Source organism: Mycena indigotica (genome assembly GCF_014461135.1).
Source record: "Mycena indigotica strain 171206Taipei chromosome Unknown Mind.scaff0005, whole genome shotgun sequence".
NCBI lineage: Eukaryota > Fungi > Basidiomycota > Agaricomycetes > Agaricales > Mycenaceae > Mycena > Mycena indigotica.
In genome coordinates this window covers 522,512-593,866 of record NW_023503004.1, presented here as the reverse complement: position 1 = coordinate 593,866, position 71,355 = coordinate 522,512, and the positions used below count along the sequence as shown (strand labels likewise).

The 71,355-nt window shown below is 56.5% G+C and overlaps 3 protein-coding genes across 3 annotated transcripts; all 3 read right to left on the bottom strand.

The window, feature by feature from the left end:
* Window positions 1-12,457: 12,457 nt before the first annotated feature.
* On the bottom strand, window positions 12,458-13,027 carry MIND_00567200 (uncharacterized protein; the record flags this gene model as incomplete). The annotated part of the gene is made up of 1 exon (XM_037362441.1): window positions 12,458-13,027. One exon carries the CDS (start codon window positions 13,025-13,027, stop codon window positions 12,458-12,460), a length of 570 nt encoding a protein of 189 aa, XP_037220362.1.
* Window positions 13,028-42,252: 29,225 nt separating this feature from the next.
* MIND_00567100 (uncharacterized protein) lies at window positions 42,253-42,844 on the bottom strand (the record flags this gene model as incomplete). Its single annotated transcript, XM_037362440.1, has 2 exons — window positions 42,253-42,585; window positions 42,638-42,844. 2 exons carry the CDS (start codon window positions 42,842-42,844, stop codon window positions 42,253-42,255), a joined length of 540 nt encoding a protein of 179 aa, XP_037220361.1.
* A 16,957-nt stretch (window positions 42,845-59,801) lies between these two features.
* On the bottom strand, window positions 59,802-60,503 carry MIND_00566900 (uncharacterized protein; the record flags this gene model as incomplete). Its single annotated transcript, XM_037362439.1, has 5 exons — window positions 59,802-59,836; window positions 59,889-60,027; window positions 60,079-60,183; window positions 60,237-60,410; window positions 60,462-60,503. The coding sequence occupies 5 exons, from the start codon at window positions 60,501-60,503 to the stop codon at window positions 59,802-59,804; spliced, it is 495 nt and encodes a 164-aa protein (XP_037220360.1).
* Window positions 60,504-71,355: the final 10,852 nt, after the last annotated feature.

The window sequence follows — 71,355 nt, the reverse complement described above, 5'->3', positions numbered from 1 at the left end:
TGGTCACATGGGCAGATATATTTCGCCGCCCTCCGCCGCCCACCAGCCGCCCACCGCCGCGTCACTTAGCCCCATCGCCGCCCACCTCTGTCACGCTGCCGCGGCAGTCACACCAGTGGGTGGGCGGCGGGTGGGCGGCGAAGTACATGATCTGACGTAATCATGCACTTTTCGCCGCCCACCGTCGTCGAGCAACGTCATGAGGACTCTGAAAGTTGGCGGTGGGTGCCATGGTAATGTGCTGGATAATAGATATGTGTAAGAAACACTCACGCTGAGGGCTGGCGTCGTCTCCGTTGGCTTCAGGGCCGCGGCGGCCCTGTCAACGCGCCGCCCAGGGGTGGGCGGCGAAGTACTCAATTTTAAGGTTTTGGGATTTTTGTTGGATTACATAGTCTTGTGTGTTCTATACACTATAGTGAAGACCCCAATGGATAATTTGCAGTTGTTGTGCTGCTATTTACATTCTAAGTAATGATAAATCTTTAGGGATTGTTGAATTCACATGTTACACCATGTGGAAAACCCCCTGATCTTGTAGAATTGGAGTGTCCAACAACTATATAGGGCTTCTGAGGGCATGGGACTTGGACATCTAGTAGTTTACAAGCCACTTATGGTATTTAGAAGCCGTCCCCCTCGCATGGCCACCGTAGTGTCACCGACGCGCCACGCCCACTGCGCTTTTGTTCGCACGGCTCACCGGCGGGCTTTGAGGAAAAATGTGCAGATGCCCAAGACCTACATCTCCACATCGTCGAGCTATCCGACACCTCCAACGGTCAGTCCACACCACAAGCAGACTCAGTGCGGTCGCAATAGGGTCCGAACGGCGGACGAACGGGCTAGCGGGCATCAAGGCAGTGGCCAGGGTGGATGGTGCTATGGATCGGCCTGGTAAGATGCATGCACTGGTCAGCACAATCTAACATAGCACTGGTATCCACACACTGCAGGTTGGTGGTGAACTATTGCCGGCGAGGCCGAGCTCGCTGCTAGTCGCGCTTGTTGCGGAATGACGAGCCCCCATTCACTCCGAGTCCCAAACGAAGTAGGCGGCGTGGTGGGCGGCACAAAATAAACTAGTGCCGCAGTGACCGCGCCGAGAAGTCCAGGCCGGTCTCGCACCAGGGGCCTGCATCTCGTGAATCAGTGAGTTGACTTCAGCAGAACGATAAGAGAAGACGGGGACGCACGGTTGTGGGCAGTTGCCCGGGACAGTGCTGTACATTACCGCTCACCCTCAAAAGACAGTGGGCTCTCCATGGCAAGCGGGTTGTGCGCACGCGTGAGGTGTCGTGGACGGTGCACAAGGATACTCGCGACGAAACCCCGAAGTGCCGAGGGAGTTTCTGCGTGTTACGCTCGAGAACAGCCGCGCGAAGTCGACCTTGTGACAAGATATTTCGCCCAGCACATCGAGCATGAATCGCGGAGCCACTCAACAAACAGGCGGCACAGTGGACGGACCGGGCGCTAATCAGGCTGAATAACTGTGCCGTAGTCTTGTTCTTCGTGCAGCCTAGTTTGTGGCCGTGTGAGTCTTGCCAAGTCGTATGTTGAGCATACTAGTAGCCGCGCACCTAGAAAGCATGCTTCTCGAGCCGCTCACTGGGCCGCGCACCATCTGCAGCCGCCGCCGATGAGAGGGAGAGCAAGGGTCAGCTTGCTGAGCATAATGCCTTACCGCGTTGCTGGACAAGCGTGGCATTGTTGTGCAGAGAAAGATGTGATGAAGCCGAGCGCAGGTGGCGATCGTGGTGCTGGAAAGCTGGGCTGTGCAACTTGAGGGCACCGAGGTTGTTGTTGGAGACATTGGTCAAGTCCTGTGAAGGCAGAAACGCACGCGGGCCCGGCACGCGGCGCACTTTCGCTTGGTGGTCGTGGGCGGTGGAGTCGACGGTGCGCGATCGGCGATGCTCGCGTGAAGTAACAAGATATGTCGAGAATGCGGGTCCGTCCTCGACCGGCGAGTCGCACGGGGAGCAGCCGAGTCGCACGGGGAGCAGCCGAGCCGCTCATCAACTTGAAGCCGCGTACCAACTTGAAGCTGCGCAGTGCGGCAGCGGCGGGCGGCCATGTGCTTTGGGTTTGTGTGAGGGCACCGACGTTGGGTTCTTGAAGTCACAGGGGGGGCCGTGGCCGGGGGCATGTCGGGATGGTGGTGGAGCGGAGGCAAGATGCAGTGATGACTCATCATCTGTCAGCCGCCGGTGTCGACGCCGCCGGCGAACGTTGATGGCGACGACGACGACGGCGCGGGCAACGCAACATGCGTTCACAACCCGGAGAAGTGGCCAGCGACGAAGGCGACGGCCTTGTGGTGACAAGGAGTGAGGTCGATGGAAGAGAGCGGCGCCGCAGCTGCCGCTTACTGGGGTGGGCGGCCATGTCATCGCCGCCCTCCTCGCTTGGCTGAGAGCCGCCCTCTGTCACACGAGAGCCGCACTCAGTTGTGCGAGAGCCGCCCACAGCCGCGGCAGCACTGCCACGAGCCGCCCACCACAAAAAGAGGGCGGCGAAATTCAGGCAAAAAGCCGCCCACCGCCGCGTCCGAGCCGCCCACCCAAAATGTCCAAGGGCGATGCTCGACAACGAAGCCACCGTTCGAGCCGCTCGGTGGCGCGTTCGAAAGGGCTCGTCGGGGGCTATCGAACGCCCCAAGAATGTTGTTATTAGGTGAAGTACTTATAAAGATATTGTCTACAGAACATTCGTGGAGCCGCCCACCAGCCGCCTCCGAGCCGCCCACCCCAGAAGCGGCGAAATATTTTTGCCCATGGTCACATCATGCCATCGCCCCCGCTGCGAAATACTCCAGCACCTGCATCTCACGCGCACTCAGACCCATCATTGCATCCCCACCGAGCAGCTCACGGTCGTCTATATCCTCTTCATCCTCCATAGCGGCCTCGATGACAGTCTTAACTGAGCAACGGGCCGCGAAGGCGCGGTACACGAGCGCAATGACGAGCAACGTCCGCTGTGGGCCGACGAGCACCACGCGAGGGGGCTCCAGGCCCGCGGGAGGCACGTGCACCTGGCCGGGAACACCGAGCTCCAGGCCAAGAGGGAGCGCCAGCGCGAGGAAGTCGCGGGCGGCCATGAGTTGCCGCGGGCCCAGAATAATCCGCGCCGTGTCCCGGCCCGGGTCCGCGATGTCCGAGGCCGCGACGTACAGCGTGAGGAAGTGCGTGCTGTGCGCGGACTGCGCGACGGCGAAGGTGCCGCCGGGGTGCTCGCTAGTCGCCGTGGCCACCCGGAGCACGTGTGTGCTCGGGGTGAACTCCGAGCGTATCTGGGGACATGCGATGTCGGCCATGACTCAAGAGCGATGGTGATTCGCCGTTACGGTCCTGCTCTCAGCCTTCATAAGCGCCGCTATGGTCGTCGCATCAGCGGGAAGAAGAGCGCTAACGACGGGGCTACGATGCTAGCCACTGGCAGTAAGAAGATGGGAGCTCCGGCGCTGCTCGGCACCGTTCGCGGCCGTTTCTGTTGCTTGATCGGCACCACAAGGGCTCCACCAGGTCCAGTACAGTACCAGTACTTCATCTCTAGTCTCTCTGCGGTTGGTTCGTCGCGACGGCAGAGCTGCGATACTGACGGGAGAGCGGCGCCAACCCCCATTTACGGTCATTGCTAGTGCTTCATGGTAGGGCTCCAGCAGTGAAGTTGAGGGGCTAGTTCTTCGTCTCTGCTCGTCCTCTTCGGCTCGTTCCTCGCGACCGCAGAACGGCGATATCCCGCTCGCCTGGTATAAAAGCCCACCACGCTGCCCTGCCAACGCACAGGTTAAACAATGCACTTCAAAGCACTCACCGCCATTGTCACCAGCGCTGTCCTCGCACACGCTGCGGCCGCGGCGCATATCGGCGGCGCGCAGCTCCTCGTCGACATCGAGGCCCCGGCTCAGGCCGCCAACGTCGGGCCGTTCGTCGCGCTCTGCGAGCACATCCCAGTCGCGGGCAGTCTCGACTTCAAGGCCCAGGCCAGTTGCGCGGGCCCCGGCAACATTGTGGACGTATGCAGCCGGTGCTGCGAACCCAGTACGTCTCCCGGCCGCGTCTGAAACGCGGCATGGGCTAACCAACGTAACAGACAACTGTCTCCCCGTCGGGAACGCGGGCGTAAGTCACCTGTCGTCGTTGCCGCGAGTAATGAGGCTCATCGTCCATAGTGGTGCCGCTGATGCGGTCGGATTGACCGCAGATGTTACACAGATAGTCGGTGTTGAGTGGATAAAGTGTAGCAGATCGTTTGTTTGAATGAAAACTGTTGGCCAGACGCGGATGGCACCGGCATGCGTTGACCAGTCACTGGCAGAACGCACCACGGGAAATTAGCATTTCCAGCACGCGCCGACTCGGATGGGGCCGTATGTACTCGACAAGTGCGGACGGGGCACTGGTGTGCCTCAAGCTGGGGGAGTACTGTAGACTGAGGTAGAGCGGGACGATGTGAGCGCCGTAGCCCGTAGGGAAGGTTGATAGTAGCGCGGCGTGAAAGCGAGAGGGTTGGCGTTCGAACTTCGAGGGAATATGCAGCCCGTGTCTGAGGACATGCTGGCCATAACTAGAAGAGCGAGGGCGACTTCTACTTCGGCCGTAGTCGACATTGGACATCGTCTCGCTCCCAGGCCTTTTCCAGCTCATAACCGGTGTTTTGAAAGTTTATCCCCTCTGTCGTCGTATCGGCAGGAGCGCGAGCAAGAACGTCGGCGAGGCGAGCGGTTCTGGCGGTACGCAGTCTGTTGAAAGTGATGGCTGGAGTGCGAGTGGACATAGCCCGTTGGTGAGGGATTTGTGCGGGTGCCTCAGACCCCGGTAGTCGCAGTAGTGCGAAAGGTGCGGCGTCGACCGCGTTGGTGAACGTCGCGCGTCATAGTAGATCCGCTGTAAACGAAGTTTGAATATGGCCCAGGAAGGAAGCACTGCGAACGCACCGTATATAGCCCTGTCCTCTTCCGTCTCCCTCCTTCGTCGAAAACGCCGTCGATACCCCCCACTGGTCCACCAGCGATCTCCAGGACTAGCGCCCACCCAGCGAGACAAGACCGGCGCGCCTGACCACCAAGGCCCGCGGATGCCACCGCATCCCGTCGTCGTGGCGAAAAAAATGAAGTGCTGAGTAATGGTCACGCGTGACCGGCAATCAAGTGGTTGATCGTCGTGATGGAGCCGCGTGGCGATTCACAACTTGCTTCTGCCCGTCATGTCTGACACCGAGTCCGCGCGGGACTGGGATAGGTGCGCCATAGCACCGATTGTGGCGCCGTTGACGTCCTAGTGGGGCGCGTTCTTTGGGCGGACGCAGACGTCGACGTCTGCGCTCGCCCCCTCAGGGCCAATCGGCAGCGTCAGAGATAGCTGTCAGTGGGCAGACATTGCGGACACCCCGGTTTGGGGCCGTCCACCTCAGCGCCCAGCCGCGATGTCAGGGTGGAGCGTTGGGCCTGCGGGCAGCGGCAGGCTGGAAGGAGCCACGGATTCCTGCTTGGCGACGCCCCAGCCAGTGGTGTTCCGCCTGTGTACGGGTTCAACCCCCCTTCGGGTGTTAGCGAACAATAGGATTTTGGTTTTGGGCGGCGGCGGTTTTGCATCGAGGTGCGATGTGTTTCTGGTGCCGGTGCGGATCCGAGATTGTGCGGGGCCGGGTGCTGCCCCGCCAGTGCTCTGGCCTACGGTGCCAGTGGTGGGCCACTGGCCCACTGGTGGCTCATGGCCAAAGGCGCGAAGAAGCAGCCGGCGGGAACGGGCGAGGCAAGTGATGTGTTCTTTGCCCCGGCCGTGGGCCCGTGCGGATCCTTCCCTCCGTCTTTCGGGGCGGCTTGGCACAGGCGTGAGAGTGCTTCGGGTGCTTGGCTAGGCCCAGCTCTGCACGGCTCTCCGCCATCGATGCGGCCTGTGGTTCGACAGCAGGGTGAGGCCGTGGCGATTTGCGTTTGTAGTCCTTTGCCGCGTGGCCGACCGTTGACACACGCCGTTCATGCCACCGGCAAGCGGCGCACAGCGCTGGACGCGGGCTCGACTCCTGGGAGCTTCGATATTTCGCTGGCCGGAGCTCCGGCTTTTACCTGGGCAGTGGCGGCGCTATGCCCAATGAGCAAGCACACAGTCTTTTTGCGCGTGCGCGTGCGCGGGCGGCGGAGGTGCGCAAGGCTGGGGGAGCGCGCGCCACGGATGGGGGTCCATTTGGTCCTGTATGTATGTGGGTGGCACCACTGCCGCGGGCGAGGACCGCACGCCGCACAGCGTAATCTACGCGGTCGACGCGGGTTCGACCCCCGCCGGGCACATTTCGAATTATCGATCTGCGCACGTTTCAATATTTTCAATTGTTTGTTGCCCAGTGGAGGTGGACGACTGAACCCCCGCCGAGCACCTCAGGACGTCAAGTCCCGACTCCTGAGCGAGGCGCGATGGCGGCGTTCCTGGAGGAGTGCGAGGAGCACGTTTGCGCTATCGAGGCCGCGATGGACACGCCCAGAAACAAACACAGGGTCCTGCAGCGCATGACCAAGGAGGGCCGGCGCGTGTTCGGCGCGGGTTTAAACAAGTGGCCTCAGGGTGCCAGTGGTTGCACACGGGACCCCTTTCTGACATCCAGCGGGCGCGGGACTGGGACGAGTCCTAGATCCCCAAGCTCCGACGTGCAGCGCGGGTTCGACGCCGCGGGGCGCATGGATACTTGTAACGGTTGACTCGGAGTCCTTTTTGGGGACCAGCCGCACGCCGCACAGCGTAGTCTACGCGGTCGAACTTGGCGTCTCCGTCAGACATGGGTTCGTGGAGTGCTGCCAGTCCCGTGAGCTCCAGCGCGCAACGGCTCTGCCGCCAGGAAAGCAAGCGATGGTTCGCGCACCGCACGGCCTACGCCCCCGCGCGGCGCATGAAGCTTCAAGAGAAGGGTTTTTTTGCCGCTGTGGAGCAGCGGCGGCTTGGCATCGTCGGAGATGGGTGTCAGGCAGACTGGCGTGGGGGGCGTACTAGTAGCCCGTTGAAAGGACGATTTGTGCGGGAGACCCCCGGCAGTCGTCGTAGTATGTACTATGACAGGTGCGGCGCAGGGCCGGGGCCAGCGACCGCGTAGAGGGCGGCGACCGCGTCGGGGGGGTGCCGCGTATCTCCTGTAGACGAAGTTTGGATATGGCGGAGGAAGGAAGCACTATAGACGCACCTGATACAGCCCTGTCAGTTTCCGTCTCCCTGGCCTACCCTTGGTCGAAAACGCCGTTGATACCACTGGCAGCCCATTAACGGTCCGGTGGGAGCCGTGGGCTCTCCGTGACTAGCGCCCGCGCAGCAAAAAAAGCCCGGCGTGCCTGAACCCCAGCGCCCGCGGCTCCGAAAGGCAATAGGCCCATGCAGTCGTCGTGGCGAAAATTTAAGGTGCTGAGTAATGGTCCCGCGTGACTCTTGGCAATGATGGTCGTGATGCAAGACACGTGGCGCTTGACAACTTGCTTCTGCCCGCCATGTCCGACACCGAGTCGGAGCGGGACTGGGATAGGTGCGCCATCGCACGCCGTCTGGCGCCGCTGACAAAGGCCACAGTCTCCTCAGCGCGCCCCTGCCCGTGCTGTCCCGCTCGCTCATCGCGCTGCGCCGATCGAATGGAGGCCCGCGCGATGCGAGGCGTTTCCGGTGTGGGCAGCGCGTTTGCGAGGACGCGGTCGACGCGCTTCGCGAGAGCCGCAGGCCCCTGCAGCGCAAGATAAAGAAGGGTTGCCGCGACAGTTCTCCGCGGTGCACCGCCTCCCGCATGATATCCTGGGATAAATCGCGGGCCCGGGCCACGTGCACCAGGACAGCGGCGCCGTCGTTCCCCCGCGGGAGATGGTGCGGGTCTGCTGGGGCTAGCTGTCGGCGTTGGCGTGCTTGCCATCGCTGTGGACGACCATCGGCACGGGAAGCGGCGAGGGCGAGGCTGCGGCTGCAGGAGTTGAGGGTTGAGCGGACCCGGGGGAATGCTTTGCTACGCGTGAAAGTCGCGCCCCGCACCCAGGAACAGATTGACTCCCATGTCCAGCTGCTCGTCCGCGGCGCTCGATCCGGGAATTGACCGCAGAAGACGTCGAAGGTATGTCTGCAGACCCCGGCGCATTGGTACTGATATGACTCAGACCGGTCTCTGACGACGGGATGACACAAGGGTGCCGCATTGCCGTTGCTGAGAAGGGTGCTGGAGCAGGTTCCTTGGAGAGGGGCGGCCCCAGCCGCATGAATGGTGTGTCATTCATTCTGGACTTGTGGCTGCCCCGCTCTCGTCAAGCCTGGGCCATGCCGCCTAGTGCTTGCGCTGCGAGCATGTCGCCGTTGTCAGCATCGTGTTGGATGAGTGTGCTACTATGGATCCTCTTGGAAGGGGAGTTGCAATGATAATTGCTTGGATTGAGGCTGACCAGCTGAAGAACGTGGAGACAGGATTCATTGTGTGGAACTATTCACATATCCGGTAATGTATTGTCGTTGTTGGTTCGACGGACGACCGTATCGATGTCGTCGTTGTCTCTGACTTGGAGCAGCATCTTCTCTCCAAGCACAGGCAAGTCGGGATGGGCGAATGTCAGCTCGGGCGGCTCATTGCAGCGTTCTTCGTCGGCAGGGCAATTGGACTCAGGCTTCGCAAAGGTTATCGCCTCCAACACGTCGTCCAGCACATCAAAGTCGATGGGTGGTGCCTGGGGACACCTGCGCGAGCGCCCCACCCATTCCTCGCATGAGGGGAACGGCGGCAGCGGCTTGTTTAGTCTGGGCAACGGTGGCGCGACGGGGCTCGTGCTCGACGGGGACATCGAGGCGGCGGAGGACTTCGTGCGTCTGAGCCTGAAGAATGCGCAGATGGGAGTCGTGGCTGTCTCCGTATTGCCCGCAGGCCCAGGCGTCTTGCGTGCTAGTTTTGGCAGCGGTCGGGGCGGCAGCGCTGGCCTGCAAGGTGTGTCGTGGGCAACATACATCGACACGGGCGAGCGCGGGTGATGCTGGTGCTGGTGCTGGTGCTGGTGTGGAGCCATGGTGGGGAGGTCCAAGGGCCCAGGCAGGCACGCGGGCGAGGCTCATATCGAGGGAGATGTGGTCCCGCCGTGCAGTGCAGATCATGATGTTGATGGCGCCCAGCTTCTGTGTAGATGGGGCCTGGTCGGATTCACATACATAATCGGGAGCGCGGGACCAGGGGACATGGAGCGTGTGAGGATGAAGGCACGAGCGGGGGTGACTAACATACTCATTCACACCCTTCCGAACAGTTGCATGAGGAGATATGATGGGACAAACGGGCGATAGAACTAGGCCATTGAACTAGGTCAGAGCGGTATGGGCCGCAGAGTCCCGGCGGGGAGGTAAGCACAAGGTCGGCGGGTTGCGACAATGATCAATTCGATGCAGGCAAATACAGAGAGAGAGACATCACATCCTCTTACTGTGTAGAATTGCGCACTATACTGAGCAACAATACGTTAGCAGCGGTAAGGTAGGGAAACGGTAGCGACGCACCGGGTGCGGCCCACATCTCGCGGCCCATGAGCTGAATCAAGCCTCGGCCATTCCGCCCCATCCTTCATCTCACGGGCTCTCAGCATCCTCTGGCGCGACACCATGAGCAAGGGCCACACCACGGGGAGGACGCGATGACGGAGTAGATGTGCAGCAGGCTTTCGAGCAGCAGGAAGACAAGGAGGCTCGAAGAGGGTAGCTTGGAACGGCGGACAACAAAGGCGAAGCACGACGAAAGAGAGGTATAAGCCCGCGGCCGTCTGCAAGCGACAAGGTGGTGAACGAGCCGCCTTGTTGTCCGGAGGGAGACGAGAGGGAAGAGAAGGGAAGAAAAAGGGGATTTGCCCGTGATTGACGTGGCGCGCACGGACCATGCCGTGTTGCACGTGCCACGTCAATCGGCTCTTCTTCCCGACTTCCATCTGGCAACATCCAGCTGCGCCCCCGCCTTGCCTCCCAGCGCCGTTGCGCCGCACCAGCAGCGAGCGCTGTCGCAAGTATGACACAGGCGCTCTTCCTGCCGACTCACCAGCTCTCCGCACTGGCCAGATCAAAACGAGAGTTAAGGTGCGTGCTACGTTTTCACGCGGGTCTGTCCTCACACGTGGCAGCTGTTTCTGCGTTTTCAACAACAGTGCCACACCCTGGCTATACACGGACTGGGGATAGGACTCTAATCATTTTAGTTTGAAATCATATGTAAACAATAATAAATGTTTAAATAATCATTTTGTTTGGCTGACTGGCAGTGGCAAACAATAAACAAATGAAAATAAATGATTCAAACATTCATCCTGTGAAATACTCACTTTGAGTGTCTTTGCTGGGGACCTGGGGTTGCGGCTCTACTGTAGTAATTAGACCACAAGTTCGTGTAATGCGTAATCAGGCCAAAAAAACATAGCGTTAAAATTCACCTAAAATCAAAAGAAAATTTTTCGGCCCTCTCGGGCATGAAAAAATTCGAAATATTGATGAGCTTATGGTCTAATTACTACGGTATAACAGGATAAAACCCTAAGACTCATGGGATGACAGGCAGAAGCATTGGACGCTGTGACTTGGACTTCTTTTGTGCTGATGGGAGAAACGAGAAGGTGGTCATGGATGGAGGACTAGCGGCGGTGGATTGGGCAACGAGTTGGCTGAGGAGGAGGGAGGTGCGTCTGCAGTATCCCTATTACTTGGCCTCCACTGCTATAATCTGTCTGACAGAGGCACTAGCCAAATTTCCCTGTTCACGAGCCTGGCCTTGAGCTAGGTCAAAGCGCTGGGCCTTTGTTGCCTCATCCTCCGGAACCCGCACCTGCGTGTGTATCGAAGGCACCATACTCGTCCATGATATCGCTCGTGCCACCGGGGGCAAAGATGGCGGCCAACAGGCCACGGTATGTCATGAAAGAGACATGCGGCGGCCTGACAGGGGTTCAATGGCAGTCGCAGGCCAAGTCAACTCTTTCATCTGGGCAGCAATAAAACAATATGCCAGCTGCTTTATTACTTTTAGCGCCAAGGGGGGTTCAAGATCCTTATCAGGCACATGGCGTAGGGGTGAGGGGGGGTCCCAGGGGGGTAAAAAAAACTTTTTGTATATGAAAGATTTGGGCCTTATATGGGTGTCAAGACACTGAAAATATAGTGTATACACTCTAATTTCTATAGTTCACAACACTCATACTTTCAGGCCCATGAGCTTGGATAGCCTACTCTGTTATAGGTCCATGGACAGGTAATTGATGAGAGGTGAACATGTTGAAAAGTTGATATGGCCTGCCATGTGTTTGAAGGTTCCAGCTACCTACCTACATACACATATACACATACACATATATGAAAAAATTTGCCACAAAAAGACCTTCACAAAGATTGAATTTTTTATCCAGTCGTCGTGGCGAAAATTTAAGGTGCTGAGTAATGGTCCCGCGTGACTCTTGGCAATGATGGTCGTGATGCAAGACACGTGGCGCTTGACAACTTGCTTCTGCCCGCCATGTCCGACACCGAGTCGGAGCGGGACTGGGATAGGTGCGCCATCGCACGCCGTCTGGCGCCGCTGACAAAGGCCACAGTCTCCTCAGCGCGCCCCTGCCCGTGCTGTCCCGCTCGCTCATCGCGCTGCGCCGATCGAATGGAGGCCCGCGCGATGCGAGGCGTTTCCGGTGTGGGCAGCGCGTTTGCGAGGACGCGGTCGACGCGCTTCGCGAGAGCCGCAGGCCCCTGCAGCGCAAGATAAAGAAGGGTTGCCGCGACAGTTCTCCGCGGTGCACCGCCTCCCGCATGATATCCTGGGATAAATCGCGGGCCCGGGCCACGTGCACCAGGACAGCGGCGCCGTCGTTCCCCCGTGGGAGATGGTGCGGGTCTGCTGGGGCTAGCTGTCGGCGTTGGCGTGCTTGCCATCGCTGTGGACGACCATCGGCACGGGAAGCGGCGAGGGCGAGGCTGCGGCTGCAGGAGTTGAGGGTTGAGCGGACCCGGGGGGAATGCTTTGCTACGCGTGAAAGTCGCGCCCCGCACCCAGGAACAGATTGACTCCCATGTCCAGCTGCTCGTCCGCGGCGCTCGATCCGGGAATTGACCGCAGAAGACGTCGAAGGTATGTCTGCAGACCCCGGCGCATTGGTACTGATATGACTCAGACCGGTCTCTGACGACGGGATGACACAAGGGTGCCGCATTGCCGTTGCTGAGAAGGGTGCTGGAGCAGGTTCCTTGGAGAGGGGCGGCCCCAGCCGCATGAATGGTGTGTCATTCATTCTGGACTTGTGGCTGCCCCGCTCTCGTCAAGCCTGGGCCATGCCGCCTAGTGCTTGCGCTGCGAGCATGTCGCCGTTGTCAGCATCGTGTTGGATGAGTGTGCTACTATGGATCCTCTTGGAAGGGGAGTTGCAATGATAATTGCTTGGATTGAGGCTGACCAGCTGAAGAACGTGGAGACAGGATTCATTGTGTGGAACTATTCACATATCCGGTAATGTATTGTCGTTGTTGGTTCGACGGACGACCGTATCGATGTCGTCGTTGTCTCTGACTTGGAGCAGCATCTTCTCTCCAAGCACAGGCAAGTCGGGATGGGCGAATGTCAGCTCGGGCGGCTCATTGCAGCGTTCTTCGTCGGCAGGGCAATTGGACTCAGGCTTCGCAAAGGTTATCGCCTCCAACACGTCGTCCAGCACATCAAAGTCGATGGGTGGTGCCTGGGGACACCTGCGCGAGCGCCCCACCCATTCCTCGCATGAGGGGAACGGCGGCAGCGGCTTGTTTAGTCTGGGCAACGGTGGCGCGACGGGGCTCGTGCTCGACGGGGACATCGAGGCGGCGGAGGACTTCGTGCGTCTGAGCCTGAAGAATGCGCAGATGGGAGTCGTGGCTGTCTCCGTATTGCCCGCAGGCCCAGGCGTCTTGCGTGCTAGTTTTGGCAGCGGTCGGGGCGGCAGCGCTGGCCTGCAAGGTGTGTCGTGGGCAACATACATCGACACGGGCGAGCGCGGGTGATGCTGGTGCTGGTGCTGGTGCTGGTGTGGAGCCATGGTGGGGAGGTCCAAGGGCCCAGGCAGGCACGCGGGCGAGGCTCATATCGAGGGAGATGTGGTCCCGCCGTGCAGTGCAGATCATGATGTTGATGGCGCCCAGCTTCTGTGTAGATGGGGCCTGGTCGGATTCACATACATAATCGGGAGCGCGGGACCAGGGGACATGGAGCGTGTGAGGATGAAGGCACGAGCGGGGGTGACTAACATACTCATTCACACCCTTCCGAACAGTTGCATGAGGAGATATGATGGGACAAACGGGCGATAGAACTAGGCCATTGAACTAGGTCAGAGCGGTATGGGCCGCAGAGTCCCGGCGGGGAGGTAAGCACAAGGTCGGCGGGTTGCGACAATGATCAATTCGATGCAGGCAAATACAGAGAGAGAGACATCACATCCTCTTACTGTGTAGAATTGCGCACTATACTGAGCAACAATACGTTAGCAGCGGTAAGGTAGGGAAACGGTAGCGACGCACCGGGTGCGGCCCACATCTCGCGGCCCATGAGCTGAATCAAGCCTCGGCCATTCCGCCCCATCCTTCATCTCACGGGCTCTCAGCATCCTCTGGCGCGACACCATGAGCAAGGGCCACACCACGGGGAGGACGCGATGACGGAGTAGATGTGCAGCAGGCTTTCGAGCAGCAGGAAGACAAGGAGGCTCGAAGAGGGTAGCTTGGAACGGCGGACAACAAAGGCGAAGCACGACGAAAGAGAGGTATAAGCCCGCGGCCGTCTGCAAGCGACAAGGTGGTGAACGAGCCGCCTTGTTGTCCGGAGGGAGACGAGAGGGAAGAGAAGGGAAGAAAAAGGGGATTTGCCCGTGATTGACGTGGCGCGCACGGACCATGCCGTGTTGCACGTGCCACGTCAATCGGCTCTTCTTCCCGACTTCCATCTGGCAACATCCAGCTGCGCCCCCGCCTTGCCTCCCAGCGCCGTTGCGCCGCACCAGCAGCGAGCGCTGTCGCAAGTATGACACAGGCGCTCTTCCTGCCGACTCACCAGCTCTCCGCACTGGCCAGATCAAAACGAGAGTTAAGGTGCGTGCTACGTTTTCACGCGGGTCTGTCCTCACACGTGGCAGCTGTTTCTGCGTTTTCAACAACAGTGCCACACCCTGGCTATACACGGACTGGGGATAGGACTCTAATCATTTTAGTTTGAAATCATATGTAAACAATAATAAATGTTTAAATAATCATTTTGTTTGGCTGACTGGCAGTGGCAAACAATAAACAAATGAAAATAAATGATTCAAACATTCATCCTGTGAAATACTCACTTTGAGTGTCTTTGCTGGGGACCTGGGGTTGCGGCTCTACTGTAGTAATTAGACCACAAGTTCGTGTAATGCGTAATCAGGCCAAAAAAACATAGCGTTAAAATTCACCTAAAATCAAAAGAAAATTTTTCGGCCCTCTCGGGCATGAAAAAATTCGAAATATTGATGAGCTTATGGTCTAATTACTACGGTATAACAGGATAAAACCCTAAGACTCATGGGATGACAGGCAGAAGCATTGGACGCTGTGACTTGGACTTCTTTTGTGCTGATGGGAGAAACGAGAAGGTGGTCATGGATGGAGGACTAGCGGCGGTGGATTGGGCAACGAGTTGGCTGAGGAGGAGGGAGGTGCGTCTGCAGTATCCCTATTACTTGGCCTCCACTGCTATAATCTGTCTGACAGAGGCACTAGCCAAATTTCCCTGTTCACGAGCCTGGCCTTGAGCTAGGTCAAAGCGCTGGGCCTTTGTTGCCTCATCCTCCGGAACCCGCACCTGCGTGTGTATCGAAGGCACCATACTCGTCCATGATATCGCTCGTGCCACCGGGGGCAAAGATGGCGGCCAACAGGCCACGGTATGTCATGAAAGAGACATGCGGCGGCCTGACAGGGGTTCAATGGCAGTCGCAGGCCAAGTCAACTCTTTCATCTGGGCAGCAATAAAACAATATGCCAGCTGCTTTATTACTTTTAGCGCCAAGGGGGGTTCAAGATCCTTATCAGGCACATGGCGTAGGGGTGAGGGGGGTCCCAGGGGGGGTAAAAAAAACTTTTTGTATATGAAAGATTTGGGCCTTATATGGGTGTCAAGACACTGAAAATATAGTGTATACACTCTAATTTCTATAGTTCACAACACTCATACTTTCAGGCCCATGAGCTTGGATAGCCTACTCTGTTATAGGTCCATGGACAGGTAATTGATGAGAGGTGAACATGTTGAAAAGTTGATATGGCCTGCCATGTGTTTGAAGGTTCCAGCTACCTACCTACATACACATATACACATACACATATATGAAAAAATTTGCCACAAAAAGACCTTCACAAAGATTGAATTTTTTATCCCACTTTTTGATCGCCTCAGTGGTCACATGATGCGAATTGTGGGAACATATTACCCGATATGGCAGGAGGGGGGGAGGGGGTCCCCCAGGGGTCGGAAAAAAACTTTCTGACCCTATATCCATGATTCGAGACTTGAACCCCCCTTGTTTAGCGCCGCACCGGCCACACTGCTTATCTTCGTCCACCAGCCTCTGCTTTGGGACCCTCGACATCCAGCCGTCCGGCCAGCTCCCGAATGTAATGGCGCTGCGCGCCCCGGGCTCGCGCTGGACGCAGCACCGTCTCGGTAGGTACAGCATCCGAACAATCTGGTGCGTTGAAAGTTTGCTGTCCACAAACGGACTCTTTTGGCATCAATGCGTCTGTGTTCGCGTATACACAGGAACTTTTCACGGGGTATCCATCTTCCCCCATGCGACACTCCAGCGCGTCCAAAGGCAAGCTGTTGCAGTAATTGGCCGCTCCGACCGGGCCGGCCAGCGATGACCTTATTTTGGATGTGCAAGGCCGTGCGTGTCAAGCCCGTGACGAGTCGGCTGTGGGAAGGGGGCCTGGGATCACAGTCACTTTCCCTTCCTAACGAGCCTGTGAAACATCTGCAAGAGTGCGGACTCACTGCAGAGGGGGTTGGCAGAACATTGGGGACCCAGAGCATGTTATCGCAGCTGGCAAAATGGAACCACGGCGAGGAGCAAAGCCACATCGTGCTGTGGGTCTGTGTTAGAAAGCTGGCATATTTTTAACTTTAACTGGTACTACTCACCTTAAGCCCCCCGGGCGTTGGCATATGCAAATGATGCTGGTTGATTCAGCTGCCACATCTTGAGGGAAAACTGTCATAGTGGTCAAGGAGAACGAAGCATCGGACGTCCGGCATACGGAGCCGGCTTCCGATAAATTCTCACCATCAGATAATTGGATCACCGGCTTTGATATTCAATTCCTTTGACTTCTGAATCTCTTTGAATGGGAATTTGTCTGCCATCGAACCGCCGTCAGGCCGCCGCATGTCTCTTTCATGACATGCCGTGGCCTGTCGGCCACCACTTTTGCCCCCAGTGTGCTGACAGGCTGGAAGTGCGTATTGCGGAGGTGATCTGGACTTCTGCAAAACGGAGGAACAAAGAGGGAGCATCTTGGTCATCCAGTCCATAATCACAGACCAGTATTGCTTCGCGCCCACGATGACCACTTCTGCGTGCTTATTATGCTGCTGCATCTCAGGCTTGCCAACGACTGTAGCTCTCGGACATCAAACAGGTGCATCCAGGGGGACCACAGAGAATCAATACAGCCTTATGAGCATGCATCTTAATTCCAACGACAACCACTTCATCCAAAAAAGTCAATCAACCTAAATAGGTTGATTTGCCACCTATTTAGGTTAAAGAAAATATATATATCTAATAAACCCTATTTGTCATAGTCATACATCATATTGTTAACCTACTAGTTTGTCTTTCTGACTACTGCTAGTAAAATGCTGTCAAAGACCCCCCCATTTCAAATCTACCTAAGTAGGTAAAATTTCCACCTATACTTGACAGCATGTTGACCTAGTTAACAGTATTAGTAGCTTATATACTTGTAATGGGAAGCCTTACTTGACCATATAGAATATAAATCATAACTTTTGGTAAGATACAATGTCAATGTAATGTTACAGTTTGACTTGTTTATATAGAATCATAGCTTAGTGGTTTAGCACAGTTTTAGTAATTAAGATACTAAGTCTGCCAGTTCAAGTCCCCTGCCTGCCATATTTCAGTTCTTGTAAATACTCATCAACTATACATAGTTCTGTAACAATAACAACAACTGATACTATATCAGTAGCCTTACAACACTCAGTAAAAACACTAGTAATTACTAGTATACTTTCTTTCCAGTACGGATACTTGAAAACAACCTAAGGATCCACCTATTCCTCCAGGTGTAAAGCTTAGGTAGAAAGTGGCCTATTTAGGTGGGTTTTCCACTCCCCCATAGGTTGATTTACCACCCTAGAAAACAACCTATATAGGTGGTACACCAACCTGATATAGGTAGGATCTCAACCTGATATAGGTGGTTCTATAGGTTAGAAACCCACCTGCTGGGCCTCCATAGAGTTTCTGTTGTGCCATTCAACTCCGCCCCTGACAATTTTCATGTCAGCCGCCTACTGTAATGTGGTGTGCGTTTATACCAGGAATATGGAGAATGGCACAGCAGTGGCCGAACCCCACTGCAGTGCTGTAGGTCTGCTCCCCCATTTGTATTATGATGGTAGTATTATGAGTGCTCGATGCAGACCGGAGCACATGGGATTAAGGATAATAGTGAACACCTAGTGGTGTCAAAACTCTATAAATTCTCTTGTCAGTTATATTTGCACTAAGACAGACATCGTGCTCAGGCTCGTCACTGACACAGAGAAATATGGTCACATATTGACCTTGATCGGTGCGTTCAATGAATGTTTACTTTTGAAGTTGGTATGCTAGTCTGGAATGGCATACAAATTGGTGCAGGTCCACTTGCCTATGTTGCGTGGTTCAAGCCACTTACCCAAAGGGAGGAAACCCTTGGTATGTTCAAAACTTCAGCTGCTACTCACCAAAATCGGTGCCGTGCCTCTATTATCCCAATCACTCTAATCAATCGAAGCTGTCACCTCATTCCCAAATTACCCCGGGAAATTCCAGTGGGATTGACATCAGAAAATGTCCTGGATGTGGTGCAATCCTTATCTTCGGCATATTGATTTTGTATTGTTACGGGGAGTCAAGTAATTACTGGTAGAGTCAGATTCAGAAGTTGAAGCCAATGTATTTTATGCCCTACTACAGATACAACATGCAGCTACAGCATATGTCACCAACGATATATAGTGCTATATTATACTACAAATCCAATGGGGGTGCTACATTGGCTATATCGTGCTACAGAACTCTGTCAGGGGAACCTCCCTTTCGGCCCGGAGACGCGCCCGATTCCGGTCCGACTCCGGTTCCGACTCCGGTCCGGCCCTCCATCTCGCCCGCACAATCACCGATCCGTCAACGCCCTCCCGACGGTCGCCCTGGGACCTCGCCTGCGACGCCGCCCAAGCCTTCTGTGCCCGACAGCGGCAGCTACGGACAAGCAGTATATAGTCAGCTACCTAGCAGGCGGACCCTTAGAGTTTCTTCTCTTTGGATCCTCCCCTGCTAGGTCAGCTTCATTTGTATTCGCTTACCAATGTTCACGCTTTGGATCCTCCCCTACTAGGACCTTGATCTCAGGCCTCCGGGGTTGCCCTTACAGCAGAAGAAACTCTCTACGGGATCAACCGGACAAGATTGCCAGGTTCGGCGCTGACTCAGGCTCGGAGTACGAGTCCGTTCCGCCCTCGTCACCGCCCCTGCCACTTGTCCCCTCCTCCTCTACTCCTGTGGTCCCCGCACCCGTCATGCCGTCCGGAGTCACTCCTACCGCAGACGCCCGGCTGGACTCACTCGAGGCGAAAATCGATAGCCTAACTGAGGCCCTTGCTTTACTCACCAACCAGGCTTCCGCTGCCGCTGCCGCCGCTAATAATGCTGGCGGACCCCAAACACCATCGCCGGAGACGTCGATTCCGACTCCGACTCCGGTCCAGGGCGACTCGAAGCCCTTTTTGGCGACATCAACCTCGCCTCAAAATTGGTCTTGCGACCAAACCCCCCGTTCACCTTCAACGGCGACCGGAACGCGGCCGCGCGTTCCTCTCGCGGTCCGCACCTCGCCCGCCTTGCCCCTGAGGCCTTCGTGGTCAACGGAGAGGCGAGCGAGGAAAAGGCTGTCCGTTATGCCATGTCGTTTATGGCAGAAGGACCCGCTCAGCAATGGGCGGAGCGCCACGGAAGCAAAGCCCCGTTTCCGTTTCCGTCCTGGGGCTCGTTCGTTTCCGATTTTCGACTCCGGTTTGTCGAGGAGAATGAGCAAGATCACGCTCTCTCCAAGCTGGAGACTTCCGCCTATCACATGGGTACAAAGGATGTCTACCAGTACACCGACGACTTCGAGGACCTGATGGACCTCGCCGGATTCGAAGACACGTTGGTCAAGGTGACCAAGTTCCGCGACGGACTTGATCCCCTGATCAACAACGGAATCACGTCCTCGAATGACCCCCGGACCTCCGGGACTATCTTAGCTGGCGCACCCGGGCCTTCCGTCAATACGAGGCCCTGGTCCGGGCCAAGCTGATCAAGTCAGCCGCCCCCCAAGACGCCTGGCGGTTTGATTCGGACTCCGTTTCCGGTCAACCGCGTCCCGGCTCCGGCTCCCTTCCGCCCGGTGGCTCCGGTCGTGCCACCCGCGGCCCGCGCCCCGCTCCGGCGCCTCCAGCTCCCGTCCCCATGGAGTTGGATCGCACTAGGGCTCGGGGTGCCCCTCGTCGCGCCTGCTTCAGGTGCGGCGACCCAAACCATCTCGCCCGAGATTGCCCCCTCCCCAGCGGATGTCCGCTCGATGGACATCCTCGACGAGGTGATCCAACAACTCGGTGACGAGATGTTAGCGGAGTTGATCGCCCGCTACTCGGACACAGCTGCGCTGCCGGAAACAGCCGCGGAGTCGATGGCCGGAGAGGATTTTGTCCCCCGCGACGAGTGACTGGTGTGCCCTCGTTCGCGTCCGTAAATCGTTTCGCTTGTTTGTATGACGAATCAATTCCTTTGCCCTACAATGAGCCCGAAACGAAAGACACACCCTCTCCTGCCCCCGCCTCGACTCTGTCTCCGACTCCGCCCGCGACTCCGGTCATCGTCCTCCGCCGCCTCACTGCCTGGGAAAAGAAACTGCCCAAGCAGTACACCGTTGCCGCCGCCCCTGGGGCGAACTCCCTCCACCTCCCGTTAGAGCTCGAGTCCACCACCAGCGCGCTGAAGCTCTCACTCTCTGGGCTTGTCGACTGTGGTGCCACCTCCGACTTCATTGACACGAACTATGTTGCTCGGAATGGCATTCCGGTCCGCACCCTCGATCAGCCGATTCCGGTTTTCAATGTCGATGGCACCCCCAATGACGCTGGCTCCATCAAACAGATCGCGGACTTGGTCCTGCGCTACAAGGGCCATGCCGAACGAGTTCAGCTGGCCGTCACCCATCTTGGCAAGCAAGACCTCATCCCGGGGTATTCCTGGTTGCAGAAACATAACCCAGAGATCAATTGGGAAACCAAGGAGGTCAAGATGACACGGTGCCCCCGCGATTGCTCGACCTGCCGTGAGGAAGAGCGGGTCGAACGGACCGAGTTGCGGCGACTCCGGTCGCTTCAGAAGCGTCTCCGCTCCGGCCCGTTCCCCTCGGTCTGCGCCATGGACCTTTCTGGGTCTGATGACGGAGACGATTCCGTCTCCGGTGACGACTCCGGCCTGCCTGATCTGACGCCGGACTCCGACGACGACGATGACGATGGTCAGCTTGAAGATGGTGACCGCATCTTCTACACCTTGTTCCGCCCCTCGGAGGAGATACGCGCTGGCAGTACTGTCTCGCAACGCCTGGCCGAAGCCTTCGCCAGGAACTCCGCCCCTCCGCCCTCCGAGATCCCGGACTGGGCTAAGGAGTTCCAGGACGTCTTCAACAAGGAGTCCTTCGACACGCTACCGGAGCGGAGAGCCTGGGACCACGCCATTGAACTCGTCCCCGACGCTAAGCCCACCAACTGCAAGGTGTACCCCATCTCGCCCCTCGAGCAACGCGAGCTCGACGCGTTCATCGAGGAAGGGCTTTCGACAGGCCGGATTCGCCCCTCCAAGTCTCCGATGGCGTCTCCGGTCTTCTTCGTCAAGAAGAAGGACGGCGGACTCCGCTTCGTCCAGGACTACCGTGCTCTCAACGCGATGACTGTCAAAAACTGGTACCCCCTTCCGCTGATCAACGACCTCATCAACCGGCTCAAAGGCGCTCGTTACTTCACCAAACTCGACGTCCGTTGGGGCTTCAACAACGTCCGGATCAAGGAAGGTGACGAGTGGAAAGCGGCTTTCCGGACTAACCGAGGCCTGTTCGAGCCCTTGGTGATGTATTTCGGCCTGACAAACTCTCCCCGACGTTCCAAACGATGATGAATGACATTTTTCAGGACCTCATCCTCTCCGGAGACGTCATGATCTACCTTGACGACATCCTGATCGCCCATTCCGACCTCCGGAAACACCGGCAGATTGTCCAGGAGGTCTTACGGCGACTCCGGGAGCACAAGTTGTACCTTCGAGCGGAGAAGTGCGACTTTGAAAAATCGTCAATCGAGTACCTCGGAGTCATCATCTCCCACAACCACGTCGAAATGGACCCCGTCAAGGTCGCAGGCGTCTCCGCTTGGCCGACTCCGGAAAACAAGAAGGACATTCAGCAGTTCCTTGGGTTCGCTAACTTCTACCGCAGGTTCATTCGGGACTTCTCGACCCTTGCGCGCCCTCTTTTCGTGCTCACCAAGAAGGACCAGCAATGGACTTGGGGCGACGCGGAGGCCTCCCGCGTTCCAAGCGATCAAGGACGCGGTCACCTCGGACCGGTCCTGGCGATTCCGGACGACGCACGGCCTTTCCGACTCGAGGCGGACAGCTCTGATTATGCGGCGGGGGCGGTTCTTTCACAATCCGCCCCGGACGGGAAGTGGCACCCTGTAGCATTCTATTCCAAAAGCTTAAATGATGTCCAGCGCAACTACAGAAATCCACGACAAGGAGATGCTCGCGATCATCCGCGCACTCGAGGAGTATAGACACTTCCTCGAGGGCGCCGCGCACCCTGTCGAGATTTGGACTGACCATAAGAATTTGGAGTACTTCAGGAAGACGCAGCACCTCAACCGGAGACAGGCCCGGTGGTCTCTGTACCTCTCCCGGTTCGACTTCACGCTGCACCACAAGCCTGGCCGCGACATGGGTCGGCCTGACGCCCTCTCCCGGAGACCCGACCACGGAGTCGATTCCGACAACTCCGATGTCGTCCTTCTGCGGCCTGAACTCTTCCACGTCCGCGCACTCGAGGGCGTTTCCGTTTCCGGTCCCGGCTCTGAACTCCTCCGCGACATCCGTGATGCCCTCTCCGGTGAGCCTGACCTGGAGGAGCCCGTCGCACTAGCGGCCCGGCAACTTCTTAAGGTTCAAGGTCAAGCTCGAGGCCCCCGCTCCTCATGTTCTGACGAGTGGGCCGTCTCCGGCGGTCTTCTCCATTTCCGAGGAAAGATTGTCGTACCAAAGGACAAGGACCTCCGGAGACGCATCATCGAGCTCTGCCATGACACCCGAGTCGCCGGACACGCAGGTCGTTTCAAGACCCTGGAGTTGGTCTCCCGGAACTACTGGTGGCCTCAGATGTCTCGCCATATCGGCCGGTATGTTGCGACCTGTGACTTGTGCTGTCGCACCAAGGCACTCCGGAGACTGCCCCACGGAGAACTGCACCCCACGGAAACGCCCCCGGAACGCTGGCATACCGTCTCCGTCGACTTCATCGTAGAGCTTCCCGAAGCCCATGGGTACGATGCGATCATGGTCGTCGTTGACACCCTCGGAAAGCGCGCCCACTTCTCAGAGTGTCATACGACGGTCGATGCAGTAGGGGCAGCCCGCCTCTACTACCGGAATGTCTGGCGACACCATGGGACTCCGGAGAAGTACGTCTCCGACCGCGGCTCGCAGTTCATCGCGGACTTCACCCGAGAACTTTGGCGTCTAATCGGCATCAAGCCCGCCACGTCTACCGCGTACCACCCGCAGACAGACGGTCAGACAGAGCGCGTCAACCAGGAGCTAGAGCAGTACTTGCGGATCTTCACCAACTACCAGCAGGACGACTGGGATGAGCTGATTCCGGCCGCGGAGTTCGCCTACAACAACCACGTTCACTCCTCCACGCAGCAGGTCCCCTTCATGACGGACACGGGACGGCTCCCGCGCATGGGCTTCGAACCCGGAGTCCGTTCCGCCATGGAGTCAGTGAACGAGTTCCGCGACCGGATCGCCACTGGTGTTGCTGAAGCCAAGGCCGCGCTCACTAAGGCGAAAGAGGAGTACAAGCGCTACTACGACCGGAGACGGACTCTGTCTCCGGAGTTTAAGGTTGGCGACCGTGTTTGGCTGGATGCCTCTGACATCAGGACGACTCGCCCCTAGGAAAAGTTCTCCCATCGCCGCCTTGGACCGTTCAAGATAGTCGCGGAGATCAGCAAAGGTGCCTACAAGCTCGACCTTCCTCCGCGCTACTCGAAGCTCCACCCGGTCTTCCGGTCCGGCCCTCCATCTCGCCCGCACAATCACCGATCCGTCAACGCCCTCCCGACGGTCGCCCTGGGACCTCGCCTGCGACGCCGCCCAAGCCTTCTGTGCCCGACAGCGGCAGCTACGGACAAGCAGTATATAGTCAGCTACCTAGCAGGCGGACCCTTAGAGTTTCTTCTCTTTGGATCCTCCCCTGCTAGGTCAGCTTCATTTGTATTCGCTTACCAATGTTCACGCTTTGGATCCTCCCCTGCTAGGACCTTGATCTCAGGCCTCCGGGGTTGCCCTTACAGCAGAAGAAACTCTCTACGGGATCAACCGGACAAGATTGCCAGGTTTGGCGCTGACTCAGGCTCGGAGTACGAGTCCGTTCCGCCCTCGTCACCGCCCCTGCCACTTGTCCCCTCCTCCTCTACTCCTGTGGTCCCCGCACCCGTCATGCCGTCCGAGTCACTCCTACCGCAGACGCCCGGCTGGACTCACTCGAGGCGAAAATCGATAGCCTAACTGAGGCCCTTGCTTTACTCACCAACCAGGCTTCCGCTGCCGCTGCCGCCGCTAATAATGCTGGCGGACCCCAAACACCATCGCCGGAGACGTCGATTCCGACTCCGACTCCGGTCCAGGGCGACTCCGAAGCCCTTTTGGCGACATCAACCTCGCCTCAAAATTGGTCTTGCGACCAAACCCCCCGTTCACCTTCAACGGCGACCGGAAACGCGGCCGCCGTTCCTCTCTACGCGGTCCGCACCTACGCCCGCCTTGCCCCTGAGGCCTTCGTGGTCAACGGAGAGGCGAGCGAGGAAAAGGCTGTCCGTTATGCCATGTCGTTTATGGCAGAAGGACCCGCTCAGCAATGGGCGGAGCGCCACGGAAGCAAAGCCCCCGTTTCCGTTTCCGTCCTGGGGCTCGTTCGTTTCCGATTTTCGACTCCGGTTTGTCGAGGAGAATGAGCAAGATCACGCTCTCTCCAAGCTGGAGACTTCCGCCTATCACATGGGTACAAAGGATGTCTACCAGTACACCGACGACTTCGAGGACCTGATGGACCTCGCCGGATTCGAAGCACGTTGGTCAAGGTGACCAAGTTCCGCGACGGACTTGATCCCCTGATCAACAACGGAATCACGTCCTCGAATGACCCCCGGACCTCCGGGACTATCTTAGCTGGCGCACCCGGGCCTTCCGTCAATACGAGGCCCTGGTCCGGGCCAAGCTGATCAAGTCAGCCGCCCCCCAAGACGCCTGGCGGTTTGATTCGGACTCCGTTTCCGGTCAACCGCGTCCCGGCTCCGGCTCCCTTCCGCCCGGTGGCTCCGGTCGTGCCACCCGCGGCCCGCGCCCCCCTCCGGCGCCTCCAGCTCCCGTCCCCATGGAGTTGGATCGCACTAGGGCTCGGGGTGCCCCTCGTCGCGCCTGCTTCAGGTGCGGCGACCCAAACCATCTCGCCCGAGATTGCCCCCCCCCGGGATGTCCGCTCGATGGACATCCTCGACGAGGTGATCCAACAACTCGGTGACGAGATGTTAGCGGAGTTGATCGCCCGCTACTCGGACACAGCTGCGCTGCCGGAAACAGCCGCGGAGTCGATGGCCGGAGAGGATTTTGTCCCCCGCGACGAGTGACTGGTGTGCCCTCGTTCGCGTCCGTAAATCGTTTCGCTTGTTTGTATGACGAATCAATTCCTTTGCCCTACAATGAGCCCGAAACGAAAGACACACCCTCTCCTGCCCCCCGCCTCGACTCTGTCTCCGACTCCGCCCGCGACTCCGGTCATCGTCCTCCGCCGCCTCACTGCCTGGGAAAAGAAACTGCCCAAGCAGTACACCGTTGCCGCCGCCCCTGGGGCGAACTCCCTCCACCTCCCGTTAGAGCTCGAGTCCACCACCAGCGCGCTGAAGCTCTCACTCTCTGGGCTTGTCGACTGTGGTGCCACCTCCGACTTCATTGACACGAACTATGTTGCTCGGAATGGCATTCCGGTCCGCACCCTCGATCAGCCGATTCCGGTTTTCAATGTCGATGGCACCCCCAATGACGCTGGCTCCATCAAACAGATCGCGGACTTGGTCCTGCGCTACAAGGGCCATGCCGAACGAGTTCAGCTGGCCGTCACCCATCTTGGCAAGCAAGACCTCATCCTGGGGTATTCCTGGTTGCAGAAACATAACCCAGAGATCAATTGGGAAACCAAGGAGGTCAAGATGACACGGTGCCCCCGCAATTGCTCGACCTGCCGCGAGGAAGAGCGCGTCGAACGGACCGAGTTGCGGCGACTCCGGTCGCTTCAGAAGCGTCTCCGCTCCGGCCCGTTCCCCTCGGTCTGCGCCATGGACCTTTCTGGGTCTGATGACGGAGACGATTCCGTCTCCGGTGACGACTCCGGCCTGCCTGATCTGACGCCGGACTCCGACGACGACGATGACGATGGTCAGCTTGAAGATGGTGACCGCATCTTCTACACCTTGTTCCGCCCCTCGGAGGAGATACGCGCTGGCAGTACTGTCTCGCAACGCCTGGCCGAAGCCTTCGCCAGGAACTCCGCCCCTCCGCCCTCCGAGATCCCGGACTGGGCTAAGGAGTTCCAGGACGTCTTCAACAAGGAGTCCTTCGACACGCTACCGGAGCGGAGAGCCTGGGACCACGCCATTGAACTCGTCCCCGACGCTAAGCCCACCAACTGCAAGGTGTACCCCATCTCGCCCCTCGAGCAACGCGAGCTCGACGCGTTCATCGAGGAAGGGCTTTCGACAGGCCGGATTCGCCCCTCCAAGTCTCCGATGGCGTCTCCGGTCTTCTTCGTCAAGAAGAAGGACGGCGGACTCCGCTTCGTCCAGGACTACCGTGCTCTCAACGCGATGACTGTCAAAAACTGGTACCCCCTTCCGCTGATCAACGACCTCATCAACCGGCTCAAAGGCGCTCGTTACTTCACCAAACTCGACGTCCGTTGGGGCTTCAACAACGTCCGGATCAAGGAAGGTGACGAGTGGAAAGCGGCTTTCCGGACTAACCGAGGCCTGTTCGAGCCCTTGGTGATGTATTTCGGCCTGACAAACTCTCCCGCGACGTTCCAAACGATGATGAATGACATTTTTCAGGACCTCATCCTCTCCGGAGACGTCATGATCTACCTTGACGACATCCTGATCGCCCATTCCGACCTCCGGAAACACCGGCAGATTGTCCAGGAGGTCTTACGGCGACTCCGGGAGCACAAGTTGTACCTTCGAGCGGAGAAGTGCGACTTTGAAAAATCGTCAATCGAGTACCTCGGAGTCATCATCTCCCACAACCACGTCGAAATGGACCCCGTCAAGGTCGCAGGCGTCTCCGCTTGGCCGACTCCGGAAAACAAGAAGGACATTCAGCAGTTCCTTGGGTTCGCTAACTTCTACCGCAGGTTCATTCCGGGACTTCTCGACCCTTGCGCGCCCTCTTTTCGTGCTCACCAAGAAGGACCAGCAATGGACTTGGGGCGACGCGGAGGCCCTCCGCGTTCCAAGCGATCAAGGACGCGGTCACCTCGGAACCGGTCCTGGCGATTCCGGACGACGCACGGCCTTTCCGACTCGAGGCGGACAGCTCTGATTATGCGACGGGGCGGTTCTTTCACAATCCGCCCCGGACGGGAAGTGGCACCCTGTAGCATTCTATTCCAAAAGCTTAAATGATGTCCAGCGCAACTACGAAATCCACGACAAGGAGATGCTCGCGATCATCCGCGCACTCGAGGAGTATAGACACTTCCTCGAGGGCGCCGCGCACCCTGTCGAGATTTGGACTGACCATAAGAATTTGGAGTACTTCAGGAAGACGCAGCACCTCAACCGGAGACAGGCCCGGTGGTCTCTGTACCTCTCCCGGTTCGACTTCACGCTGCACCACAAGCCTGGCCGCGACATGGGTCGGCCTGACGCCCTCTCCCGGAGACCCGACCACGGAGTCGATTCCGACAACTCCGATGTCGTCCTTCTGCGGCCTGAACTCTTCCACGTCCGCGCACTCGAGGGCGTTTCCGTTTCCGGTCCCAGCTCTGAACTCCTCCGCGACATCCGTGATGCCCTCTCCGGTGAGCCTGACCTGGAGGAGCCCGTCGCACTAGCGGCCCGGCAACTTCTTAAGGTTCAAGGTCAAGCTCGAGGCCCCCGCTCCTCATGTTCTGACGAGTGGGCCGTCTCCGGCGGTCTTCTCCATTTCCGAGGAAAGATTGTCGTACCAAAGGACAAGGACCTCCGGAGACGCATCATCGAGCTCTGCCATGACACCCGAGTCGCCGGACACGCAGGTCGTTTCAAGACCCTGGAGTTGGTCTCCCGGAACTACTGGTGGCCTCAGATGTCTCGCCATATCGGCCGGTATGTTGCGACCTGTGACTTGTGCTGTCGCACCAAGGCACTCCGGAGACTGCCCCACGGAGAACTGCACCCCACGGAAACGCCCCGAACGCTGGCATACCGTCTCCGTCGACTTCATCGTAGAGCTTCCCGAAGCCCATGGGTACGATGCGATCATGGTCGTCGTTGACACCCCTCGGAAAGCGCCCACTTCTCAGAGTGTCATACGACGGTCGATGCAGTAGGGGCAGCCCGCCTCTACTACCGGAATGTCTGGCGACACCATGGGACTCCGGAGAAGTACGTCTCCGACCGCGGCTCGCAGTTCATCGCGGACTTCACCCGAGAACTTTGGCGTCTAATCGGCATCAAGCCCGCCACGTCTACCGCGTACCACCCGCAGACAGACGGTCAGACAGAGCGCGTCAACCAGGAGCTAGAGCAGTACTTGCGGATCTTCACCAACTACCAGCAGGACGACTGGGATGAGCTGATTCCGGCCGCGGAGTTCGCCTACAACAACCACGTTCACTCCTCCACGCAGCAGGTCCCCTTCATGACGGACACGGGACGGCTCCCGCATGGGCTTCGAACCCGGAGTCCGTTCCGCCATGGAGTCAGTGAACGAGTTCCCGCGACCGGATCGCCACTGGTGTTGCTGAAGCCAAGGCCGCGCTCACTAAGGCGAAAGAGGAGTACAAGCGCTACTACGACCGGAGACGGACTCTGTCTCCGGAGTTTAAGGTTGGCGACCGTGTTTGGCTGGATGCCTCTGACATCAGGACGACTCGCCCCTAGGAAAAGTTCTCCCATCGCCGCCTTGGACCGTTCAAGATAGTCGCGGAGATCAGCAAAGGTGCCTACAAGCTCGACCTCCCTCCGCGCTACTCGAAGCTCCACCCGGTCTTCCCCGTCGTCAAGCTCAGGCTCGCCCAGGACGACCCCTTCGACGGACGCCCCGGCTACGACCAGCCCCCTCCGGACCTCGAGGACGGAGTCCCGGAGTGGGAAGTAGAGGAAATCCTGGACGCAAGGGTGAGGTATAAACGGTTGAACTACTTCGTCAGATGGAAAGGCTACGACGCATCGCACGACCAATGGGTCCGCTTCGACCGCGTCTTCGCCCGGAGAAAATTGCGGAGTTCTATCGTAAGTACCCTGGCAAGCCACGACACATCGCCTCCGCGACCTTCGACTCGATTCCGTTCCGGTTTATGCGTCGGGACGCCGCATTCAAAGGGGGGTGATGTCAGGGGAACCTCCCTTTCGGCCCGGAGACGCGCCCGATTCCGGTCCGACTCCGGTTCCGACTCCGGTCCGGCCCTCCATCTCGCCCGCACAATCACCGATCCGTCAACGCCCTCCCGACGGTCGCCCTGGGACCTCGCCTGCGACGCCGCCCAAAGCCTTCTGTGCCCGACAGCGGCAGCTACGGACAAGCAGTATATAGTCAGCTACCTAGCAGGCGGACCCTTAGAGTTTCTTCTCTTTGGATCCTCCCCTGCTAGGTCAGCTTCATTTGTATTCGCTTACCAATGTTCACGCTTGTCAGGTGCTCGCAGAGGTTAGCAAAGGTGCCTACAAGCTAGACCTCCCCCCGCGTTACTCCAAGCTCTACCCCGTCTTCCCCGTTGTTAAGCTCGAGCCCGCTCAGGACGACCCCTTCGAAGGACGACCCGGCTACGACGAACCGCCCCCCGAACTAGAGGACGGAGTTCCCGAATGGGAAGTCGAGGAAATCTTGGATGCCAGGATAAGGTATAAGCGTCTTAACTATTTCGTCAGGTGGAAAGGCTACGATGCTTCACACGACTCGTGGGTTCGGTTCGACCGTGTCTTTGCGCCAGACAAGATTGCGGACTTCTATCGGAGATACCCGGGTAAACCACGGCACATCGCCTCAGCAACCTTCGACTCGCTGCCCTTCCGTATTATGCGTCGGGACGCCGCATTCAAAGGGGGGGGTGATGTCAGGGGAACCCCCGCTTCGGCCTCCTTCGGACCCTCCGAACGCATCCGAGGCGCATCCGACCGGCGCCCCTCGGACGCTCCGACCCACCCCGACCATCGTCCACGGCCTCCTTCGCCCGCACAATCACCGATCCGTCAAGACCCTCCCAACGATCACCTTGGGACAGAGCCTGCGACGCCGCTCAGGCCTTCTGCGCTCTACGTCGGCAGTTACGGACGACCAGTATATAGTTGGCGCCCTAGCAGGCGGACCCTTAGAGTTTCTTCTCTTTGGATCCTCCCCTGCTAGGTCGGTCCCTCCGTATACTTCCCGTAGCTTTTATTCACGCTTTGGATCCTCCCCTGCTAGGCTTTCGTCGGAGTCTCCAGGGTTGCCCTTACAGCAGAAGAAACTCTCTACGGGATTAACCGGTCAAGATTGCCAGGTTTGGCGCTGATTCAGGCTCGGAGTACGAGTCCGTACCCCCCCTCGTCACCGCCCCTGCCACTTGACCCCTCCTCCTCTGCTCTTGTCGTCTTTACGCCCGCTATGTCCACCGGAGCTGCTCCGGACGCTGACGCGCATGGACGCACTTGAGGCGAAACTAGACAACCTCACCAATATCCTCACCCACCTTGCTTCCCAGGCTTCCGCTGCCGCACCACATTCGGCAGCTCCCGAACCGCCTGGCATCTCCGAATGCCCCGGACGCGGATGCGTTATTTGGTGATATTACTGTCGCCTCAAAACTGGTCTTACGACCAAACCCTCCGTTTGCGTTTAACGGGGATCGCAAACGCGGCCGCGCCTTCCTATACGCGGTCAAGACTTACGCCGGCTTGCCCCGGAGGCCTTCGTGGTCAACGGAGAGCCGAGCGAAGAAAAGGCCGTCCGCTACGCCATGTCCTATATGGCGGAGGGACCTGCTCAGCAGTGGGCAGAGCGTCATGGGAGCAAAACCCCTTCCCCTTCCCTCGGTGGAACCTATTCCTCTCCGAGTTTCACCTTCGGTTCGTTGAGGAGAACGAGCAGGACCTTGCGCTTGCCAAGTTGGAGAGCGCGGGTTATCACATGGGAACGCGGGATGTCTACGGATAGACCGACGACTTCGAGGACCTAATGGACCTCGCCGGATTCAAGACGGTTGGTTAAGGTGACCAAGTACCGCCACGGACTTGACCCCCTGATCAACAACGGCATCACGTCTTGAACGACCCCCCAGACCTCCGTGACTATCTGGGCTGGCGCACTCGGGCTTTCCGACAATATGAAGCCCTGGTGCGAGCGAAGCTCATTAAGGGAACGGCTACCCCGGGACCGCCTGGAGCTCCGCGGGCGCCTTCCCCATCACTCGTTCGGCAACTCCGTTCCCCATCCGCCCGGTGGCCGCACCTGCGCCACCCGCGGCCCGCGCCCCGTCCCGGTACCTCCGGCTCCCGTCCCTATGGAGTTGGATCGTACTAGGGCTCGGGCGCCCTCGTCGAGCCTGCTTCAGATGCGGCGACCCCAATCACTTGGCTCGGGACTGTCCGCTCCCCGCCGATGTTCGCCATATGGACATCCTCGACAAGGTGATCCAGCAACTTGGCGATGAGATGCTGGGAGAGCTACTTGCGCGGTTGTCCGACACCGCGGCCTTAGCAGAAGCGCATTCGGAGGCTCCGGCAGAGGATTTTGTCCCCCGCGACGAGTGACTGGTGTGCCCTCGTTCGCGTCCATAAATCGTTTCACTTGTTTGTATGATGAATCAACTCCCTTGCCTTACAACGAGCCTGAAACGAAAGACGCACCCCCTGCCCCCTCCGAAGCCCCCGTTCGGATTCGCCGACTTGCCTGGGAGAAAAAGCTACCTGGCAGTTATACCATCTCTGCCGCTCCTGGCGTTAACTCGCTGCACCTCCCCCTTGAACTTGAGTCCACTGCGAACGCGCTCAAGGTCTCCCTCTCGGGTCTGGTCGACTGCGGAGCCACTTCGGACTTTATCGACACAGAATACGTCAACCGGAAACAACGTGCCGGTCCGAAATCTCTCAGTACCCATACCGGTCTACAATGTCGACGGCACCCCCAATGATGCTGGGTCTATTCGCCTGTCGAAGTCGTCTGTCGTCGAGGTGGCGGTCAAGAGCAAGCGTGAGAGACAGGGTGACACCCTGTCTCTCACCGCCACCTCTCCATTCCGCACAAGACACCGCACTGGTTTCGCGGGCTCACCAGTGTCCAGTTCTTGTGCGCTTCTTTCCGATCAGGCCTTTTCTGAATCAAAGAAGAGATCAGCATCAAGGCAGACATTTGTTTATTAATGGGCTGAGAGCATGCTCGGCTACGCCGAGCTCTCGGGCGCGCCGCCGTGGTCCGAGGATGAACCCGAACGGCTGCCCAGCCGAGGAACACACGGCTAACCCACAGAAAGGCAGCGTACCTGGTAACACTTGATTCGCCAGCATACTTCGGGACAAGGTCCTCCAGTGACCGCCAGTAGCGCAGGAATGCATCGGACGACCATCGACCCATCGCTTTGACAACGTCCGTCGGAACTCCACTCAGCAACAGTTCTGTGGTCCCGCCAATGCGGAAGCTATGGCCCGTAAGTCGTGGATACCCGAGGGAGCCCCAGATTTCATTGCAGCGACCCAGAAATGCGCGGCGTGTCAGAGGAACCCAAGCACCTCCGGATTGGTAGCTGAAAAGAGGCGCCTCTGGAGGGGCCGAGTTTGCCACAAGGTGCATACGAAGAGCGGTGATGGGATCCACATCTCGGCGTTGGGATACTAGGACAATATCCTCCCCCTTCTTCTTGGTCTTGGTACGAGGGAGCCGAATTATAGTCGATTTTTCTATCCGAGAAGATTTTGAGACGTGAGTCCGAGTCGGTTTGTGAGCAATATCTGGGTCTCGACGTGAGGTGGGCAAGAGCTCCCCAAGCCTGCATTGCCCCCAGAACGCTACGCAGGCTGTCGCAAACACGGCGACGTCGAAACCCCTAGTAAAGTCTAAACCTGACCGGAGACCACTTAACATGTCTGTTGTGATTGGTGGACGAGGAGGGCGGCGAGAGCTATCAGGCGCGAGATTTTCGACACCTGCCAGAACGTAGTGGAGTCGAGGGCCACCAAGCCAGCGTTGGTCATGAGCCACATGCCATGCTTTGAGAGCGGAGATGTCATTTCGCGCGGTAGAGCAGGCGTGAATGCCGGCATGAGAGGCTGCATATGCACATAGGACGAACTCATGAGTTGGAAAGCGGAGTTCCCAGGGAATGTGTTCATTGTCGGCGAAGCGTAGGAAGCGGTCCACAGCAAAGCCGAAGTTTTTTAGTGTAGACTCGGCCCATCCGTGATGAAGTGCTTCATCGAGCTGGGCACGAGTGGTGGAGGACAGAGCGACAGGATCTTTGCGGGGCCGGAAGTGGGGCTCAGCCCTGAATATCCGGGGAGCCGGCTGTCTCGCTCGCACTCGATCCGGGAGAGGGGTAGCTAGGAACTTGGCTTGGGACAGCGGCAGAGGCGGGTGCCGCTTATGCGAAGGACGGGAACGTTTCGCCGAGATACGGATGAGGCGTACAAGTGCCTGCGTTGCCCGCAATGAAGTGGGGACAGTTGCTGGAGTGGACATGACGGGCGGAGTCAAGAAGGAATTCGGAGCCGACCGATCACACGTCAGCTGTCTATCATAAATTAATTAATTAATCGTCGTTGCTCTGCAACGAGCGTAGATAAACAGAACGGAATCTTAAATGATGAAACAACACGTTCATAGCCGGGAAGCTGAAGCCCCAGTCCTCGAGACGGACCGTCTGCCAGATTATCTGCCGACGGCACATACGAGATCCAAAGGGAGTGTGTGCGGAGCAAGGATACTATACGCCGGAGCACACGATTCTGCTCGAGATTGCGTGATTTTCCTGCCTCCAGGGCCCCGATAACGCCCTGATTGTCAGATCGGACATGAAAGTGGACGTTCTCGTGACGGCGATGAGCAGCCAAGCGCAGGCCAAATTCGATCGCTAGCATCTCTGCCCAGCCGATCCGACGGGACTCAGTGTTCCACCCGGGTTGAAACTCCCATGCCATCCACACCGAGTCAAACACGACGCCAATCCCAAATGAAGTCGAGGCATCCACAAAGAAGCTGATTGGTGAGATGATTGGCGGCCGAACCAGTTGGGATCCGCAGAACGATTCGGAGAGTTTTACCCTCCACCAGGCAATATCATCGAGGACCGTAGCGTTGGGAGTTCGTCTAGAGAAAGGGGAGGAAGCGTGCGAGAAGGATGCTGCAAACGCGGAGATGCCCGGCAGGCGGGAACGACCGTCTGGAATGGCAAGAGAGCAGTGCACCAGAGTCCCATGAATCGATTCAGCTTCCTTCCGGGTAAACTTTGAACCTGAAGTCCACGTTGAGAGCTTCGAAAGATACCGAGATTTTTTGGAATCTGGAATTTGCACTGTTTTTGCATTCAAGTCCCAAAGGAAGCCGACATATTTGAAGGTGAAGGCGAAAGGGCAGGTTTTCGACGGCTTCCAAGGCCATCCGAGAGTATCGGTGAATGCGGTGATGTCGCAGATATCGTACGCGTAAGAGTAGGGTTGGGAAGTGGTGGTCGGAACACGGAAAAAGCAGAAGTCATCCACCCATTTCTTGAGTGGTCCGAAGTTATTTGCTTGAAATAACGCCACCAACGCGTCCGCAAGGTGGCCAAAGACACCGGGAGAGCTTGAAGGGCCAAATGGCGCGCAGTGGTCGATATAGCATTTGAGGCGCCACATCACGACAAAGAACCGCTGTTGACTCGGGTGAATGGGAACACGCCGAAAGGCTGCATCAACGTCCATCGTCGCCGCTTGCGTTCCAGGAGGCGCATCCATAACCATGAAAAGCATCTTGGAAAAGGTACCCCATTCACAGGGAAAATCATCCGAATCGATACCCGCATTGATTGAAGGAAGCGAGGGGTCGTCATATGGATAGGAAAAGTCTTGCACCATGCGGAACTTATCCGGCTCACCAGCCTTGGGTACCGCACCGAGCAGTGAGGAACGGATGGGACCAACAATGCCCTCCAAGCGCCCTGGGTCGAAGGGGCCTGAGTAGCGGCCAAGCGAGCGTTCTGAAGCAATGTATTCGTCAATTACAGAAGGGTTTTCGAGTGCAGAAGCACGATTTAAGGGGAGAAAAGATTCAGAAAGCTCAATGTCAATGCCAAAATGGAAGCCCTCTCGAAGCCCGCGGCGAACATTGGCAAATCTGTCCAGAAGATTTGCAGCGCGTAGCGCATCTTCCCAGCATTCCGGATGCAGGGGAGTAACGATGGGAAAGAAATCAGACAGCGCGGCATTTCTGAGCGCCGTGGTCATCGGAGCCGCAGAGAGAGCAGGAGTGCTTGCCATTATCGCACGAGGCGGCACCAGTGCAGCCTTTGCGCCCGTTGAAGTTCCAGCAATAACGGTTTCCGTCCTTGTCGAGACGGAGCCCGGAACGGCGATCGATGCCCAGAAAGGTGTCTGTTCCGCGGGGCGTCTTGACTTGGACACACTTGTTAACCGAGTGCGCTGTGTCGCGGGAGCCGCACTTGAAGCACCGAAATCGAGGGGAGGAGGTGTCGGGTGGTGGTGAAAAGCGAGAGTCTGCACCGCGAGCGGCACGCGAGCGAAAGGAGCTTCCCTGAGCATCTGCGGCCTTATACGGATGAGTCTGGCCGCGCGTGTACTTGATAACCTCGGCCCGAGCAGCCTCGGCCGCCAGAAGGCCGGCGTGTTTAGAGCGTTCGTTGTCCCAGATCCGTGTTTGGATAGCACTTGGGTCAAATGAGGCAGAGTTGGCAGCCCGGCGAACTTCAGCATCGTAAGCGACTAGGAAGCGCCAGTTTTGCGCTTGGTTAGGAAAGTGGAGAAGGCGCTCGCGATGCTGGCGCCAGAGAGGGAGCACGTGGTTCCAGATAGGAAACATGCCCATGACCTTAAGCCAACGGTCGCAAGCGGGCATCCACTGCCCAACGGTCATCTCCTTGTCGCGATCAAAGGAGAACTCTTTTGAGACGCTCACGAGGCTGTCACCTTCAAGGACCAAACATCGATCAAGCTCGGACGAGGTTATTTGCGAACCCTGGGCACAGTACTCGTCTGAGAAGAACCACATGGGGGGAATCTGGCCGGAGCTGACTCGTTTCACCACAGCCATGGGTGCGGGAAGCGAGACATCGTCGATCTGCGAGCCTATCGCCGGGTTAAGGCGTTGCGAGAGGGAAGATTCTGTAGACATAACCGTCTTATCGTTGGCCTGAGGAGCCGCGGGAAGAGAGATGGCACCAGCGGAGCCTAAAGCAAAAGCATGAGCATCGCGGGTATTGGCTATCGTGTCGAAGCATTAAGCTGAAACGACGCAGCGCCGAGCATGCAATATATCGGTGCCATATTAGGCAACACTGGCCATCCACAAGCAGGGAACGAGTGGCAGGGCCACTGGCAGGGGTGTCATTTGCATTAAGCACCCAGTAGAACAGCGGGGAGGGCAACGCAATAACCCATCGGTGGGACCCGAGGAGAAACAGAAAACATATGAGCATAAAACGAACCTCCAGTATACACCTGCGCCAGAATCTCGTTTAATTTCTCCTTCGGCAGGGTCGACAGAAGGGCAACGGTAGCCGCTTGTTCGTCATCCTCGTCATCATCCAGTGGAGCGTCGACACCTTCGGAGCTTGGTGTGGGTGAGGGTGTTCGATTACGACGGCGGCTTCTCGGAGTTGGAGCGTTTTCGGCGACTAGCTCATCGAACAGGGCTTGACGCTCTTGGAGAGGGATAAGGCGGTGCCACTCGGCACGGGAGAGAATGATGTCGGTGTTGTCGGAGACAAAGGTGCCCAGTGTTTGCTGAAGGGCGCCCTTGGTGGCATTCGGAGGGGCTGGAAGGTCGAACTCGTGACAGGCCCGGATGAGGTCCCGCTTGTCGAGGGACCGGACGGTCTTGGTGAAGATGGTGACGGGAGGAGGCATGGCGACAGAGTGTGGGAGGAAAGAGGAAACTTCGCTGTCGAAGTCGTCTGTCGTCGAGGTGGCGGTCAAGAGCAAGCGTGAGAGACAGGGTGACACCCTGTCTCTCACCGCCACCTCTCCATTCCGCACAAGACACCGCACTGGTTTTGCGGGCTCACCAGTGTCCAGTAATGATGCTGGGTCTATTCGCCAAATCGCGGACCTGGTCCTACGATACAACGGACACTCCGAACGCGTTCAGCTGGCTGTAACCCACCTTGGGAAACAGGACTTGATACTCGGGTACTCCTGGCTCAAAAAGCATAACCCCGAGATCAACTGGGAAACAAAGGAGGTGAAAATGAGCCGCTGCCCCCGAAGCTGCTCCACCTGCCGCGACGAGGAACGGACCGAGCACGCTGAGGTTCGCCGCCTCCGACTCCTTAAATCGCGCTTACTTGGGGGGCGCCTTCCCCACCGTTTGCGCTATCGATATCGCTGGCCCAGACGATGCCGACGACGAACTCGGAGCTCCTTCGGACCCTCCGGAGCGCTCACCAGACCTTGACGACGACGAGCATCTTGAAGACGGCGACCGCATCTTCTACACCTCCTTTCGCCCAATCGAGGAGATTCGCGCTGGGAGCACCGTGTCCCAACGCCTTGCAGAGGCCTTCGCCCGTAACTCGGCCCCCCCCTTCGGAGATTCCGGACTGGGCCAAGGAGTTCCAAGACGTCTTTGACAAGGAGTCCTTCGACACGTTACCAGAGCGGAGGGGCTTGGGACCACGCTATCGAACTCGTTCCCGACGCGAAGCCCGCTAATTGCAAGGTGTATCCGATCTCCCCCTTGAACAGCGCGAACTTGACGAGTTCATCGAGGAGGGACTTGCCACAGGCCGTATCCGCCCTTCGAAATCTCCGATGGCTTCCCCCGTCTTCTTCGTTAAGAAAAAGGACGGAGGACTTCGGTTTGTCCAGGACTACCGCGCCCTCAACGCAATGACGATTAAGAACCGGTACCCCCTCCCGTTGATTAATGACCTTATCAACAGGCTTAAGGGCGCCCGTTACTTCACCAAACTCGGCGTTCGCTGGGGCTTTAATAACGTCCGGATTAAAGAAGGAGACGAGTGGAAGGCGGCCTTTCGGACCAACCGAGGGTTGTTCGAACCTTTGGTGATGTATTTTGGCCTGACGAACTCCCCCGCGACTTTCCAAACGATGATGAATGACATTTTCCAGGATCTCATTCTCTCAGGAGACGTCATGATCTACCTCGACGATATCCTTATCGCGCATTCGGACCTCCGTAAGCACCGCGAGATCGTCCGCAAGTCCTTCGGCGACTCCGAATGCACAAGCTGTACCTTCGCAAGGAGAAGTGCGACTTGAGAAATCGTCAATCGAGTACCTGGGGGTTATCATCTCTCACAACCACGTCGAAATGGATCCCGTTAAGGTTGCCGGAGTCTCCGCATGGCCTCCGCCCAGAGAACAAGAAGGACGTCCAGCAGTTCCTGGGGTTTGCTAATTTCTACCGCAGGTTCATTCGGGATTTCTCGGCCCTAGCGCAACCTCTCTTTGCGCTCACCAAGAAAGACCAGAAATGGGCCTGGGGAGACGCCGGAGCCGCCGCCTTTCAAGCTATCAAAGACGCGGTCGTCTCAGAGCCCGTCTTAGCGATCCCGGACGACTCCCGGCCTTTCCGACTTGAAGCAGACAGCTCAGATTATGCGACGGGGCGGTTCTTTCACAACAATCCGCCCCGGACGGGAAGTGGCACCCTGTAGCGTTCTATTCCAAAAGCTTAAATGATGTCCAGCGCAACTACGAGATTCACGACAAGGAGATGCTCGCGATCATCCGCACACTCGAGGAGTATCGGCATTTCCTCGAGGGCGCCGCATCCGGTCGAGATCTGGACTGACCATAAGAATTTGGAGTATTTCCGAAAGGCACAGCACCTTAACCGTCGGGCAAGCCCGATGGTCGTTGTACCTTTCCAGGTTTGACTTTACGCTGCACCACGTCCCAGGTCGCCAGATGGGCCGTCCCGATGCTCTCTCTCGCCGGCCCGACCACGGTATCTCCGACGACAACTCGGATGTCACCCTCTTACGCCCGAACTGTTCCACGTTCGCGCTTGAGGCCGTCACCGTCTCTGGGCCTGGCTCCGAACTTGTCCGACATCAAGGAAGCGCTATCCGGTGAGCCTGACCTAGAGGAGCCCGTCGCGCTTGCGGCCCGGCAACTCTTGAAGGTCCGAGGTCAAGTTCGGGGCCCCCGCTCATCACGTTCGGACGAGTGGGCCGTCTCCGGCGACCTCCTGTACTTCCCGGCAAGGTTGTAGTCCCTAAAGACAAGGACCTAAGGAGGCGCATCATCGAGCTCTGCCATGATACGCGAGTCGCCGGACACGCCGGGCGGTTCAAGACCTTAGAGTTGGTTTCGCGCAACTACTGGTGGCCGCAGATGTCTCGCCATATCGGACGCTACGTCGCGACCTGCGACTTATGCTGCCGCACGAAGGCCCTCCGAAGGCTTCCGCATGGAGAGCTCCATCCGACCGAAGTCCCGCCCGAGCGTTGGCACACTGTCACTGTAGACTTCATTGTCGAGCTGCCCGAGGCCCATGGGTATGACGCGGTTATGGTAGTGGTCGACGCCCTCGGAAAGCGCGCCCACTTCACTGAGTGCCATACGACAATAGACGCGGTCGGAGCTGCCCGCTTGTACTATCGGAACGTCTGGAGGCACCACGGAACCCCGAGAAGTACATTTCGGACCGTGGCTCGCAGTTCATCGCTGACTTCACGCGAAACTCTGGCGCTTAATTGGCGTCAAACCGGCTACCTCCACGGCTTACCACCCGCAAACCGACGGACAAACCAAGCGCGTTAACCAAGAGCTCGAGCAGTACATCCGGATCTTCACCAACTACCAACAAGACGACTGGGACAAGCTTATCCCTGCCGCTGAGTTCGCCTATAACAACCACGTTCACTCCTCCACTCAACAGGTACCCTTTTATGACGGACACTGGCCGGCTGCCCCGAATGGGTTTCGAGCCAGGCGCCCGCTCAGAGTTGGAGTCGGTGAACGAGTTTCGATCGGATAGCTAACGGCGTCTCCGAGGCAAAGGCCGCACTCGTTAAAGCCAAAGACGAGTATAAACGGTACTACGATCGGAAACGTTCGGACGCTCCGAGGATTCAAGTTGGTGATAAGGTTTGGTTGGACGCCTCTGACATTAGAACGACTCGGCCCTCCGAGAAGTTCTCCCACAAGCGCCTTGGACCGTTCAAGGTGCTCGCAGAGGTTAGCAAAGGTGCCTACAAGCTAGACCTCCCCCCCGTTACTCCAAGCTCCACCCCGTCTTCCCCGTTGTTAAGCTCGAGCCCGCTCAGGACGACCCCTTCGAAGGACGACCCGGCTACGACGAACCGCCCCCGAACTAGAGGACGGAGTTCCCGAATGGGAAGTCGAGGAAATCTTGGATGCCAGGATAAGGTATAAGCGTCTTAACTATTTCGTCAGGTGGAAAGGCTACGATGCTTCACACGACTCGTGGGTTCGGTTCGACCGTGTCTTTGCGCCAGACAAGATTGCGGACTTCTATCGGAGATACCCGGGTAAACCACGGCACATCGCCTCAGCAACCTTCGACTCGCTGCCCTTCCGTATTATGCGTCGGGACGCCGCATTCAAAGGGGGGGTGATGTCAGGGGAACCCCCGCTTGGCCTCCTTCGGACCCTCCGAACGCATCCGAGGCGCATCCGACCGGCGCCCCCTCGGACGCTCCGACCCACCCCGACCATCGTCCCACGGCCTCCTTCGCCCGCACAATCACCGATCCGTCAAGACCCTCCCAACGATCACCTTGGGACAGAGCCTGCGACGCCGCTCAGGCCTTCTGCGCTCTCGTCGGCAGTTACGGACGACCAGTATATAGTTGGCGCCCTAGCAGGCGGACCCTTAGAGTTTCTTCTCTTTGGATCCTCCCCTGCTAGGTCGGTCCCTCCGTATACTTCCCGTAGCTTTTATTCACGCTTTGGATCCTCCCCTGCTAGGCTTTCGTCGGAGTCTCCAGGGTTGCCCTTACAACGCTTTGGATCCTCCCCTGCTAGGACCTTGATCTCAGGCCTCCGGGGTTGCCCTTACAAACTCCCCCCTTAGCTACTATGGATTTTGCTTTTTCCTGATGTACTTGTCAGGGGAACCCTTGCTTCAGTGAAATAGAAACATAAGTAATTTTAAGACAACTTCAAAATTTTGTTAAACGCAATTGTCACTTGTGGGCAACTTAGTATTCTGACAAGGCACCTTCCATCTGGAACAACTTGGGTTATTATATATCATTCTAACAGAACTGAACTGTTGCTATTTACATATTCCGGCCTCAAATCACGTGACATCCCGTCCTCCCAGCGCGATAGGAGGCTTTAGGGTCCTAGATCAAATTCACATAACGTCCGTGCTCGCTAAGGGCCGCCAGTCAAGAAATGATGATTGGTTTGACCTTGTTGCAGTACTCTGTCGGTAAGGCTTCGCATCACATGGAGATTGCAGCTTGCATAAAATGTGGAATTCAAGAAACGTATACATAATCGTCAGAACTTCCGCGCGCCGCCGACGATCATCCCAAACACCTGCACCAACCGGTGACCAATAATGCATGGAATCTCACCTTGATCGAGTAACTGGTAGTTTTTGAAAACTATTTCCAATTTATAAAAGAAAAAGCCAGCAGTCAAATTTTCACTCTATAGAACTGTTACACAACATCATTTATAGACTGATATTTACCCTGCATTTCTCAATGGATTTGGCTGGAACTGACCAGAACTATATATAGCTATCCCTGCCACCAGTATAAAATGTTTTTAATTTTTTTTTTAATTGTATTGTTAGATCTTTCTGATGTTTATTGGTGATTGCCTGTTTTGGGAGAGTATAGTTGTATAGAAAGCAGAAGAACACTAGGTCCAATATGAAGGTGAAACCTATGAATGGTTCACTAGCTCATGCACTCTAAGTCTTTAATTATGATTCAGAGGGAAATATTTCTTTTATGTGCTTATCCACAGGTGAGAGTAATGTTTGTGGGACTGACCGACCATGAGATGCATGACAACTGGGCATTTCACAGAATCATGTGATTGACTCATCTGAAATAATGCCCACAAACTGTTAGTTATCCTGAGAGTCTAGCATATATCTTATGCTTTTAGTTTTTCTGCAGCAGATATGTTGAATATCTCCAGGAATATGTATACTAAATTATAGTTGAATATCTTCATAACACATATTTTGCTGCTGAATATGGTTATACTGCACTACAAATATATAGAGTACTTACTCTAGACAAACTCTGACTGCCGGTTCCACAAGTCGATGTACTTGTCGCTAACCGCATCAACATCGTCGCACACGGCCACGACGCGCTCGTCTGCCCCTTGCTCCCCGCTACGCATGATGAAGAAGTCCCGTCCGTGGATCCAGAGGAGCGTGAGCTGCGGGTACCGGCCCACAAACGCGTCCAGCAGCGCGCGCGCCGCGGTGTCGGTCGGCGGGACGCCGGCTTGTGCCACTTCTCCGGGGATGTCTTGCCAGCGCTTCGTATTGACAAGCAGTGCGCGCAGCGTCAGTGGCAGAACGAGGTCCGAGGCCAGTTCTGTCCAGATCGGCATTTGCTGGAAATTCAGTCAATGGACATAAGCAGGGCATGGCTGGAGGAGGATTCACAAGTGGGAGATCCAGGCCATGCAGGTAGAGCGCCTCCAGCCGCGGATAGAGCCGCAGGGTCGCGTTCAGACTCGGCGTGTCGACGTCGAATATACTCAGCGAGAGATGCGTGAGCGTTGCGCAGGGGTCGAGGGCCACAGCAAGATCGTCGAGCGCGTAGAAGAGGTGCGGCGACAGGCCGAGGTGGCTCACCCGCCACGGTTCCATGGAAAAATGTTCCAGGATGCTGTAGTACCCACGGAGGTGCACCAGTTGGCCGGCAATTGGAAGGAGCGCGGTGCGTAGAATGGGACACAAGGATTCATGGGGATTCCGTGTCGACTCGTTTGGTTCATCTTCAGGCCGCGGCGCGGGGGGATGCAGGGAAGAGGCCGAGGTCTTGCAGGGCGGGGAATGATTTCGCGAGAACGTGGGGCAGCGATGCAGCGGGGGCGGTTGCGAGATAGAGCAATGTGAGTTTAGTCGTGCGCCGGAATACTGGTGCCACTTGCGAATCCTGGAGCCAGAAAGCAAGTTGGATGTTCAGAGTGACAGCACGCAGGCTATCGGCATTGAAAAACGCGCTCCAGAACCGCTCCTTCTCTGGGGCAACGGACTGGAACGCGGACAACTCCACGACGGAAAGCGGCGCTTGTGTCACAGCCAGGGATAGATCAATTGCGTCGTCTTCAACATGGCAGCGCGTAAGGTCCAAGCGCTCCAGCAGTGGCAACCCATGTATGCCAATAATCGCGGCCATCGATAGAGTTTCATCGTCAACTTCCAGGCGCCGCAGTCCGGTAAAGTGGGAAAGGCTTTCGACGAGGCGGCGAGATAGGAAGTCGAGTTCGTCTGCCCTGGGGAGGACAAAGTCCGTACCGATCGGTATCTGCGTGGTAATCTCTTGCTCGCTCAGCACCCTGACGCTCAGGTGGCACGATCGCACTAGCTGGGCCACATCTTCCGACAGCCAGAAGCCCAGACGCTTCTGCCCGCTCTCGAACGCCGGGCGCGCGGGCAGGATCGGCGGCGTCGGCGACGCGCAAAACGTCCGCGAAAAGGTGAGCTCGGCGAAGAGCAAGGGGCGGGTGAGCCGGCTCAAGCGCTTGTCTAGCTGGTGAAGTGTTTGGAGCTGTGCGCACCGAAGATGGGAGGCGATTTCGAGCCACAGCTCGTCGGGCACGTCGTCGGTGCAAAACGTGGCGGTGGACATGACGGTCAAGCGTGGGTGAGTCACACCGTGACAGCGATAATGATCGGCCCTGGCCAATGATGCCGTAACGCCACGTTTTTCTTCTTCTCCTTCTGCTCCCATCTTCCTCCGTTGACGGCTCAAGGTCGGAAAGGACGGCGGTTCTGGGCCGCGGGGGATAGCGCGGAGGCTACCAATGGCGTGTCCTTGGGCGGGGTCGGTGAAAAACTATGGGGAGCCCCTTCGGACTGGGACGAGTCCCGCACACGTGTCCGCACACATGCTCGCCGGCGCGGCCCGGGATCGACCCCAGGCGTGCGCAATGTCTGCGTTCATTCCTGGAGGTTACCTTTTTATTTTCTTCGGAGGCTGGAGCGCACGCACTGGGTTGCCGGGAGTGGAGAGGCGGCTTGGCATCGTCAGAGATAGGTGTCACGCAGGCGGGCGTGGGAGGCGGGACGTGCGAACATATAGCCTGTTGGAGGGAGGATTTGTGCGGGCAGTCGTCGTAGTATGACAGGTGCAGCGCGGGGCCGGCCAGCGACCGCGTCGAGGGCGGCGACCGCGTCGGGGGCTGTCGCGCGTCGCAGTACATCTCCTGTAGACGAAGTTCGGATATGGTGGAGGAAGCTTAAGGAAGCACTGTGGACGCACCTTCTATAGCCCTATCCCCTGAGTTTCCGTATTCGTCGAAAACGCCGTCGATACCAGCCCATGGACAGTCCAGTGAGCTCTCCGGGACTAGCGCCCGCGCAGCGAAAGAAGCCCGGCGCGCCTGAGCCCAGAGCCGGCGGATGCCAACGCACTAGTCGTCGTGGCGAAAAAAATGCGGTGCTGAGTAATGGTCACGCGTGAGTCTTGGCAATGATGGCCGTGAATGCAAGACACGTGGCGCTTGACAACTTGCTTCTGCCGGTCATGTCCGACACCGAGTCGGCGCGGGACTGGGATAGGATAGGTGCGCCATCGTGTCCTGTTTAGCGCCGCTGACGAGGGCCACAGTCTGCTCAGCGAGCCCCTGCCCGTGCTGTCCCGTGCGCTCACCGAGGACGGCTCAGGACGCGGTCGACGCGGTCGCGCGAGAAGCACATAACGAAAGGCCAGCGCGTGTTATCCGTGGACCCTTCTGCACGCATGTTAAATCAACAGCGTCCTTGTGCGCAGGAACGACTCACCATCTACTCCATTCTGCAGCAAACGGCAGTCATTCGGCTGACTCCTTCCGGACACACTGACCAGCCGGGGGCATCTGGTCGATGGACTTCATGGATGGGGACCTGGACGACAAGCTCATCCCCGGACCCGCGCCCGCTGTTCCACGCGCGGGTCCTCTGCTGTACACCGAGGCCGGGTCCGCGCCTCACACACCTCCGAGTCGGCATCGGGAGCGGCCGGCCGCCCCACCGCAGCGCCTCCCGCTCCGACTTCGACGACTAGCCTCATGTACATGCGCGCCTGCGCTGCCTCAGGCTGGGCCACCGTCTAGTAGAGAGCGACAAGGTGGTGGACGAGCTGCCTGGTTGTCCAGAGGAGGGAAGAGGGAAAGGAAGGGATGATTTGGGGATGATCTGCCCGTGATTGACGGGGCGCGCACGGACCATGCCGTGTTGCACGTGCCACGTCAATCGGATCTTCCTCCCGACTTCCATCTGGCAACACCCAGCTGCCCTCCGCCTGCCTCGCAGCGGCCGGGCCGTTGGGCCGCACCCGCAGCGAGCGTTGTCACACGTACGACGCAGGCGCCCCTCCTGCCGCCTCACAAGCTCTCCGCACTGGCCAGATCGAACGAGAGTTAAGGTGTGTGCGACGTTTTCACGCGGGTCTATCCTCATGCGTGGCAGCTGTTTCTGCGCTTTCAACAACAGTGCCACCCCCTGCTCGCGCTCACATGTCACATATACGTCTCGGGCAGCTCCACTCGGCCACCTCGGCGCGGGCCACACACGGGACAACGGAAATTCCACATTCGGTGGTATCGGGTGCGTACGCGTGTGTTTTCCCCGGGTGTATATGTGGCCTGACCAGCCAGACTAGTGCTATTCTTTGCCAACACTGGGCACAACGGAACAATGGGGGTGGGCACAGGGAACTGTGACTGCCACGACTCCAGCGCAAGGCCGCTCAACTATGTCCTCAAACTCATTGACACGACTGGTACTCTTCTGCCCCGCCCCGCGTTCGCGAGGGCACGCAGAAGCATTAGACACTGTGACTTGGCCTTCTTTTGCACCGATGGGCCCAGGCGCAACGAGAAGGTGGCCGTGGATGGAGGACTGGCCGCGGTGGATCGGTAGACGAGTTGGCGGAGGGGGATGGAGGTGCGTCTGCAGTGTCCCTATTCCCTTGCCTCCGCCGGCATAATCTGTCTAACAGAGGCGCTAGCCGAATGTCCGTGTTCGTGAGCCGGCCTGGGGCGAGGTCGAAGCGCTGGGCCTTTCTTGCACGACGACGTGCATGCGGACAGGCTTGAAGCGCGAATTGCAGAAGCCGTCTGGACTCCTGCAAAATGGAGGAACGAAGGGGAGACTCTTGGTCGTCCAGTGCATAATCACACACCAGTATCTTCGCTCTGACCACTTCTCGATACGGCCTTAAAGGCGTGAGCCTCGATTCCAACGACAACCACTTCACTTGGAGTAGACGCGACACTTTCCGTCCTACCATTTAACTCCGCCCCTGACAATATTAATTCTCATCTCGGCCACCCACAGTAGCGTGGCGTACTTCTCGGCCGTGCGTTTACGCCAGGAGTATGGAGAATGGGCACAGCAGTGGCCGAACTAGGTCTGCTCCCCAATTTGTATGGCGTCTCGCCCTGTGTCTTCGTAGCAAGCGGCGGGAGAGGCAAACATATATGATAGAGCGAGAGGAAGTCTTTTTGTCCAGTTGGGTGGGGCTGCTGTCTGTGACACTTAGTAGCGCGCCCTGCCATGCTACCTGGACCGCGGCTAGGGCCTGGCGGCACACGGCCCGAGGCGGGTTCATGATGCTTCCCTCTTTTGCTGGCAAGAGCTCTGGCGGGCTCAAGTTGGTATGGGTGCTGGGCGGGGGTAAAGCGAAGTCCTGCGAGTCCCGGTACGTCTAGCTCGCACTGAGTGTGGACTCGCAGTGTGGATCTTTGTGCCGAGGACGACGCGGCCCGCGGTTCAACGCCCAGGCGCGTACATAGGGTGAGGAGATATCATAATCGATGTTGACTTTTCACCAGGAGAGCAAAGGATGCATCAGTAAAACTACAGGTTGGTCTTGGAGATCTTTGGTCTTTGAAACAGATCTTTGGTCTTTGAACATGGTCTTTGGCAGTCTTGGTCTTGGAGAAGATGGTCTTTGGTCTTACAATAGAGTCTTGGGAATGCAATTAATCTTAGGAAATTTTTAACAAAAAAAAATTAAAACTAATATATAATTTCATGTGAGTGATGGTCAGCGTATTTGTTGACATAATAGGAGTGGAAACTATCAAGAGATGCTGTGAAGTGGAAATAAGTAGGTAAAAATGCATCTCCAAACACAGGAATAAGATGTGCTGAACGCAGAATGGTATCCACGTGAATGATATCCAAGCCACGCTCACCTTCATCATTGATATCTGGCTCGACCATCCACATGCCAACATCAGGACAAGGGGCGTCACCGACAGTAGAGAACCAGGTTACCAATGCACATGAATAGGTAACCCTTTCATGCTTGAAGGACATGAAAAGGAGAGCCCGAGCAACAAGAAGCCCACGGAAGCCAGGCTCGTCATCAGGGCCTGCGACGTAGACACAGTCATATCTCGGGGCCCCTCCTCGCCAGGACCGGACCGCCCGGATGCGCTCATGCAGCAGACCAGTCTCGTTAGAATGGTCACTTGGAGCATAGAAGGTTGCAATGGCGGAAGGGAAGACCATAATGGAGGTAGGGAGAGGAGGAAATTCCGAAGCGTCGATGATACTGATGTCGATATCGGGATTTAGCTGAGTGTAGAGAAACCGGCGGATGAGTAGTGGGAGCTCGGGTCGGTCAAGGAACTCCGCTAGAGCCAGCGGGTCTCGCGGATACCCACGGGCTATTGCTCTAGTCAGTTTGAGGATCAATACGGAACTGTCTACGCACTGGGAATTTTGGCCAGATGAACCTCACCCTCAATATCAGGTCCATCAGGATTGTCCTCGTCTTCGGCATCACGAGATTGAAGTCGAGCTTGTACAGAGGCAGGGAGTGGAAGGACAGGGTCTGGTGTCTGTGGATTGAGAATACCACGCTCCTCGAAGTCAATTCGGGTTGAAGCAAGATTGTCGAGCCGATCGTTAATAGTAAGCATCTGGCTAAGTGCCTCGTACTTGCTCGAGCGACGCCAGGGCTCTTTAACAGCCTTGATATGCTTCGACTCCGTTATTGAGGAACAGAGACCGTTGGGGGCTGCAAACTCAGTGATGAGCAATGAGTAATGGGTAAGCGAGTGTTGACGAGGAAGATTAAACCCGTCTGGGCATACACCACTTGTTTCAAAGATAACACGCTCCTTGTGATATCGTGCAAGCACGGCCTCGATTTCACGTAGGGTTGACTCGCTAATCACGTTTCGCCGAACAAGATAGCAAAAGTCGAGAAATGCACTGAATGCACGTAGCATTTGAGGGGGGACATGGCCCTCAATTGCGGGGAGGTACACCTGGAGTGTGCAGAATCAATTCATTGCAAAGGATTTTAGACTTTGACGCACTTTCATTAAAGCCTTTGAATCGTCTCCTGTCCATTGCTTGAATCCCCGTCCTTCGGGAAACCGGCGTATTCCAGGAAATGGTGGTACAGCAGCAATTCTGTATCTTCGTTTCAACCCATACACTAGTTTACCTAAATGTGGAACTCGTACCTTCGGTCAATGTCCGCCATAATTTTTGCTGCTTCGGACTTGCCATGTACCAATTCAAGATACTCCCCGACCCATGTCACAAGGTGGTCTTTGAACGCTCCCTTGATGACCTGGTGTAGTAGATCAGGGGAAAGCAGCTCGTAGATGTCTGCTCGGGGAAAGTCCCAAGTATACGGCTTGAAGCGAGCTTAGCATTCAAAATTATCCAAACAGTGTACCTACGAGAACATCGGGGATGACACCATACTGGTCCCAAAGAGCCTTATGGTCGAAGGCATCGAAAAGATCCTCCGTATGCTGTTGTGTTCGTCGTCCCCCCTCTCCATCGAGGTCCTTATTCGAGGCATGACATCTTCCATTGGTTAGATATACCTTCATTCTTTGCTCAAAACTTACCGCGCACACCAGCCCTGGACAACGCAAGCCAGAAGAACTTGCTCGGGATAATCCGCAATGTACGGGCCGAGCCCATAGATAACGCGGCGGTAGTGACCGTCCCCAAACAGAACGACCTCTGGAGTCGTCATCCCAGCCTTGAGCGAGCCAAAAATATGGCGGAGCGACGCGTGAAAGAGTTGCCGTCGGAAGGTGCGAAAGTCCGCTCCGTTTTGGTGTTCCCGATCCGCTGAGATAGATTCAGCTATGTTTGTGTAATATGATAAATACAAACCTTTCGGAATAGCGAGGAAGCCAATAAGACTGACCGCGTTACGATGGGCACGCCGAACGGTGTTATGGACCAGGCCATTGGATATGTAAAGGGGATAGAAGTCGTTTTGGCCTGTGGCGACGGACGTGGTTGTCTTGTCGCTTCCACCAATGACAGGAACGAAAACAGCGCCATGAGTTTGTGGATCGCTGGCGATTTTGTCCTATACCAATATTTAAGCGGCAGGCATCGCGAAATACATTCAGACGTACAGCGTGTCGCCAGGCCCATTGGCCCGACATGAAATTTTGGTAGACGCGTTCGCCATTTGCGTCATACACACGCTTCGGACTAAGGTCCATCTCGTTCTTGAAGTCCGGATTGCCCAGCTGCTGTTGGAGGACTGCACGAGGATCTCGGAAGTATACGGTGTACTCCTTCTTCTTCCAGGTTGGCGCGCGAGCGAGATTGTGGTCGTCGTCACCTTCATACGCAACGTTGAATGCTTGCCATGGGATATGGCCTTGTTCCGTCGCATCGATCGTTGCATACAGCTCTTCAGCGTCGGAGAAGGGCGCATAACCATCATCGGAAGCGAGAATATTCATTAATTCGTCGATTTCCCCAGCGGACATCTGGACTTTGCGGTACATAAAGTCCGCCAGCCGGAACTGTTTGAGCGTGTTATATGGAGAGAAATCGTCCGGGGGAGGGAATTGTTTCGGTGGAGGGGGACTGCCTGCGGGCAGGAAATGGCCATCGCGATCGCAGGGCTGCCCTGGAAAGCAGCTAATCAGCGTAGATCGCAACGATAACTGAGACGCACCAGTGAGGTGGGGGTGTAAGTCTACCCGTGGTCCTCCAGCACCAGTTGTGGGCCTGGGGTCTACACGCGGAAGCTCTCCATCGCCAGCCGGATTCTCTTCAAAGCCGCCATTCATGTCGACATCAAGACTTGCGTCATCTGCTGGCGTCGAGCGAGGATTGAACGAGTGGTACGCATTGATATGTTGTGTGCGACCAGATGCGTTGGCAAATGTTCGCTTGCAGCCAAAGGGACACGGGAGTTTGCTGTGATTCGGGGCCATGGCGGATGGTGTCGAAAGAGTCTAAGTCATTCCGGGGATAACTGGCCCGGCCGGGCTTCAGAAGCCATGCCCAGCGTGATGATGTAGCTTCCGCAGCAGTGAGCGCGCGGACTGTCGGCATAACGACAGGTACCCTGGCCCATCCTTTTCCGCTACTCCCGTCTCACTCTCGTCTCCCGTCTCACTCTCGTCTCCTCCTTCCCCAGCCTAGGCAATGGCGACTGCCGTCAGACGAAAGCCGCCACGAGTTCCCGACGCGCCGCCATTGGAGACACGTAGCCACAACAAGAAGCATGCAATACATGGCCCACCTACCGTTCGTCGCACTCGCGAGCAGGTTGAAGCGGATGAAGCTGCAGCCAAGGCAGCGAAAGATGCGGCGGATGCACGAGCGCAAGCCGCGCTAGCCCGTGTCGCAGCGACGGAGGATGCCAATCGGCAAGAAGACAAGGTATGCTTGCGGTTTGACGATGCAGTCGCTAAATCGTCATCCAGCGGCGCTCCGAGCTGGCCAAAGCTGGGGCCGGCGCCAAAACAGCGCCTGTATGGCAGCCAGCTGGCGGTGAGCCTGGCAGTGAAGGTGAGCTGTTGCTTGCCGGAAATCTCAGCTTACTCGCAACTTGAAGTAGATGTTGTCATGGGGTCCCCCGACGATGAACTGGACGACGAGACCTATATGCCGCCAGCTGACACTGAACAAGGGAGCGAGAGCGAAGAGGAGGATGAGGGCGCAAGGACGGTCCCAAAACAGTCGCAGAAGAACACTCGCATTGGCGTCCAAGCATTGCGCCACACCCAAGACACGACTGGGACCCCAGAAATCGAGGCAGGAGGAAAGCGCAAGGCACAGAAAGACGAAGGGTAAGTGTTATCATCCTTGGGGCGCCGCTAACTGTATGGTACAGTCTGAAAAGCGGGAAGCGCCCCAAGATAGCCCCCAAGAAGTCTGGTTTAGCGCCACCAGCCCCGTCGAAGAAGCAGCCCACGTCGGCGCCTCTTGAGGATGGGGAGTCGATGTTCCAGCCTGGAGGACCCGCGCTCGAAGACGGGCGAGAAGGCATCGAGCATCCCGGTCGCAAGGGACCAGTCAAAGGCCTTCCGAAGATTGACGTGCGTTACATCATGCTGTCAAGCCTCGTTTCTCTCTCTCACTATTCACAGTCAGTCAAGATATCGCAAAAGCAGCTCCGTGGCGGCGGCGGCAAATGGACAATCAATCACCTACCCCCCAGCGCGGAGCCCTGGTTCAGCAGCGCCCTCATCCCGCTCACTAAAGAGCAAATTGCCATTTCGGAGTCCGACCCGTGGCTCAATCTTCAAGTGGGCGAAATACAAGCTGTTGTCGACCGTGTCTATCCGAACGACGACTTTGTCGTCAACTCGAAGGGGGTGTGGTATCATCTGGTATGAGCCTTCATATGCGCAACATGAGCTGATTTTCTTTTTCAGGTCCATTATCGTGCTGTCGACTATCGCAGGGGATTCCTAGATCAAGCAACCAAGGCATTCGACATCCAGCTTCAAACTGGGCGGGAGGCAATTGCGAAGTATGAGGCGGAGTTGGGTGAGTAATATCATTGTCTTTTCGCGCTGTTTGCTCATGAGAGCGAGCTGCGAAAAACAACAACGACAATATTGAATCGGGCAGCGCCATCGAAGAAGAAGCGGAAGAGCTCGAAGAAGGACATGGTCTGTTCCCGCTGGACACTCCTGCTGGTGTTGCGGAGCTTGTCGAGTTCTTTCTCACTCCCTCCGCTGACGGCCGCTCGAAGGCATTCCATTGGAATAAGTGGGATGAGGACGACCCGGATAAATGCCTGGTGCGTAACATCACATTTGTATACCTATTATCGCTGACTACGTTTCTCGCAGGGTCTTTTCGAGAGCTTTCTCATCAAATACACCTTCGCATTTCATCTAACATTTGTCGACACCATCCCATCCCAGTACCAACGGTCTTCGAAGCGCCCATATGGCGCGGTCCTTCTCTCTATTCAAGCGGTAGGTGTCACTTGGCAATACTGAACTTGCTGATTGTGATTCCCCTCTAGGTTGAGTGCCTTCTGCAACGATGGAGCACTGGGGTGTACGTCGCTCCACCAAAGGGACATAAGGATCAGTTTTCGACGGACAACTGGGGCGACATGGTCGAGTCGATTGGTAAGCAACGGCGCAAGGTTCGGCGTGCGACAAAGTACCTCAAGACACTTCAAGCGTGGAGCGACGAGGAATGGGATGAATATTTGGCATCTGCTGCTGCGTTCAAGGAGACCAAGAAGGGTCGGCGCAGCCACAGTCGATCATCGAGTCGCGCGTCATCAAATGCACCGGAGGAAGAGCCAGTAGAGGAGGAGGAGGAGGAAGAATTTATCATTTCCCGTCGCTAATATTAGTCTACATTGTTTATGACTTTCTATATATGCTGCTTCATTGGTTTATATTTGGTCTTTGCGCGTCTTTGAGCACATCTTGGGTAATTAATCTTGGTCTTGTGAAAGATCAAAAAGATCTTGGCAAGATCGTTCAGGTCTTGGGAAAGATTCCCAAGACAACTGAATCTGCTTAGCCCAAGACCATGATCTTAGGCGTCTTTGGCGTCTTAGGCGTCTTTGGGATCTTGCCCAAGATCCCAAAGACGCCTAAGACCGACCTGTAGTTTTACTGATGTGCTTTGTGTCGCGGGCCGTTGCGGGGATAGCGCACTGTTGACACACCGCCATGTGGCCGGGAGTGTGGCCTGGCCCCGGGTTCGAAGCCCGGGCGCGCACGTAGGAGAAACCGATGTATACTTTTCCCTGGAAAGCGAATGATACTTTTGCCACGGGCCGTTGCTGGGATAGCGCACTGTTGACACACCGCATGTGGGCCGGAACTTTGTGCAGGGGTAGCCACGCGCACTACTCCTGCCGGCGCGGTGCGGCGTGGGCCCGGGATCGACCCCGCCTGTGTCGTTGTTTGATAGCGGTTATTGCTTTTGGCGGTGGGTCGGGCCCAGACGCAGCCGGGCCGTGGCCGGCAGGGACCCAAGCGAGCGGCAGGTCGCGCTGACTGCCCGTCGCACCGCGCAGCACGGGTTAGGATGTGATATCGGATAATCGGCGTTTTTGACCGCTCGAGTTAAGTAGTGTTACGATACGGATCCTGGGCGGTTGCCCAGGCGGTCAGCCGCGGGTGTGCATGCCTCGGATGAAGTGTGTCAGCCTTTTTATTGGCCAGCGGGGACTGTTTGCCGCGTCTGAGCCCCATCTTGTCAAGAAAGGAATGCGGGCCGGGCCGCGGGGGCGGGTACTTGCTGCGTGTCAGTGTTGCCTCAGCGCGTGGCTGTGAATATGGCTGGCGTCGGATGCCGGCCCGGGCCCGGCCTACGGGTCGTCCAGCAGTTTCAACTCTCAAAGTGGAGGGGCGTACCCAGGGGACTGACACGCGCCCTCTCGGCCGCTTGCCGCGGGTTCGACCCCCGCCGGGCACCTGTGTCAAGAGGATAATCGCAACGATTTTTCGCTGGGGCTAGCGCTGCCAGGGGGGGACACACGCGCAAGCGGTAATGTGCGCAGATCGCGTCTACATATATCCGCGCACGCGACGCGGGTTCGACCCCGCCGGGCACATATGTGGAAAGCTTCAATCTTTTGGTGGCGGTGGGCGCTCGGCGCGCCGGCGGGCAGTGGCATATGCCTGTCGGCTGTGATCTCACACGCAGTGACGTCGCAGCCCACCACGCACGCAGCGGTCTCGGGCTCGACCCCCGACTGGGCACTTGGGGAACCGCAATCGTTATCCCAGGGATGATGCCCGTCGCGCCAAATCCCCGCGCACGTGGCACCCTGGCAACGAACGTCGACCACGTCTACATATATGCACCGGTACACGGAGCCAGGCGCCGGTTCGACGGACGGGGGTGCTCATCGCGCGAGACGCGTGGTTGTTTTTGGCTGGGGGAAGCGAAGACTTGGCATGGGGAGGTTTGGGGTGCTCTAGGGCTGGAGCGTGTCACGGTGTAGATCCTGGGCAATGCTTGAGTGTGAGTCCGTTGTAGGCAGGATTTGTGTAGGAGACCCCCGGTAGTCGTCGTAGTGTGAAAGGTGCGGCGCGCGGGGGGTAGCGACCGCGTCTCCCGGGGGGATGTCGCGCGTCGCAGTACATCTTCGGTAGACGAAGTTTGAATGTGGCCGAGGAAGGAAGCACTGTGAACGCACCTGATACAGCCCCGTCCCCTCAGTTTCTCTGGTCCCGAGCTGGATAGAGCGCGGCCCATGGCACGCTATCCCGCAACTCCGTCTGAGTTGTGAGAACGAGCGGGACCCGGGCAAAGTCTGGCCACGCACCGAAAGAAACTGGGCCTGCTCCTTCGACTTGTCTAATCCGACTCTCCTTGACGTCAGCGTCGTTCGTGCGCAGGGAGGCTCGCAGGCCGCACAGCACATCATCGTGGAAGCGTGTCGTCGTTGTGGAGCGAAGGAAAGAACACGCGTAGACACGTCCAGAGGCACGGCCGGCGACAGTGCGTACGGATACAGCCGTTTGCTGAGAGGACACCCGGCGAGGACGTCGCGGCCCTCTCTCCTTCCGCCTGCCGAGGTGTCTGACGCAAGCCCACAGTCGACGAGAAATTGGCAAATATCTGCAACGGTCCCAGCCCGCATGGTTTTGCCGCTCGTGCGCGGGTCCAATCCCGGGCTACCGACAAGCCTCAACCGCTGCTGGAAGTCAGCGGTAAGCGCCGGGGGCGGATAAGGATGAAGAACACGAGCGACGCACCTCATTTGACCAACCAAGCCGGGGCGCCCTCCGGAACTTCAAGGCTCGACAAGGGAAATATGAAGGCACAGCGGACGAGAAAGAGTGCTGTCCTTGCCTTGCGCATGAATGTTCCCCGGGCCGTTGGTAAGAGGGTTACACGTAGTGGTCGAAGCCCGGCCCAGTGTCGGGCAGCCCCTTACACGAATGGCCAGACGACCCGCAATCGACGTGGTGCGCACGACTAAGCGACTTCCCCTCCGCGTATGGCGCGTCCCCTGGCATCGACTCGGGATAGCGCTGACCATGGGGGCCAATATATTAACGGCGGAGCAAACGTACTGCAGCGGGGAATTAGTGGGGAGTCGACGAGATGGCGGACGATGCGCACCGCAAGCTACGCAAGATCCCTCCTCGCACCCAGCCCTCCTTCTCCTCGCGCCCTTGCTCTAGCATAGCATTCATCCTTGATTCATCCCCACGCGCAGCAAGTGCGGCCTCGGCACCCTATAAAGGCGTGAACGTCGTCCGTAACGTCGTCATGAGGCATACGCAGCTGGCGGGCGCGCATATCCCGGGCGGGCGCGCGTCTGCAGCGCGGACATGGTGGGAGAAGACAAGCCGTGAATGCTGACGTGGCACCGGCGATCGGGACCGGAGCCGCGACCGGCGGCCGTGACATCGATCTGTGCATCTTTCCTTCGCTCCACGACGACGACGCAGGGCGCTACGAAATGCTATGCCGCCGGGCGCGAACGACGTCAAGGTCAGCGAACATAGGGACGAGGGCGACAACTCGAGGGAGCGGGCTCGTGCGTTTCTACGGCAGACACCGCTCGGCTCCTTCTCACAGCTCCGAGCAGGCGGAAGGGCTGACAATATCTCGATGGTTGAATGCCTCCACGCAGTCCATCTCTCCCTTCAGCTCTTCTCCCCTACAACTTGACGCCGTCGTCGCAAATACTCAACAAACGCTTCTTTCTATCCGATTCTATCGCCTAGTGATGGCCAAGTCCGGTTCGGTCCGGTTCTTGGCCCTTTTCGGCCGAACGCCGGACCGCCGGTTCGGTTCAAAACGGGATTTTGCCGAACGTGAACGCCGAACGTCGGTTCGAACCGGCCCCGAACCGGCGTTTTTGGACCGAAAACGGCTGAACCTGGCCGAACCGAGGGCCAGGTTCGGTTCGGAAACGGCCTTGGCCGAACCTGAACGCCGAACGCGCGTTCAGTCCGGTCCGGTTCGGGTTCGAACCGAAATCCCGAACCGGACCTGGCCATCACTACTATCGCCGCCACATTCGCCACCCCTTTCAGATGCCTCCACGCCCCTTCCTCCGTCTCAGAATTCGTCATCCGCGTGGACTCGCGGTCGGTTTATGCCAAACAGCGGCCAGCTTTACAGACCGAGGAGCCGACAAAGGTGCGTGGCACGTTCAAAACCTTTGCCTTGTGCCAGTGTCGTGTCTAAACCTTACTAGTACGGGTACTCAACCTGGGGTTACGATGCATCGTCCTCACTTGGGACTGACAAGCCACTATGCATCAAGACCACTGCTTAGAGAAGCCAGTGATTCATCAATTTGCTCTCTCGCCTAGCTTATGCCCAGCCGAGGTGCGTGATCACATCATGATCAGCCTCTCACCATGACACACCACGGCAGACAAACCCCGCGAAGCTCGCGATCGCCGACCGCAGCGCGCCTGCTCCGCTCGAGGAGCAGCGCCGCCGTGGCCCTCTGCGCAGACGTGCACACCCACACCGCCGCATCAGCTCCCCGCACCGCCGCATCAGCTCCTCCGCCATGTACCCTTGCAGACTTGGCGCAGAGTTTGCGCAAAGTCCCACACCAGCCTGCAGGGGCTTCTGCTGGCTCTACCGCGATCTCGGCGGGGTGGGCGCCGCCGACAGCGCTTCAACGGTGCTCCCAAAGGTAGTGTCGAATCCGCCCCCAAAATCAAGCGGGCCCCGGGCCGGCCGCGTGCTCGGCAGCTCCGGTGCACGCGCCCTTGCTCTCTGCATCCGTGTGGTCCGCGGTGTGGGTATGGGTGGGGCCGGGACGTTCCTGGGCGGTGGCAGAGGACTCATGGGCCGGTCCGGCGGGGCAGGGCCGACTCGCCAATCTCCTCAAAATCTCCTCCGGCTCTGCGTCAACCTCGGCCGACGGCCCCCATGGGCACTGCAGCGACGGCGGGGACCGCGACGCGTGGCGGCTGGCACTCGTCCTTATCGAAGACGTCCGCGACGCGCTGCCAGGCGCTGGCATCTGCATGCTTGCGCGACTATTGGGAGGCAGCCCGCTTGGGATAGGTGGTGGTGATGGCGTTTGCCCCAGAAATTTGTGTGGGGGTGGGGTGTCCATGGCCCGTCGCTTCCGCCCGGTTTTACGCGAAACGGCCCTGAACTCGGTGCAGGATGCACCTCGCAGCCGGCCTGGGATTCTCCAGCATTAGCTTGGCTCTATGAGCCTATTCTTGTTCCAGAATATGTACACCTTGTTCATAGAACCCATATATATCACTAACATAAGATTTCTATTCATTTCATTTACAATGCTTTCAACTTTAACCTGAAGACTTTCATAATACTACATGTTGTACTGCGCACATAACATATATTACACTAACATAACTTGCCTGTTCCCAAACTTCTAATTCAATGAAATCTGAAGTATTTTACATGTGTGATACCATTTTCAAACTTGCCTGAAGCTATTTCATCCCATCCTCAAAGTTTCTATACCTAAAAATTAGATTTGCACATGCTATACCCACATTTAGGGGGAGTCTGATTTGTCAAACCCAACCATCAACCAATATAATTACCTAGGATGGTTCATATTGGCTATGAAAGACCACCTATGTTTTTATTTTGTCTCATTTCATCATGTGGGCTGCCCAATATGTATATTTTCCCAGTTCACCTCCCAGATCAAATGCTCAATAATATTTGTCAGGACGCTCTAAAGCCCACCGGATGGGCCTATACAGCATGTACAGATGATAGATAACAGGTGGACAGTGGCTGAAGGCCAGGGATAAGGCCAGGTGGAGTCCCTGTAAGTGGGTAAGCAGGCCGGAGTGGCCCCGGAATCCCTGGATCAGCCTGTGTGAAGCTAAAAATGGCATAGGCCTACATGATCCTCATTCTAACAGGCAGATAGCCTCGCGCTACTAGATGCCGATGGCCCGCACGAGAGCAGCAGCGAGGAGAGCATATTCCGAGTATACCCGCTGATCCCGCCAAGCGTCGGGCAGTGCGGACCGGAATGGAGCGGGCCCGGGGTGAGGTCAGCATGCTGATGCGGACGCGGGCGCGGCACATGGATATATTGATTGATTCATGCAGGTCCGCTAGAGAGCTGACTGATGCATCAAGCCGCTTCCAAGGTCAGTGTTCTTGATGCATAGTGGCATGTCACTCACCACTGTCTACTGATTCATCATATCCCCAGGTACGCCTGGGTCAAACGGTCTACTGATAGTTGAGCGGACGAGTAGCGGCCTTGCGCTTGAGTCGTGGCAGTCACGGTCGGCTGTGCCCATATACACCCGGGGGCAAGCACACGCACCCGATACCACCGAATGTGCCCAGTCCCGTTGTCCCCAGCCTGAGCGTGTGTGTGGCCCGCGCCGCGGCGGCCGCGTGGAGCTGCCCGAGACGTGTATCAGACATGTCAGCGCGAGGAAGGGGTTGTCGAAAGCGCAGAACCAGCTGCCACGCATGAGTACAGACTCACGCGCGTGAAAGCGCAGCACGCACCTTAACTTCCGTTTAATCTGGCCAGTGCGGAGAGCTCGTGAGTCGACCGGAGGAGTGCGTGCGTCGTACTGTGACAACGCTCGCTCCTAGTGCGTCCACACGGCGCTGGCCCGGGGAGGCAGGCGGACGGGCAGCTGGGTGTTGCCAGATGGAAGTCGGGAGGAAGGGCCGATTGACGTGGCACGTGAAACACGGCACAACGAGCATCCCCTCCTGTGTCCGGACAACGTACGCTGCGTCCCCCGCCTCCATCTGCAATGCGGCTTTCGCACAAGCCCTCCCACTTCCCGAGGCCAGCCGTTTGCGCCCATCGACAGCACGACGCCGAGCGTAACTCCCCCTCGCCGTGCTCCCACGCCCCCGCCTGTGATGCCTGAGGTTCTGCGTATGACGCGGCCTTGACGCCGCGTCACGCCGCAGTCCCGTCTCGGACGGCGCACCAGTCCGTGCCCGGACGTCCGCGCAAGTGTGCTGGCTTCCGGCCGCGGGCACCCTGGGCCCGCACCCTCCCTCTTCTCGCCGTCGCTCAGCGCGGTCCATCGGGCTGGTCCTTGACGCTGGCAAGCCTTGATGCGGAGAGCTTGAACGCGAACGTCGGCAGTGCAGACAAGCATCAGGGAAAACCTCCTTGAATAATTAGGGATAAAGTGTAGTAATTTACCCGAAATTACCACTAGATACCGGCTTACCTCAATTACCCATGCTTACCATCCCCCCCCTTATAATTTAGGGAATTTTACCCCAGTTTACCTCATATTATCCAACATTATTCAGTTGCCATTGCCAATACCATAAATGGGAAACCATTATCAGACTTGAATACAGAAAAGAATAGATTCAAAAACATAACTATTACATGAATACTAAGGATAACTACTCCGAAACGACCAGATTGCCACCTTTACTCTTCTCGCGTTTTCTGCCCTTCTTGATACCCTGAGTTTGCCATCAGCAATGGAGACAGAGAGCAAGATGGAAGACAACAAACCTATGGCAGCAGCGGCGATGCCGTCCCGGGCCCTCAGCGCCAGCGTTAGCCCCAGCGGCCTCAACGCCAGTAGCTGCACCAGCAGCGACGGCGCCTTTGCGGCGCCGTCAGTGGCACCCTTGTTACTGCGGGCGACGACCTGTGCACGCTCCCCATCAGCAATGAGCAAAAACGGAAGGGGGAGACGTACGGCGGCGCTTTGCCCTTCCTGGCAGCGGCCTTGGCACCCTGGCGCGGGTACGATAGGCGTCGAGCGTGGCGCATTTGGGGCCGCGTTTAATGGGCTGGTTGTTCGCTAGACGACTGGGGTCAGTCCTAGCCCCGCGCGCTCGTGAAATCGTCGCTTACACCATCTAAAACGACCCAAAAGACTCGGTTTGCTGACCGAACTTTGCAGCTTTCTGGCTGGAATTCGGCCCGGCGCGCGATGGGGTCGAGAACGGCGCGGTTGGGGTCCGCGGTTGACGGCGCGATTGTGCCGGCCTCAACACCAGTGGCTGCGCCAGCAGCGGCGGCGGCGACCTGTGAACCCATTTTATCAGCAACGAGCAAGAACAGGAGGGGAGGACATACGGCGACGGCTTGACCTTCTTGGCAGCGGCCTTGCCCTGGCATTTCCGTTGCCCATCTTGGCACCTTCGCCTTTCTTGCTGCCCTACAACAATGTCAGCAACGAGCATGAAACGACGGGAAGAGGCATCTTCCTTTCTTGGCGCCCTTGGCCTGGCACACGACGAAGGTCTGGCCGGCAGCAACACCAGCAGCGGAAATGGGCCTGGAGCGAGCAGCGGGTAAAGGCGTTGGACGAAATACTCGCCCGGGAGGATGTCCAGGCCATCCCGCGTGTCAACCGTGTCGACGTTGAGCGTTTCCGGGGACTGCTGGAGTCCGTTGGCCGCGAATTTTCTCGATCAACGTGGCAACGTTGTGAGTGCTGTGGACGCTTGTCGCGGGGGACTCGGCAATGGGGATAATGCAGCCCTGGCTGTTGCCTTGAGGTCTTTCGAGCCTCTAGGCCGCGTGCGCGAGCGACGTTTGAGGCGGGTGATTGTACCGCACATTGGTGGTCGCGCGTACCATCTTGGCGCTGGGAGTGGTGAGCGGGGCGGCAGCAGATGCTGGCTGGGTAGTGGGGGAGGGCGGGTAGGGAGGTTTGAAGATGGGGGGAAGAGGCAAAAGAGAGCTTCAGCCATGTCACACTGCTGTCAAGAAATTTTGTCGTACGATTGATGGGAGTCACTCGGTATTAATTTTGACCGCGGACTTTAGGGCCGTCTAGGATTGGACTTGTTCAACATTGAGGTTGGTGTGGAAAAGACAATGTAGATTGTTTGTTTGTTTATTTGATGTGCAATGCACTACTTACTGCAAAACCTACAACAGTTTAAATATGGTCATTGAGTTCCGAGTGAAATCCCATCAGTCTGTCAATGATGACATGGTCTAATAGGTAATGCCAAGGTGATGTGTCGTGCCCGCGACACGTACGTGCGTGGAATCGAACGCGCGGGGCCCCGCGGACACTTTTCGCGAGCTGAAACGCGCACCGGAGCGAACCGGCGCCGGCCGGCCCCGGACCGAGGCCGAACCACCTCCAAACGCGCCGAGGGGACGGATTCCGAGGGAGAACTGGTGCGGGTCGAGGCCCTAGGGGTCCGGTAGTGTGTGAAGGGGGTCCAGGGGGATGCTGAGACGCGTCGCAGTGGTGAAACGCGTCAGAAGTAGGCCGCGGAGGGCCGGAGGTCAGGCACGTGACCGCGGAGGTCCCCAGAGCCGCGGACGGGCTGGGGTATATAAGAGCGCTGTATTGTAGCAAGTAGGGCAGAAGAAAGCGCGCCCCCATAGGCGGTTTTGGTTCTCCTGGATTGCTGAACGCGAACGACAACGACAACGATTGGATTTTGAGTACCCGACAACGCTGAACCCGAGAACACGTGACCGCCGCTGCTTCGAACGCAGTACATAACTTCGTTGACCTATACGCTACGCTACCGACCGACTACAACGTTGACCACAAACCCTTCACCCACCTACCTTGGATTGTTGAACTGAGCATCTGGATTGCCACAGCCATATATTTTGGTTGGAACCCCCGTACTTGCGCGCACAACGTTGGAACGACTACTGGATTGGGACAAGCCTTGACCTAGGGTTAGGGTTCGACTTATTGGAGTGAAGAACTATTGGATTGGTGTTTAGAGAGAGTGTGTGTGAGTGAGTTTTTGAGTTCTGTCTAGTTCCCCTTTTTCCACCAGTCCTTCCGACTTCTGCGTTTCATCTGGAGCCCACCGCGAGGGGGTTCATTCAGATAAACAACAACACTATCCACATACGCGGGGCGTATATCATCAACAACAACGTCTACTGCATCCGAATCTCGAGCACAACGTGCTCACAATCGCGCTGTGCATCGAGCTCAAATTGAAGAAAGCTTAAACACATCTACTATCGAAGAAGAAGAAGAGGAGGAGGAAGAACAAACTGTCATTGTTGAACCAGAAACAGACCATTCCAGAGAAGAATCACCTATACCAGAGGGTGATATAACTGAAGAGTACACCAGAGACTCTTCTAGTCCAGACTATCCACCTTCCCAGGAGGAAGACTACCCACTGCTACCAGCCTTCTTTGGATTTGGACCTTCAGACTCAAGCTCAAGTTCTTCATCTTCATCTTCTGATTCAGAAGACAACAACCAACAACAACAACAACACCAGCAACAGCAGAACAACATGGCCAATGCTAATGTCCAAGGCTTCAGAGTTCCTAGAGCTTGGGAGACCAATGCACCCAAGTTCACTTCTGATGACAAGGAAGACCTCCTTGACTTCATGGAACATGTGGAGCAGATCTTTGACCTGGCTGGTATCACCAATGATGCTGAAAAGAAGAGGCTATTGACTGGCTATCTTGGAGCAAAGAAGAGAGAAGTGTGGAGGGAGCTGCCTGAGTACCAAGCTGGTACCACTTATGCTGCCTTCAGGAGGGCAGTCATGAAGGTGTATCCAGAGGCAGATGAAGATAGGGCTGGGACCCTAGATGAACTGGAGGAATTGTGTGATGAATATAGGGGCATCAAGCACACTTCAGAAGGGAAGCTCACCAGATTTGGCATGAAGTTCAGAGCCTTGGTGCAGAAGTTGTACAAGGCCCCTGCCATCATCCTGAACAAGGAGGCTTGTGCCAAGTACCTGTCTACTCTGGAGAGGGGTTTTGCCCAATCCCTGAAGCTGGCCATGAACACCAGGAACCTACTAAGGGATGATACTGCTGCACAGGCTGGAGCAATCATTGGTCCTGTGGGTTTGGACAGGAAGGAGGACCCTATCCAACTTGATGAGCTGATCAAGCTGGCTGAGAAATTCTCAAGGACTGGTGGGACTGATAGTTCCTTTGACCCAGATGCTCCTGAGGTGAAGAGATCTGACAGGTTCCCAAGGGTCAAGATTGAGGAGAGGGATGTCAGGCTTGATGAACTTGAGGGTCAAGTCTCTGGTCTGAGAGATGCTGTGGTTGTTGGGCAGAAGCAAACCCAAGCCTCTATTGATGAACTGGTCAAGACATTCCAGAACCAGAGGAATGCTCCACCACCAAGGGATGACTATGAGCAGAGGCAGTCAGCTCAGAACTCCTATGGGCAACAAGAGCGCCAATATAACCGTGGGAATTATGGTGGCAACAACTGGGGAAACCAGAGGAACAACTACAACAACAATAACAATGGTGGCAATGGAGGATGCTACTACTGTGAGGACCCAGACCACTTTGCAAGGGACTGTCATAAGAAGCATGCTCACTTGGCCAAGGGATGGATTGTGGTGGAGGATGGCAAGCAGAAGTTGGCTGATGGAGGGTTCATTCCCAGAGGACCATCATCCACCTCTAACAAGGTTGAGGAGTACTGGCAGAAGAAGAGTGCTATGGGACAGAACATGTTCATGGAAGGGGCACCCATGAATGATGATGAATTTGACCTGCTCAGAGATGAAGTCAGGACTATTCATGTCAAGCTCAGCCAACTGTCAGACAAGATGGTCAACACTCCTCAACAGACTCAACCTGCCTTTATGAATGGGAGACAAGCCAACACTTCTATGAACCAAGCCAGACTCTCTTCCACTGGAATGGGCAACAATGCTGAAGCTCTGGGCAGAGCTATAATGAATCTGCTGAATATACAAGAAGACTTTCCTGATCAATATGTTCAGACACGTGGTCGGTCTGGTACCAACCAGTCTGGGTCGGATTTTTGAATATCTCGAGGAAGGAGGCTAAATTCCGAAATAAGCCACCTGAGAGAGTCAGATTCGAAGATGAGGAAAATTCCGCAGAAAATTCAGATAAATCAGACAAGGCCCAGAAGGACTCAGAGAAGGAGAAGAAGGTGATTGATGAGGTGTTGAAAGAGTTGCCTTACAAATTTGTCAAAGTTGGGAAAGGTGGGGCCCGAACTCAGCCACCTCCCAAAAAAGGACACCTCTTCGCCAAATGAAGGCGATGCAGGCAAATTGTTCAAATTGCGGGCACCGATTCAGCGCGAAGGCCTTACGGATGAAATACTGGAACGTATCAACAACACTGAGGTTACCGTCAGACTTGGTGATCTGTTCGGACTTAGCCGAGATCTCCGGGAACAAGAGCGACTGCGGTTGACCCGCGTCCGCCAACCTATCGACACTATCCAAGATGTGCCAGCTATATCCCTGGCCCCTAAGACTGCTCAGAAAGTCCCCAAGGTTGGAACTTTCAAGTTGGATGAAGATGCCCTGGAAGTCAGTAATCTTCCAAGCGTGGCTGGAGTATTTGTGGTCAACACTGATGTGGATGGCATACCTGCTGGATCTATGGTTGCACAAGACCCTTACCTCCAATACCTGGAAAATTTGGATGGGAATGAGAAACCCAAGCAGATCTATGTGGCAAGAGACTCAGAGCCTTTGAAGGTTGCCTTCCCTCATATCAACTCCAAGGGACCCATTGAGTGTGTCCTGGACTCTGGCTCTCAAATTGTGTCTATGTCACTGGAAACTGCTCAAATCTGTGGGTTGATGTGGGACCCTACCATCAACATCTTCATGCAAAGTGCAAATGGTCAGTTGGAGAAATCAATGGGCATGGCCAAGAATGTGCCCTTCAGATGGGGTGACCTGACCCTTTTCCTCCAAGTGCATGTTATCAAGGGACCAGCCTACAAAGTGCTGTTGGGTCGACCCTTTGATGTGTTGACAAATAGCCGAACTGAGCATGACGGGGAGCATCAAATTCTCACAATCACGGACCCTAACACCGGCAATCACTGGACTCTTCCCACTGACGATCGGACCAAGCGGGACAACCGTGAGAAACCAGGTTCAACTTCTGCAAATGGCAACGACATGGATCAACACACACCTGGACCAAGTCAGGGTTTTCAGGGGTCTTCGATGATTTGGCCTGGATGGGACAAGGAGAAGAGGCCGCGGTCTTGGTAGAATTTGACGAGCAAGGGAAGGCCCATATAGAAGGATTTTACCAACCTGTAGGCGGCATTATGACAACACGCAAAATCGTTGAGTCATATCTCTTGGCATCGAAATCTGAGCTTTCCGGGAAAGATGAACTGGCAACCAACCTATTTGAACAATTTCATCAGGCGAAAATTGAGACAATAAACGGCAAGGCACACAAGGTTGTGGGAAATGTTCTGGTTGATCCAGATGAGTCGGCCGTAAAACATGCATCTGGGATCGAACGCTGTGTATGCTGCCAATCGATTGACTTTATCAGTCCCCTGGAAGCACGCGAAAATGAGGTGATCGGAGACGCTGATCCAGGAGTGAAGTCAGTGTTCGCGGCGAAGAAGTACAAACCCGTGGGACTCAAAGTTCGACCGGTGTATACTGAGTTACCGGACCGGTACCGCATCAAACGGGAAATCAAGGGTGATCCGTTGTCAGACTTGCCACCACTTAACCCAAACCCGCCGGAATATCAGGACCGACAGCGCTATACCCGCGAGCGGATGGTCGACATGGAAAAACGACATACAGACTTCTTGCAACCCGAAGAGTTGAAATTGCTACACGATGTAGTCGGGAATCATGAATATGGTTTCGCATGGACCGATAATGAGCGTGGAGATTTCCGACATGACTTCTTCCCACCTGTGGAATTTCCTGTGATAGAGCATGAGACTTGGGTCGAAAAGAGCATTCCCATTCCAAGGGGCCAATTTGAAGAATTCTGCAAAGTTATCAAGAAAAAGTTGGATGCTGGTGTCTATGAACCATCCAATGCTTCCTACAGGAGCAAATTCTTTGGAGTTATCAAGAAAGATGGGAAGAGCATCAGACTAGTGCATGCTCTGGAACCTCTGAATGCTGTCACCATTGCTCATTCCGGAATTCCTCCTGCAACAGAGGAATTGGCCAACCATTTTGCTGGGAGAGCATGTGGAGGATGTTTGGACCTCTATTCAGGATATGATGCCAGAGACATTGCAGAGAGCTCAAGGGACTACACCACATTTCAGACACCCTTTGGAGCCATGAGACTTGTCAAGCTTCCCATGGGTTGGACCAATAGTGTGCCCATTTTCCATGATGATGTGACATATATTCTGGAGGATGAGATTCCACATGTCACTCAGCCCTACATTGATGATGTCCCACTGAGGGGACCTGGCTCCAGATATGAGCTTACAGATGGAACACCAGAGACAATTCCTGAAAATCCTGGGATTAGGAGATTTATCTGGGAGCACTTCCAGAATTTGAACAGAGTGGTGCAGAGGATGAAGTATTGTGGAGGGACCTTCAATGGGGCAAAATCAGTACTCTGTGCTGAAAAGTTCCATGTGGTGGGGCACCTCTGCTCATTTGAAGGGAGAACTGCAGATGCAGACAGAGTGGGAGTCATTGCCAGATGGGGACCATTGAAGGATGTCTCTGCTGTCAGGCAATTTCTGGGAACAGTTGGAGTGCTGAGGATGTTCATCAAGGACTATGCTATCATTGCAAGACCAATCCAGAAACTCACCAGGCAGGACATAGAATTTGAATGGGGACCTCAGCAGAAGAAGGCTATGGACAGGTTGAAGCAAGCCCTGATCAATGCACCAAGTCTGAAGCCATTGAACTATGAGTGGGACTCGGACATAGTCCTGGCAGTGGACACCTCTTGGATGGCAGTTGGCATTCAGATTTATCAATGCGACCCTAAGGATCCACGGAAGCGCTACTATGCAAAATTCGCATCAATACCATTGAACAAAAGAGAGGCAGAGTTCTCACAGCCAAAACGAGAGTTGTATGGACTCAAACAAGCACTGGATGCGATGCGCTACTGGCTACTAGGATGCCGGCGGCTGGTTATCGAAACCGATGCCAAATATATTCAGGGAATGTTGAACAACCCAGGAATGGGCCCCAATGCAACAATCAACAGGTGGATTGAGCAGATTTTGATGTTCCAGTTCAAGCTCAAGCATGTGAAGGGTGCAACATTCCCTCCTGACGGACTATCAAGAAGAGAACCTCAGCCTGGAGATGAAGTCTGGCCAGTTGATGCAGATGGCTTAGACCCCACCATTCCTCCAGAGATGCATGAGGACTGGGATTATTTTGCTGAACAACCCCTGGAGTTTGAAGATTTCAAGGGAGACATTGACACAAGGGGAGGATATGTGCAGAGCATGGATGGTTTGGCTGGAGGTGTCCAGGACATACAGCAGGAGTTGGACTTGGCACAACAGGAAACTAGGGCAGTCTATGCCAAAGTCAAGACCGCCTATGCAGCTGAAGGCTTGAACATTCCAGTCTATCTGCAAGCGGACATGCCTGAAGACAAAATGCTGCCTGATCAGTCACTCAAGAATGATGCAGAGGAAAGGGAACCTTACAATGAAGGACACAGAAGCCATGGAGCCAAGCTCCAAGATGAGAGGATTCCTACTGTGGAAAAATGGTTGAAGGAACCAATGAAGAGACCTGCTGAAGTCCAAGATGATCTGAAATTCAAGAGATTTCTTAAGCTGGCAGCCAAGTTCTTCCTGAGCAAGAATGGAAAACTATACAGGAAAGGAGAGGATTCCATGCACAAACTGGTGGTTGAGAAGCCCCACAGGATGTACATGATGAGAGCAGCCCATGATGCTCTAGGACACAGAGGAGCATTTGCAACCAAGTCATTGTTGGAGTTAAGGTTCTGGTGGCCAGATATGGAAGGAGACATCAGATGGTACATCAAAACCTGTCAACTCTGCCAAAAGAGGAAACAGAGTATCATGAGGGCTCCTCCAGTGGTGGCTGCTGTGCCTAGCATCTTCCAGAAGGTGCATGCTGATGTGATGTACATGTCGGAGAAGTCCTATGGTCACAACTTTGTGGTGGATGCAAGGTGTGCACTCTCAAGATACCTGGAGGGCAGACCTCTGAGAGAGCAGAATGCCAAGAATATTGGGTTGTTCCTGCTGGAGGATATTATCTGCAGATGGGGTTGTCCGGAGTGGCTCATAACTGACAATGGAGCACCATTTGTGGCTGCAGTCAAATGGCTGGAGGCCAAGTATGGCATCAAGGGTATCAAGATTGCACCATACAATTCACAAGCCAATGGAATCATTGAAAGGGGACACTGGGACTTGAGACAGTCACTTTTCAAAGCCACAGGTGGAGATCTGAACAAGTGGTACTGGTTCTTCCATCAAGTGCTATGGGCAGATAGGGTCACAGCCAGGAGAGGAATGGGATGTTCACCCTACTTTGCTGTTACTGGAGCTCACCCAACACTCCCTCTGGACTTATCTGAAGCTACTTGGCTGGCTGAATATCCTGATGCTATCATATCAACAGAAGAGTTGATCGGGTTGAGAGCGAAGGCCCTGGCCAAACACGTGACTCATGTTGAGGACATGCGAGCTCGGATGCTGAAAGTTCGAATCCAGTCAGCAGCGGAATATTCGAAAAAGTATAAAAATGTCATCAAGGATTTCAAGTTTGAACCTGGCGACCTGGTGCTGGTCAGAAACACAGTTGACGAAGACTCTCCAAGTGCCAGAAATAGGAGCCTACATAGTGGCTGACATGGATGGTACAGTTTGGTCCAAGAAGATTGGAAAGTTTAGGGTTGTTCCCTTTGAACAAAGGAGAAAACTCACCCTCCCAAGGCCTATAGAGGAGTTAGTAAGTGTATCCAAGACTGTTCTAGACAGTCTGGAGGCAGAAGATGAAGAGGAACTCGAATATCATGGTCCGGACTACCAATTTGATGGCATCAAGGTTCGCATCACCAATGCCGGACATGCCGGCCACGAGATCACCAATGCCGAGGGTGCCGATGGCTCCATCAGTGAAAGATCACCCTTCATCATAGAGCCATCAGCGAATTGGAGTTCAGATGAAGACCAAGACAGTGAGGATCACGAGGAAGGACTTCGGCGCTCAAAAAGACCACCAAAGCCGAGAAGCCGGCAGTGGTAGCAACAATGGATCATATAAACACAGCGTCATATTGATGGATATGCTACACAAATCGGAAATACTGTGTATAAGTTATGAGCGCACGAACTGGACAGTGGACAGCTACAAGAAACCGGGACTACGATGAATGATCAAGAAGACTGGCAGGCTCAGCCTGAGCACTAGGGACTCTAACCGCGAGAACGAGGCGATGGAGGGCGCGAGTGCGAGCCCGGGAAGGACGAGCCGCTAGCCTGTGGCGGACCGGTCTCTTCAGCAGCATCCTCCTCCTCGAGTCGGCAGACACCACGCGGCCTTGCAGGTCGTAGATGGGCAGACCCAGAGGTGCCGGAGGCCCCGGCGGCTGATACGAGTAGCGGGGCGGAGTAAGGGTGAACGATGGGGTGGCCGGACGGTGACCGGTCACGGCCGCCATGACGGCCTGCGCGTTTGGGTGACGGGTAGGCGGCGCGACAGGAAGGCCCGGAGGCGTCGGCGCAATAACCAGAGGCGCCCGGCGTGGCGGGCGCGCTGCTAGCAGCCTGCATGGCAACAATATAGGTAGGCGCTGGCATAACGCGTCAGTTGGTATAAAAGGAAAACGGCAGCCACGAACCTTGCGGACTAGGCGAAGGGCGCGGGATGTAACCAGGCGAGGGCGGTGCTGCCTCGGAGGTTGGTGCGGCGGGTACCGGACCGGAGGTGGCCTCGCGTTTGGCCTGGGCCCGCTGCTGCATGGCCTTAGCAGCACTACGGGTTGTGATAGACCGAAGAGGGACTGGCGCCACGCTCGCGCTCCGCTCGAACTTGACGCGAGACCGAGAACGAGACCGGCGGTTGACCGGAGGGCTGGTGGAACGCATGTCTTCGATGGCAACGAGCGGCGAGTCCGACAAGTTCAGAGGACTGAGTGTCGCAGGTCTGGCCGGGAGCGGATTGACAAGGTTGGTTGGAGGAACGAGGCGGGGCTGCGGAAGCTCGGCCTGCTAAGAGAAAGAATGAGCAAGTTACACAACCAAACAAGAAGTCTACGCACACGGCGGGCATCGTGCGACGCAACGCGGGCAGCAGCTTCATCCAGCAACTCAGAAATGCGTCGTTCGGCACGGCTTGCAAGATGGCGGATCACCTCAGCGACTTCAAAATGACGACCGCCATGAGCGAAGTCGCGATAGCCATTTAGGATGAGAACGAAGTCGGCGATGACGCGGCCAGGGTAAATGCCCTCGGGGGTGGGGGTACACAGCCAATCAAGGCGCTCTCGAAAGTGCAGCTGCTAGACACCGGCTCAGCTGCAAGGTGTTGGAACAGTGAAGTACTCACCAGGTGACAGCAAAAGCGAGCAAGAAAGCCTTCCGGATGGTCGCCGGTATTGGGAGCAAGGAACTGGTACAGTTCAAAGATCTTCTCGAGCCACAAGAAGGTGTGCTGAGTGGCGGTAGAAAAGTTCCTAAGCTGCGCGGGGACGCCGCTGACAGCGCCAGGGGCGTTAGACGACATGAGCGGCAGGAAAGTGGGGGGTGGATTAGGATAGGCTCCACGGAGTGGAGATTTATGAGGACGGGGACCCACAAAAAGAAGCGGTCAGAAAAGAAGAATAAACCAAGGACCGCGGACATGAGACGAACCTTGAAACGACTCTGAAGAAGAAATGACCAGCGCAGATACACGAGCCATGACTCGTAAACACACGAGGCATTCCCGAGTCAAGGGAGAGGCAGCGAAGATTTCGCAGGAGAAGCGAGGTGCACGTCCGGGCAGCGGATGTGGCGGCCGAGCAATCCGAAGACACACAAACAACAATGGATTCAAGTCGACAGAGCCAGACACAAGTAATCAAACGATTCTAATGGCAGCCATGCGCAGCATGGATGGAGCAGCAGGACCTACAATTCGGGGAAGCTCTGAGAAAGATAGTCAGACAAAAACATGCCGCAATTGAAAAAGAAATACGTACACGACGGGAGGGGCTCGTGCCCTCTGCTGGGACAGCTGCTTCTTCTTCTTCATCCGACGGGGTCCAGAGCGAG